Raw genomic sequence first — 60,948 nt, forward strand, 5'->3', positions numbered from 1 at the left:
TTTGTGGGGCAGGTGCATTGTCCTGATGAAAGGTGATTTTTTTCTTCTGCAAACCGGGTCTTTTCTCACGAATTTTTTCATCTAGTCTAGTTAAAAGATCGGAATATTCCCGGTTATTGTTTTACCCTTTTCAAGATAATTACTAAACAAAATGCCTTTAGCATCCCAAAACACCAATGGCATGACATTTTCTGCTGATGGAACAGTCGTCTATCCACTGTTTTGATGGCTGCTGGTGTGTAATGGTGAATCCAAGTCTCATCCATAGGAATAAATCGACGCACAAAACCAGTTTTATTCTTGTTAAAACGCTCCAAGCACTGTTCAGAGATTTTCATGCGAGTGCTTTTCTGATCTGCTGTGAGCAAGCGCGGCGCCCATCTTGCGCAAAGCTTTTCCATATGCAATTCTTCATACATAATATATCTTACACGTTCTTTCGAAATGCCTATAGTCTCAGCAATTTCACGCTCTTCGAATCGCCGGTCATCCAATACCATATCATGCACACGATCAATGATTTCGGGTGTTGTTTCACTTTTTGGACGTCCTTCACGTGGATCATCTTCAATGTTGGTACGACCACGTTTATACTCGGTATCTCATTTCTTAATTTTCGAAAACGAAGGAGGAGAAGAGTGCCCGTAAACTTTTACGAACTTCGAATGAATTTCTTTTGGCGTTAAACCTTCTTTTACGAAGAATTTTAGAACCGCACTATACTCAATTGTATTCATTTCAAGGGATACAGACAACACTTTTGATTCAGACAGCTGTATAAAACAAACTGCTTGATATAATGACTTGCAATTTCACATGGATGCTTAAGACAGATGTACCAACTTAGAAACAAAATCTTGCCATCTATGGTCGAGGCCGAGAACCTTTTAGATCACCCTCGTGTAATATACAGAAGGCACTGTATTTTAAAATATTCCTAGTGCCACTAATATAGAAACGGATTTTTTTTCTGTTTAGTTCATTATTAGACAAAACGACTTCACATCTTGCAGGGTCTGATGAACTTTCCTTCATCTATGACACTAGTAAGATGATAAGATGATAACCTGACGAACAGAATACCGATAGAAATACCGATTAGAATACCAGTTGACTAATTAGCCTGATGACCTAACTGTTAGCATACCCGCTTTTCAACCAACAAGCTGTAAACGGACACATCATTATTGGTGCCACTGGATGGCTTAAGGTTAGATACATTCTGGAATCCCTGTTCTGGAGATTAAACATGGAATCGTTTTCGAGATACTTCAGACCTACATTAAGAAAGGTGTTGATAGAATCCCTCCTAAGTACAATCACAAAAAATCAATATGCATAGTGAGTTTCTAATCCCTTATTCTATTAGTTGGAGAAAGGAAATGCAAACCAGTGAGCCAGCCAGCCAGGCCTTCTTCTAAAATGCTAACCGTGAAAAGATATCCACCATCACTAAATGATAACATATAACGATGAACTGATCTCATATGATAATCATTCGGTTTGATAAAAAGCATTCGCTCAATGCATCGCGGGTTTTCTCAATCGTATAAACTCCATCCGAAATCCTAAAAAACACCAACGAACCTTTTTTTTAATTACTACTGTTTGAATGCAATGGTATCAGAGACCGTCTCATTCATTACTATCCATCATTTGGCAGCAATGAATGAGACGTAAATGATGGACATAATCATAATTTAATAAATAAACTAGTTCGTAAATAGAAAATAATAAAATAATCGAGAGACCTCCAGGGAGTCAGAAACTCATCGAGGAAGGCCATACTATTCGCACTAGCTGTCATACTTGTTGAATTCATTCACACTTCTTCCACACACAACATCCAAAGGTAATTCATTTCAATCATGCACCACCTATGAGAGAAAAATCCAGATCTCACCACGTTCTTGACGGCATTAATTCTCAGCTTCCAAGTATACCTTCGCATCTTTCCCTGCATCCATAAAAACGAAAAATTCCATCCAATGAAATTCTGTATGACCCCTTTCAGAAGTTTGCTAGTCTCAATCATATCACCCGTCTTTCTCCTGTTTGCTAGTGTCTGCAGCCTACAAATTCTCAATCTGTCTTCATAAAGTGTATTCCAAAATCCAGATATCAATTTTGACATGTTCCTTTGCACATTCTCCTCTGTATCAGAATCATTACGGATACCAGGAGACCAGACCTGGGCACAATAATCCAAATGAGGTCTTATAACTGCTTTGTAAAGAGACAAAATAACAACCTATAACATCCTTATCTTTACATGTGAACGTTTCAGCATTGCAATTATCCTTTGAGTTGTATTTGCAATCTTTGCTACATGGCCCATGAACTTCAACTTCGTATCTACTAACACTTCAAGATCCCTAGCCAGATCAGTTTCTTCTAACATAATCCCAACAATATAATACGACATTGGATATCTAATCACACTAAAGTGCAAGCCCTTATATTTATTATCATTGAACTGAAAGCCATTTCACATGCCTACAATTATAGCCTATTCAAATCGCTCAGTAAGTACTGAATACTCAGCACATTCCTCATTACCTTATCTATTTTTGCATCATCAGCAAATAGCTGTATGTCGCATTTCAAGTCTTTCCCAATGTCATTAATGTACAGATTGAATAACAATGAACCAAGGACTGATCATTTAGGCACAGCACTGCTTACTATGAATCTTGCAGATTCATATCTCCCATATACGACATTTTGGTATCGATGAGTCAGCCATCCTATTTGCCACGCTAATATCTTATAATCCCATCCCCTGTTCTCCAATTTATGCAACATATTTCCGTGCAATATTCTGTCAAAAGCTTTACAAAATCCAAATGTATCATGGTGTAATCAATTCCCCTTGTCTAGTTCAATGGTTTTAACAAGTTGCTAAAACACGACCCGCTGTTCGTTGCATGGGTTTATAAGGGAATAGTAGAAGTAGAGATTAAGTAGAGATTGAGGTAGAGATTAAGTCAACACATATCTGAATGCGAGTCCTAACGAATTTTTACAAAATCTTCATCACCACTCCCGAGATACTGATTGGTTGATAATTGATAAATATTCTTAGGCATTGATACATATTCAATTCGAGACACATACTGGTTTGAAAAAAATCGCCATACACCATAGTGTGAGCAACAGCACGCCATCCACCTTGTCATGAGGCTGCTTGCTACCTTATAACAAGGATAGCTGAACTCCGAGATAGCTCTTGGGTTCAGTATTTGCAGCACCGCAAATAGAGGTCCGAGCTCAAACAAGGACAAAAAAAACGACCATACCATCACACCGCCAACTAAGAATTTCATAGTTTACGTTACTAACTCTGCTAAGAGACGTTCACCAGGCATCCTACCAGCCCACAAACGTCCGTGTGATCGGTAGAACGTAGCGTGATCCGTTGCTTGATAGCACAGCTTTCCAGTCTTCCATGTTCAAACCATCATGCATACTCATTGCATTACTGAAGCCGATTCCGCATTTTTATTAGGGTAATGTGAAGTTTGCATATTGCGGTTCTACCATGAAAGCATATATTATAATACTTGGTTCGTTATGGTTTCATGCAGTTTCATGTTCCAGTCGATGTCTGGAACTCCACATTCAATGTGTCGGAGAATGAATGGCACTTTTTATGTATTATCCTTCGATCATTCGGTGAGTGAGATGGGTCGCCCACTGCAGATAGCACTTGCAGCTGACCCCCTGCGCTTCCATCTCAGCAGGGGAAGGGTCACTGATTTGTCTGGGATGGCCCAATTTTTCAATAATTTGCCAAATAGGTCTACTACATAGCATCCTATCACATTGTCCGAAAATAAAATAAAGCGCGTGTACGCGAATTTTATAAGGCGTTAAAAATAGAAATTAATATCGATGATACTAAATCGCAGAGTGGAGGAATTTTTCGCTCTTTTGTTCACCCAATTTTTTCGAACTTTTTTTTTTCTTTCGGAAACTTGTGTTAACTTGGCAAATCACAACAACCGAACTTACACAATTTCTCACATTAATATCAATTAGGTATATGAATGAGAGGGCGCAACAGTCTACTGTATTCTCGTCAACCGTAAATCTACAAATCGTTTAAAGAAATTAACTTAATTACCAGGGATGAATGAGGATGAGAAGAGCTGCCTAATGATTTCCTAATTTTATGCTAAAAGATTATTCAACCTTTTCCGTTTGGGACATTTAAGATCATAAATCGGAGAAGTAAAATATATATTTTGATAAATGCTGCACTCGTTTTCAGAAATGATGGCCAAAGAAAGGATTACTTTGTTGAGACTAAATTTCAACATCTGAAAAACTCTAATTTTGCGAAATACCATCAATCAGGATAGCTTTGTGAACATACATCATATTCCATATAAGATCTAAACTAAAAATAAATTTCATAGAATGACCATTTCTTTTTTTCTCTCTAGGTGTTACACTTCTAATTCTATCTACGAAAAGTTATTCTTCAGTTACTGCACTCCAAGGAACAACATTGTCTTCTTGAAAACTCATAAAACTGCGAGTTCATCAGTTCAAAATATTTTCATGCGCTATGGTTATAAAAACAACTTAATCTTCGTTCTGCCAAGGAAGGGAAATCATTTGAGTAGTGAAGAATTATTCCTCCGAACAATGGTTACTGTTCCCTCTTCCGGAAACTGGACCTACCATATCCTTGCTCACCACTGCCAATTCAATTATCAGGAGATAAAGGAGATGATGCCTCCAGACACGTTATTTATAACTATCCTTAGAAATCCTGTCGACTTGTTCGAGTCCATGTTCACTTATTGCAATCTAGATAAATACTATAACAAAAGTCTTCATCAGCTAATAAGAGATCTACAAAAATTCCCTGAACAAGCCACAGGAAACCGTAAATCTGGATATCTGGATTATAACCAAATGCTTTTTGATCTTGGATATAACAGCAATGATTTTATGGATAATAAAACGGTGATGGACTACATCAAAAAATTAGACAGACAATTTCACCTGGTGATGATCGCCGAAAGGATGGAAGAATCTCTCGTTTTGTTGAAGCATCTTCTTTGTTGGGATTTTGACGATGTCATTGTATTCAAATCCAATGCCCGGATGTCAAAATTTAAGAATAATTTAACGGATAAGGAACGCAGAATTCTATTAAAAGTTAACGGAGCAGATAGCCAATTATACGACCACTTCGTTCGAAGACTCGATGAGCGTGTGAATCATTTTGGAATAGAAAAGATGAGAGAAGAACAGAAGATTCTAAATAATCTTACTCATGTGTGGTATGATAAGTGTGTAGATCGCATGACAAACCATTCTGATTCCAAGGTTTGGAAAAGTCCACAAACTTTTTTCTTTCAACTAAAAGAAGGTGCTAAATCGAATGAGGTATGCCAGTCATTGACGCATGAAGAACTGGATTTTACGGATTTGATAAGAACAAAACAAATGTATTTATTTGCAAATTAGACATCTGGAAGGCTATAGAAGCTAGACGGAAGTGTAATATACGTGTTTGTTTTCCTCCTTCTAAATAGACAAAGATTATTTCTACTCTCCGAGATAGATAGTCTTCTGCTATTTATCATCCAATGTAAAGATAATATTTTGGTAATATATAAATTATTTTTCTGTTTTCCCAAAATCAAGTCATAATACAAAACACAACTAGGCTCTTCCCATATTTACTACACATTTAAAATTATGTTATTTAACATAATGTTGTAAATTTTATATTTTATGCAATACATTTTATAAATGAAAGTTATAAAATTTAATATTATATAATAACATTTGTTATTATTTTTGTTGTTGTTGTTTTATATTTATAAATGTTATAGAATACGATAGGAATTTATATACAAATTTCTTCATTATTCTATACAATACAATACAAAACACCATACATCTACTGATGTAACTATCATTTTATAAAACGATCATAGCGCCATTGTACGGCAAAGAAAGAAAACTTTCTCTTCCCATAAGAGCAACAATGTAAACCTATCTAATCAAATAAAACGATTCATTAAGACACGTTATGATAATCATAATTTTGTTGATTTGTAACTTCCTCCGGTATTCTGTATGAAATAATCCAAAACTCACATTTAGTACAAGAAAGTTGAATAAATGCTATTTTCAATCGCACACTTTTAAACACATGTTAAAAAACAATTTTAAACACGTGTTAAAATTATATATGCTATTTCCTGGAAATAGAGATTCTGGAAAGTTTTGAATAACTAGTTCTTAAAAGAACTGTGAGATGGATGGAGTCCTTGACTCTTTATCCCGTCATCTGAATGAAGAAAATCTGAATGTATGGATGGAGTGTTATTGAGCTAAAAGCTCTAATTCATGGCTGGGTAAGGGTAATAGCCGAACCTCAGTTAAAACTTCATTGGCTACAGCAATGCCATTTTTTACCCTTGAAGTCCTAAAAAGGACTTTAAGTTGTGAAGAGTCAAGCCATTACCTTTAATTAAGAGCCCTTATCCTTATAAGGACTGGCTTAAAGGGGCGAAGCAAGAATGCTTTTCATCTTCCCCGTTATCTGTAGAGGACAGTGTAGGGATAAGGTGTTATTGAGCTATTAAAGCTCTGATCATGGCAGGAGGGTAACAGCAATAGCCAAGCCTCAATTATAACTTCATTAGCTACAGCATTGCCATCCATTACCCTCCAAGGGTATTGGATTGAATGACTCAATCACCGCATCTCACGGACGATTGATTCATCGAATTCCCAATCCCCTTTGATTAACAAGTATAGACCTAAAATACTTGGATTTAACTTATATGAGATATAATATGGAGGATAATATAAATATCTCGATATTTTTACATTAAAATGGATATAAATAAAAATGATTAAATATTTTATACTTTTATATCACGTGTTATATTTTTGTATACTTGTATTCAAATAATTATATTCAGATAGTGGAAACTACAATTTAAGGGGAAAGAGTCTGCAAAAGAAACTGCAAATATAAATGCTAAATAGATTTTAAAATATTCTTGATCTTTGGACAGATCAAAAAAACATCAACATCAAAAAAAATGACACCAAAACTTACAAAGTGCTTGAAATGATATAATAACAATGAAATAATTAAAACGCAACCTAAGTAAAATAAAAAATGGTAAATCAGCAGGAGAAGATGCGATAAACTCCAAAGTGTATAAGTTTATTGGAAAACATTCATCAGAGATTATTAAAAGTTTTAAGTTGAATATATACAAATGAACAAATATCAATAGAATGGAATACAGGTATAGGAATACCTATATTTAAAAGGGGGGGGGTAAACAAAAACAGCTAATTACAGAGCCATTAGTTTATTACATACATGCTATAAAATATAGAGCAGAATATTAAATGAAAAATTGAAATTATGCAGTTAAAAATATTACTAGAATGCCAAAATGGATTTAGAAAAGGACGCTCTACAATAGATGCAACTTTTTGTTTAAAACTACTTATAGAAAAAAAAAGAAGTCTATAAAAAATCCTATAAAAAGATATATACTGTATGATATATTACAAAGAATAAATATATCTAATATTTTACTGCATGTAATATTGAATATATATATAAACATAATGAAATAAAAATAAAAATAAATGAAAAGTTGTCTGAAAAATAATCTATAAACCAAGGAGTAAGACAGGGATGCCCTCTGTCTCCAACACTTTTCAGTATTTACATTAATGAAATATTAATACAGTGGAACACCTTAAACTATCCAGGTATAGAAATTTCCCGGAATAACAAAATAAATATGCTATTATTTGTAGATGATCAGGTAATAATATCAGATAAGGAAGACAATTTACAAAGAGTAATATATAATTTAAACGTTATAGTAAAACAGTTTGGAATGAAAATATCCATAGAGAAAACTAAAACAATGGCATTTTGTGGACAAACTCCAGTTAGAAGCAAAATAGTTATTAATAATAAAATAATAGAACAGATAAATACTTTCAGTTATCTTGGATGTGAAATATCATATGAAGGAGAAAAAGACAAAATTAAAAACTTCAGAATTTTTAGATTATAGGCGTGATAAATAGAACACTCAATCCAATACTGTACAAAGAAACACGCTTGAAAATATGCAATACTTTAGCTGTCTTCTTCTTCTTCTTCTCTCCCGTAGTCCTAAATGGATCGTTGGGTCACTCATGGCTGGTAGATGATGTTCGTAGTTAGCCTCCTCCAATCATCTCGGTCTCTTGTTCTTGATGCCAGTTGAGAAAGGAATTTGTCCATTTTTTGATGTTATCAGTCCATTTTAATCGAGGCCGTCCCCTAACCCTTGATCCCTTCCAGTTCTTGCTTTGGAATGCCATTAGCCCTCTCAATATGTCTGAACCATTTCATCTGTCTTCTTCTGATGACTGTCAGAATATTTTCTCGTCTATTGAATCAATCAGTTTCTGGACGTTTTCTTTGGTTTCGTGAGCAGTATAGGGAATTCTCAAAAAAGTCTTTTGTAAGTTTTCATTTCAAAGGAGTCTCCTCTCATCTTTCCTCAATGAAGTCTAGGCCTCACAACCATACAAAAGGATAGAATTCAACAAAAGTGTCAATTAGTCTTAGTCTGGTTGTGATTGCTATTCTGTTATCTCTCCACAATGGTCTTAACAGTATTTTAGTAGTACCCACATTATTACATGGCAACTAAATATGAGCAATAAACAAACAAGATAAACAAAGAATAAAAAGAAGTGAAATTAGATTCATGAGAAGAACTGCAAAATACATATTATTAGACAAAAAAAAAGGCACGAAGATATTTTAAAAGAGCTAAAAATAAAATCAATAGAAAAAAAAAATTAACATTTAAACAAAATTGGATAGAACATGTAAACGAAATGGCCAACACCAGATATCCTATACAATTCATAAATTGGAACAGCCAATATGGTCTCTATCCATAACTAGCCTTATGATGATGCTGATGAATAATTTCATATATGCTTATATTCAGTTGATATTATATTATATTCAAATTTTCTTATACATTTTTAATATCAAATTATATTTAAAACATCTAATGTTTTCGTAATATCTTTGAAAAATTTCAAAACCTGACAAGTTTTATTTGCATTTGGGTATAAAATATGGATGCATTTATAATCTCTTCCATACCAAGGTCCTGTTTATCTTTCTCATATAAACGAATTGCAATTTTGATGCTCAGAATCACTGTTTTCTGTGTACATTTTACTTTTTTTCACAATTTATTTATTATTTAGACATATTATTAGAAACAGTTATTTATTATCTCCAAAAAAATTTAATTATTATATTAATTTAAATAACACATTTTAAATTCAGTTTTAATTACTGCACTGTCTTCATAATATTTTCCTCAATTTCTACGATATTATTTGCCATCTAATCCTAGAAGTTAATCAAAATATCCCTAAGCTAATCCTAAATTTTATTATTTTATTTACTTAGTTGAGTAGTTTTAATAGTTTTAATCTTACCAGTAAAGTAGAAGATTAGACTAATTTATAATATTGGTATTTATTTTATTATTTGTATTTATTTTTTATTTGAAGGAAAGGTAGCCGTGCTTATATAGAAGTGGCATTGTTTTTACTCCTGCAAAACAGGCACAGTAGTCAGAAAAATGTAAGCAATTATTACACTTAATGCATTAGTCTCGTAGCCTTTAAACCAGCAGCAATCTCTCTGATAATTATTCCGCAGGTATAGGCAGTTCGTTCTAGTCACGAAGAACAATGCGAATAGAGCTAATGAGAGTGACATTACATATAGATGATGATGAGCTGTAGCGGCAATGCAAATCTTCGTATTCAGTGGAGCTTACAATAATATCCTATTAACATCGGAAACTAACTCACCTTTTATCTTGTAAGATCTTAAAAATGGCGTAACAACCTTTTCAATTCACTGATTCTTAGTTTTCAGTTTTCCTAGCCAATCAGAGAGCACATCGCGACTATAGTTACAAAGGTTATGGGGCAGTCTAATAAATTTTATGTCTGTGAATTGCATGCGTTTGTTTTGCAGTCGGTTTGATAAAAAAAAATAGTTTCTCTGAGGAAAACTGCCTTTATTATAAAACTGTCAAAAGCCCTTACAAAACCCGATTCGTCTGCGCTTGCGCAGTCAAACAGGCTTTACAACGAAAGCACGTCCTTGAACTGACTTTTTTATTTATTTATTCGTATGGAGTTTCCTCCCTTATTTCTCCCCGTTCCTAATGGGGCGAAATTGAGCCCCCTCATGGGGGGGCTAAGTATTTATGGCTGTAGATCCGTGTATGTTCACGGCGCCGGTTTGCCTGTTTGGCAATGTTTTTCATCCTGTTTACGGGATGAAAAACGCCAGATAAAGTGGGAGAAAAAACCCTACTGCCCGCTCCTAAGACCGGCTAACTTGGCTATGGCTGAGGAAGATCCTCAAATTCCTCACGTCTTCGACGGGAATCGAACCTGGGACACTCCTTCCCCAGTCATTTGGTTGCAAAGCGCACAGCCACTAGGCTATCCGCGCGGACCTTGAACTGACTGAGCTTCGGAGACTCATTGACGTGTGCGTGTGTGTGTGGGGGGGGGGGGGCGTGTATTATGCAACGTAACAGAACACTTCAGAGTGCAATGTTTTGTAATGTAATTTGACCTTCACAGATTCACAACGCTACTCGAATGTAGGAAAAGAAATACAAATACATGAATGTCAATGTCAATTGGTACAGTATCGGGGATTGCAAAAATTTCTCAGTAGTTCGTTGTTGTTTTGGCATAGATAAAAGTGATGTCATGTTTATAATGGCATAATATCGATCTGTTGTGTACTATATCGATGGAACCGTACTATAAGAAACTGATGAAGTCAGGGACTTGGATGTGATTGCGGACAAGGAATTGAAGTTTAGAAGGCATATTGCGAATGTAAACAAAACAGTACATCAGTTTATATTGTTCTTGAAGGGCAATTAACAAGCAGTGACAGATAGGGTATTGTTTCCCCTCTATAAGGATTTAATAAGGCCTCCTCTGGACTACTAATCACAGACCTGTGTTCCCGTAATCCTTATTAATGAGGAGAGGATCCAGTGGCCACTTACAAAGATTGTGTGGCAGGTCTGTGGAATGCTGCCTATAAGAGGAGATTGGCAGATTGTGGGAGTCAAAAATTAGCTGGCAGACGAAAAAGAAGTGATATAATAACCTTTAAGTTATTAAAGGGTTTTTATAAGACTAACACTGAAGATATTTTTTTCAGTACATGACAAGGAGAGAGAGACCAAAGGGTCACCAGTGGAAGTTGTTAGCAGACGTTTTGACTGGGTATATTGCTTGTAGGTTGACGAATGCGTGGTATGGATTGCCAGAGGTGGTTGTGAGTGCCTTAAGGAAAATGTTAAGCTAGTGAATGAGCTTAAGGAAAAGTACGATTGGTATTGAGTGAATGATGATAGTGTGTTAATAAATGAATCTTTCACGATGAGTCTTCTGACTCCATGGAGATAGCTGTATAATAATAATAATAATAATAATAATAATAATAATAATAATAATAATAATAATAATAAGGAAAGAAAACTAAAAACTAGAACGAGAAACATTTTATGATGATCTTCAAAATATAATATATAAAATAAATAAATGAATAAATATCTAGACAATAATAATAATTATAGTAATAATTATGTGAATACAATTTTGTAAATAAAATAATAATTTCTTTCTTTCTTTCTTTCAAATATTTACATATGTACAATGATCATCTATTCAGTATATTATTTTACAAAGTTTAACACTTTGTGCTACATACATTTGTTAGAGTTATTATACACATTACATACATTTGTTTACATGTGATATTTACATTACGTACATTGGTTTACATATAATACATACATTACATACATTGGTTTTCATGTGATACGTACATTACATGCATTTGGTTACATATGATACATCTTGGATGAGAACTAATTTCGTTGCTTTCGTCCTCGAAGCTTATATGTAAGCTTATCTGAGAATGACACCAGTTGGTTATTATGTATTGTTTTTTTTTTTTTGCTGTGTTGGGAATCTACGAAATCTATGATTGAGAAATTCGCGCGCGCGCACTCACACGCACACACACACGCGCACAAACACACACACACACACACGCACGCACACACACACACACACACACACACACACACACACACACACACACACACACACACACACACACACACACACACACACACACACACACACACACACACACACACACACAATAACTTGGAATGTATTGATGCGTCGCTGAACTGGACGCCTGAGCGAATATATTGTGTTTCATTAAGTTTGTATGGTATTTTGGGTGCGTTTTACTTGTTCGTAGTATGTCCTTAGAGCTCTTTTCAGGCTATTGTAGTTTGTAAGGTTTCTGTATTCAAAATGTAATTTGTTTATCATGTCTGGGATGTAGAAGTTTCGCGTGGCCTTTCCGTAGTGATTATTGTATTTATATGTGATATAATTAGTAGTCTGAGGTCTTGTTATACGGTATGTATTTCTAACTGTCCTGTAGTTGGCATCGAAATAATGTTTTAGCAAGACTGCATAGTGACATAAACGTTTTGCTGTCAGTATTTTGTGTTCTGACATTGCAATATTTATAAGGTCGTGATTTTCTCTTTGTTCCCAAAAGATCAGTTTTGTCATTTTGTACTGTAGCGACATTAATCTATTTAATTTGTAGGGTGCACAGAAAGCATACGTTGTTATAGCGTATCTTAGTGTATTTTGGCATAGTGCTTTGTATATTAGTGTTTTTAGGCATATGGGAACTATGTCTTTTAACCTGTAGAGTTTGCCAGTTATTGTTCGGAGTTTGTTGTGTAGATGGTTCATGTGGCTATTCCAGTTCATATCTGCATCGAAGTAAATTCCAAGGTATCGTATTGTTTCATCCTGAGTGATTGTAGTGGTTTTGCTGTTCTGTGTGTTTTTATGTTGGAGAGTGGATGTTGGATGGTTATATATTTGTTATCATCTGGTCGAGTCAGTGGATTTCTGAAAATCATTAATTTTGTCTTTTCTGGGTTTAAGTGTATGGAGTTTTTCGTGAGCCAATCTATGATCAGATTTATGTCATGTTGCATATTTGTTTGGGCTATGCTTGCGTTATTACGGATGGATATTATTGCTGTATCGTCTGCGTAATGGAATATCTTACCTTTGAGTGGTAACTGATTAATATCATGCGTGTAAATGTTGAATAAAGTTATGATAATAATAATAATAATAATAATAATAATTTTTTTTAGTTTATTATCTCTCAAATAATTACATGAATATACTAACATTTAGGCAACAATGCATCTTTTTCTTGCAGAATGGTTCAATAAGAATTATAATTACTCTTAATATCATTATCATTTGCAGAATTTCTCATTGACACAAGAGTAAAAAGTGTGTATTATTACATTAATAATAATCATAGTAATCGTGTTTATTGTTAATGACTCACAAGTTAAACAATATTACTTATGTTGCAGTTTATATAATAATAATTTTTTTTTTAATTTAAATTGTAAATTAAATATATAATTTTAAACTTAAATATGTAACTGAAGTATTACTATCACATTTTCTGTTTACTACTAGAATTCATTACAGAATGTTAAGTGAATAATGTTAGATAAATACTACTACTGGGATGTAACTGAACTGCACCCTCGAAGCTTTGTAATTAGCTTATCTGAGGGTGATACTGGTTATATATACGTATATTTGTTATTGATTTGGTTGCTGTGTTGGAAGTAGGCAGATCTTTGGGAGGTCAAATGAATGATCTGAAAGGTCGGATCAAAGTGAAATTGCCGATATATCCTGTGTTATTGCATCTGTCTTGATGGTTCACGTTCTTTTTTTATTGTGGGCTTCTTTTTGAACTATTTAGGAGGCTTTTTTCTTCACAGTTGCAGCCTTTCTATGTCTTCTGTGCTTTTAATTTGTATCGGCTTTGAAGTTTGTGACTTCCTTATGAATATCTTGCATCTCTGGTCCACAAAAATTGGTAATTTTTTTCCATTTTTGCTTTTCTTGCTTGGTACAACAGATTCTGGTTGAATGGTTAAATATTCGGATAGGAAGATTGGTGTATTGTCTTGCTGTGCGTTCAAGTCCTTGGCAACTGGTTTTTCTGCCTGCTGGCTTTTATGAGATTGTCTCTTGTGGACTTGCTTTTAAGACGAATTATGACTGGTGCAGGTCGTGGGAAGCCTTGGTTTTTGCTCTTCCTAGGAATTCGATTTACGGTCTGAATGTCGTTAAGCTGTAGGGGTATATCAATTACATGGCCTAATTTTAAAACCACGTCTCTGAGGTTTTCTGTAGGTGCAGTTTCAGGAAGACCGTTTATGACAAGATCTTTTTTATGTTGTTGCTGATTTAAACGTTCGTATTGTAGTTTTATAGAATGAAGTTCTTGACGGAGTTCGGATGTCTCTTTCATCAAATTGTGTTGCCTGTCTTTTAGTGCGTTAATGCTCATTTTAATGTCTTTTACCGTTTGCAACACTTCTATAACTGCTAAATTATTATGTTTTACCAAATCTTCATATTCGCTAGTTTTTTTGTTATTTGTTCGTTCTGTTTCTTAAAGAGTTCTTGCACTAGATCTACTAAGCTGGCTTTTATAGTCACTAGATCGTTTTCTATTAGTATACTTAAAGAGTTTAAATTATAGGACTCACCTGAGTTTTTTTGTCTGTTCAATTCATCATCTGATTTTGCCTCCGGTATAATCAGCTGCATCGTAGGTGGCTGCCTTACGTGCGTTTCTTTGTTCCTCAAGCAGAGTACACACTTCCATTCCTCACGTGTTACATTGGGTTCATATTTATGTTGCCCGGTTGTTTCTGAAAAGCTGGCACATTTTAAGTGTAGAATCCTACTGCATTTCGTACAAGTTATATTATTTCCGTTGGACGATAACTCCTCCAGGCATTTGATACACTTCATGACTCACCTTTCTTCCCTTTGGCAGTGAGGCGTGATTATAAAGATGGCGACGTCCTTTGTTCTTCGCTGGTTGTTGACCACGGTCCTCTCTGTTCCCTTTTCAACACTTCAAAACTTGGTTTCTTCTTAGCCGATCTCGTTGAATTTTATATCACTATCGTCGGCGTCATAAGTAGGGTTACCTGGGAGCACTTTCAACTTAAAACAGGAGTTGGAACCACTTTAAAACTATAAAAAACTGGAGCAGCGATATCACCGTGCGACCGTTCGCATGCCTACACAGCGCCCTCTCTTATAATAATAATAATAATCTTTAAAAAATATTGAAATACAAGAAATAATTAATGAAAATGGAATAAATATGCTACAGTTTTGTACAAATAATGAATTATTCGTACAAAATAAAGCAAGAATAGATAATGCATTTTTTGATCATAAAATACAACATAAAATAACACCGGAGATTACGAGATGCCAAAAAATTGTAATTGATTACATTATAACTAATAGAGAAATTATGTCAGAAAAGAAAATTATTGATGTAAGAGTTCTAAGATCGGCAGATATAAGAAGGGACCGAAGGAAGGATTCTTGGAAGAATAAAATTATCAATAAATCAAAGAATAAACCAAAACACAACATTCAGAGAAGAACAAAATGCAGAATAGAATTACTCGACGAAGAAAGTCTAAGATGCCCACACCAGGAAAGATTGTTGGATAAAATGACAACATCAAAACACAAAAACAAGCGACAGAAAAGAAATGAATAACAATTAAAGGCATTATACATGAAGAAGCAAAGAACGAATTAAGAAGGGGAAAAAATCAAGAGCAACAACTAATCAAATGGACAGCATGCTTGAAATAGTAAAAAAAAAAAACATGAAAGAAAAGAAAATTGCTTTTCCCTATAAAAGAAATCAAATATCTCTATGCATAAAGAATATAAAACTATACGAAATAAATTGAATTGTTTCAATTAAATGACATAAAGTAACATTTATTCACAACTCTCCTTTCTTTTTAATAGTATCTGGAAATCTTTATTTGGATGTTTATCGTATTGTCCCGATAAGTAGTTCAAATTTCTTAGATCTCAAAATATTCGATTACGTACAAATTTATCTTATTTCTATTGCCTTGTGATTTTGAATTTGTAGTGTTCGTTTCATTTTACAGAAACATTTTTCACAAGTTCAGCATCACAAACAAGTAACCGAAACAGTTGTAAAATATTTTCCCGATACCGCATATTCGCAGATTTATTTTAAGAAAAAAATTCATTGTAACGAGTAGGTTACATAGGTGATGTCAACCTTACGAAATTTACTTCTAATAAGGTGTATATAAAAATAGATATAATTTTAAAATTGATGTATTTATATTTCTATATATGTTTATAAGTTAGTAATTTTCTAACTTTTAAATGTTCTTTTTTTTGAAAAATTATTTAGTTTAACATATAATTTTATATTAATTTAATGATTTGTTTTCATTATGTTAAATATATTAATTGATGAATTAATTAATATATTAATTATGAACTTATGTCATAATTCTAAGAGGGATTTCGTTTTCTAATAAAATTATCTTGGTTGGTTAACTATCTTAAAAACAAATGTAGTTATATATTTTAAAATAGTGATCATTAATCTTCATCTCTGTGAAGAAAAAAATGAACAATTTTTAATTATGTTTAGATAATTGATAACGTAATTACTTTTATATATATATAACTTCAATAATAGTTTTAACAATCAAATACCCCAGAGAAATTAAAAACAATGGTAATTGAAAAATAATCGATCAGATATAAATGGAAAAATACAGGATGAAATCAAAGAAGAATCCCTGAAGGCTAATAGAATATAAGGATGTCTAAATTGAACTATATGGTAAAAATAAAGATTTAACAAAAGAAACAAAAGTATACAAATGTACATTATACAAATCAGTAGTCTGACCAGTATTGATGGTATTCATGTGAAACAACAACACAAACAGCAGAAATACAACATTCGAAATGAGAACATCAAGAAAAATGATTAATGAAATCAAATCTGGTAGATTAAAAAATTAAACGATTTATGAAGAATGTCAATGACAACCAAATAACGCATGGATAAGAAAGGGTGAACCCAAAACAAGAATAGTTCAACTAGTCAGAGACTTTAATCCAATGCGAAAGGACCATTTGTTCGGCCAAGAAAGCGATGAATAGACTTGCACCGAAGTATTGGAGATGCAACAAAATGAAGCTTATTTCTTTAAGAAGACAATTCTTTCTTTCACTCTGAACACTTTGTACGGTATAGACGAAGCCCATTGGTTGGAAAGACCTGGGTTTGATTCCTGTCCACGATGTGAGAAACTTTTATCTGGTCTCTTTCGACTAAAGGTGAGTTAACCGGTCTCATACGAAGATAAGGGGGGATTCACCCAGAAATGCGGGTTTTTCGTTCCCCAGAACAGGCAAACCGGCCCTCTGAGCACACAAGGATTACAGTCAGGAATACGTAAGACCCCAGCCATAGGCCTGATTCGTCAGCTATGCCTGTCCCGAATCTGGATAAAATTAGGGGATTGGTGCCGTACTTCCACGTAAAAGGGGCCTCACGGCTGTTGTATTATCATTCGCTAAATAAATACAAATAACAAACTTTAATATGTTGCTAACTAATAGAATTAAATTAATTTAAAAACAGTTTATTAGTTTTAAGGAGAAATAGTAAGATAAGTCAAAATATCATTATCAATACCAGAAATCAGTTAAACTCAAGAGAAACCTCTAAACAGAAAGTCCCGGTTAGAACAGAAACATTAATGAAGTTGGGTTATCTCCTTTTTCGTCCAATGTGTTGCACTACCGGAGTCCTGGTCTTGTCCATTTGTCATCTCTGCAATGATTACATACTTTTCTGGCATATATGCCATACTCTTTTCTTCTTAATATATTAATTCACATTTGGACTCCTCAGATTAAAACCCCAGATTGAAATGCTCGTGCTGTAACTTGGCCATGAGATTTAATCTTCGAACATTTCTCTTAAGAAATGTTCGAAGATTAAATCTAGAAGAATTATCATTCTTAACTAGAAGAATGATATCTCGAACATATTTCACACATTTCTTGAACTTCTCCATAAACATATATTTTATAGTTATTATGATGTTTTTTAAATGTATCGTTATCAAATACCATACCTTTTTTAATGCTAGCTATCTAAATTTTCTTCAGTTCAGATACTAGGCGATTTAATTGATTTTTAATTTTAAGCAAAAAGAATTAAATCATCAAGATTCCGAGCAAGAATACGAATTATCATTCTTTTAAAAAGTACTCGTTGTAGTAACACAAAATGCAGGCTCGCGATAAAACAATGCACATACAATGGCTGACACGTTTTCCTCGTGTGCCACATTACAATGTAATAATAGGCTATCATCCTGTATTAATTATTGACAATTGCTTAGGTTGATGAAATAATATTTCAATGGTTAATTGAGCATTTTGTTAGATCAGATCGAATCAACTGATGATTTTTTTTGTTTAAAACTTATAACTAAACCTGGAATAAATGCAAGTTCTTATATATATATAAGAACTTTTTAACTTTCAAAACCTGACATTGTATTTTAAGTTAATATAAATGTAAGTACGTCTATTATTAAGAAATCAAACATAACACCGAGCTTCGACGCACTTTATATTAGTTGCATTAAAGTATAAATATCAATAGAGGTAATTCGTAGAGTTCATGCCATGCTTCCTGGTGGAAGGTCGATAATAATAATGTCTGATCTTTTCTGAGGCTCAAATGCATATTAATGCATTTGAACCTCAAAAGCTCTCAAAAGATACAAAAGTGTATCGGTCATACAAAAAAAAAATCTTTAAATATCCAAGAGGAATTCTCATAAATAATGTACGGCTAGCATTCTGCAGTCCTGCTGGTCAACATCCATATGCAGTTCAACACGAAACTTATTCATTATAAGGTTTAGTTGAATACAAACAGCACAAATAATTAAACGTACGTTTAATCAATTCTATATTTGGACACTATCACTGAGACATCCTCAGGAAAACAATATAAAAATTACAAAAACAGGTACAACATTGCACAAAACAATAAGTGGAGACCGAAAGCTTAAAAGTCCTATGAGCGGCTTCTTCTATGGGTACCGTTAGCTAGGTCGTTGCACTGTTATACGGGAGGCCTAAGAATTAGTTTCCCAAAGCTTGATTCTAAAAAAAAAAATCTTTCAAGTTTGTTTCTTGTGGTGAAGCATAGCAGTTTTCTTCCATTTGATTCTGTGCAAGGTAACCAAGGCATGGCCAGCTAGACCAGATTGACCATACTTATGCTTATGGAGGTAGATGTTTTTTTTTTTAATTCTAAGCGGATGTTAGCAGATCTCCCAGTTTGACCATAATACGATAAGCTGCAGGAACAAGGAACTTTGTAGACACCTGGAACACAGAGAGAGAGAGGAGAGAGATGATCCTTGGGAGAGATGATTAGGACAGCTAGCTTCAGATGAGGTTTGAATGCAATGCAGACATTGCCCTTTTTTAGAGTTTTGGCTATTTTTCTGAGGCGCTCCTAATATCAGAAATAAAGATTACTATAATTAATTAATTCAGTTAATTAACAATTAATTGAATTAATTCAATTAATTGATGTTTTTGGAATTGTAACCATTGGACAAGAAGGTCCGGCGAATAAAGAGAAATTCAGCTGTAGGTTCAGCATTGGTAGAACCGAGATTGGTGATGGCTCTATTGAACTGTATAGAACTGTAAATAAAGAAAGAAAAGGTGCCATTGGGAAGACGTGTGATTAAAGTATCTAGAAAAGGCAGGATATTATTGGATTATGAACTGGATTATGGGGTGTCTGCTGAAATGGTGGAGGAAGGGGTCGAACGTGTTTAAGCCATGTGGCCAAATATAGAACACATCATCAATGTAACTTAGTCAGATAGAAGTTTGAGAATAACAGTATCAAGAGCATGTTTATTCATAATGCTTCATGAAATGATTGGCTGGTGGGATGAGGGGAGAAGGGCGATCCCATCAGTTTGTGTACGAATGGTATCTTTCCAAGTGAAGTAGCAAGAATGGATGATGGTAAAATTAAAAGGTTCATTGGTATCAGGGAGGGGGACGTTTTTAAGTACATTTAACGTGCTAGAAAGAGAGATATTTGTAAAAAAGGGAGGTGATAACCAAGAATACCATAATATATTTATTACTCGAGACTAAATTTTGAATTAAAGATTTGAAATGAGTGGAATTTTTAATATAGCAAGAAGAATGAACCTATAATTAGGGTTAAGGATTTGGCTAACTTAAAAGATGGGGGAGGTCAGTTGCATTTACTGTCGGACTGAGAGGATTACTGGGTTTATGAATTATAGTAATCCGTGGGAGACTTCATAATGTGCTCCAACCAGCACGTAAGTCTAAATAGTTGACAAAACTCATTAAACTAACTTCTCATTCCCTGCTTTCATTTCCTACATCTCTTCAGCTTGGAACAGTCTTCCTCATAGGATTTTCCCCCATAATTACAACATTCCGTTCTTAAAAAAATACATAAATGAACAGCAATACAGTTACATAAAATTATTTGATAAATTCCCATAATATCACAGTAAATAAATGTTCACATTAATTAGCACAAAAAAATATTTTGTTAGGGATTGACATGAAGTGTTATTATTCTGTTTTTCCGTACACAATAAAGGTGACTGAAATTTTTGGCGAGATAAGAAAGGTTCAATTTATCAGCTGTTTCTGTACTATATAACCTTGGGCTATACTTCCTGTTTTTATTTCGTGTCGTTCAAGGCGTAACTATTTGTCAGGAAGTACTTCCAGAGGTTTATTAATCTCCTGCTAAGAAACAGATATCTGCAACATACTTAGGCAATAGTGTACAAAGGTAAATACTTATTATTATTATTATTATTATTATTATTATTATTATTATTATTATTATTATTATTATTATTATTATTATTACATAGTTTTTACGCTAAGGAGAATTGTGTTAATTGCGATGTCATAAACTATCAACAATGGGGATAGCATAGAAAATGTTAGAAATATCCCCCTCTTCACAGAAAGGGGGGGGGAGATTCGAATCTATATATTTCCATCTAAAGGATGTCATCTCAAGCAAATACGCTAGGGAATTTGCATTTATAAACGGATTATTGTTTATTATAGTCCGTTAGTTTTCCTTCTTTGACTTAAGTTTAGCACTAACTAAAATAATTATTAAAATAAGAAGTACCTAAGTTTCTTAGCTAAACTGATAAAAGAAAAGCAGTCTGATTTTTTTAACTACAAAAGAGATTATAAGACTTTCGATACCAAAATGTTAGTCAAAAGATATACTTTTTTATTTGTTTAATGGAGACCACAGTTTCAAACGTATATATATCATTTTTGTATTTTAATTTACTTTACAATTCTTAATGATAATAAAATATAATTAATTGCATAAATATTAAATATTTAAAAAATCAAATAAAACTTTAATTCCACATAAATATTTAGTTTTTCACAATTTCTGAGATGATAGTTTTAATTAATGATTTTTTTTTTCTGGAAATAAATTCTACCAGTAAAGTACTATCTTGTCTTTAATAAATGAAAGAAAATTCTCAAAAAATAAATAAATAAATAATAATTACCTTCATGGTGGTTTTAAAGACGAACTATAAGAATTCGAAAACCTGTTAGTTCTTCCACACGAGTCTTTATGAACATTCTTAAGAACAGAAAGAGCCACGGATAGTAACTTGCAACAAGTGACCGAAGAATATCGTCAATTTTATAAATCACTATGAATAGAATGAATCTATATGATATAAAGAAACGTGTGTAGTACCACCCAATGTTATTATCATTAGAAAAGTTTAAAAAACAATGACGCTTGCAATTTTAATACCTCTTTATAAACACACAGCATCGAAGTGACAATGATATGTGCTGTTTTTTATCTGTTGTCATTCTATAAATCATTAACAATGGAACAAGTGTATTTTTACGATTTGGAAGGCAGTTCCTGTTTCATCTGTAGTTTCTATTATTGAAGTTATCAGCACGTTTTCATTTTGGTTTCATTTTGAAAAACACTATTCGTTTATTTTCGCAAGATTGATTTTAATGCAAATTTTCAGGAATAACTGAAACTTTGGATGCATTTTATAGACTAGTTTTGATTATTCTCCAACAAACAGTGATTCATATGATACATATTCATCACTACTCCAATTTGAAATCTTTTTCCTGTTATTTAATAGCTATTACATCATTGTATTGAATGAAAATCTCGTAATATCTTAAAGAATTGAGCACGTTCTTGTGAGAACAAATGAATAGTATGACGTAGGTAATGTGAACGTCACAATTAAAAGTCTTTTGCTATTTCCAACGCAAATTTGCCATTGTAAAACCGAGATTCGAAGAGAATGGTGATGGTAACAACGTGTATGAAGTGCTTTTTTTTTCTTTTCATATTTCACATTTAAAAATGAGAAACCAGTTGCTTGAGCTCTTACCAGTTCAACTGAGTATAGGATTGCAAAAGTATATTTAAGTCTTCCGTAAACAGAAAGAGATGTCAAACGTCATCAACAAGATCTCCTGAAGTTAATCAACAAATTTCCCTAGATACGTGTTTTTTTTTTTTTTATCAAATTCCTGGATGTCGTAAGTATTACTCTGCAGGATACATAAGATGACAAAACGAATTGACTTGTTTACTGATAAAAGGATGGAATTTGATTGACATCAAAGAACGTACTGGAGGCTTTTATTTACAGATGTGCTCTTGAGCAATGTTTGTGATAAATTAATATTCCGAAAGCACGTGTATGTGATTTTTTATTATTGTTATCTTAGTTGAGATCATTTTTATGAACCGCATTAAGGTCACTATCTGAAGGAAGGTTATCGTATGCAATTATTGTCTTTTATCCCTGCTAACATAATTGAACTGATAATTACAGTGGATTATATAATAAGCATGCTTCATAAGCAATTATTAAATGAATTATTACGTGAATTCCACTCAATAAAAATATAAAACTATGTTACTATGGCTAAGGTAGTGTGCGACAATTCGAAAATCCACTCTAGAGACGAATAAAAAAAATTAATAATTTAAAAAAACAAAATCTTTATAGGATAACTAAGAATTGAGAATGAAGTTCGATTTTTTAAGATTTCTAAACAGGTGTCATCTTATCCTGAAGGATAAGAAGGATATTAATATGGTGTCATCTTATCCTGAAGGATATGATGACATCATATTATTCATCAATGATTTTGCAAAGGATGCAGCATGCCTGAGTTCCGTATAAATCCAATATGGATTGGATCTCATAAAGCATCTTATGCTGCCTCGACTTCGTACAATGAAATCAGAGCCTCGTTCACGGCTTCACGTTCAGGATTTCTCGTTCAAAGTAGAGAAGGATCATTTTCGAAAAGTATATTGCAGTGTTTAGTATGAATCATTTGGACGTAGGATGCAAAGGACAGGAGAGTGACCTTACAGGTAAATTTTAAATTGGCACATATAATATCCTAGAGATTCAGATGGGTTCGCTTTACACTGTTTGTATCGAGAGAGAGAGAGAGAGAGAGAGAGAGAGAGAGAGAGAGAGAGAGAGTGTGTGTGTGTGTGTGTGTGTGTGTGTGAAAGAGAGAGAGAGAGAGAGAGAGAAGAGAGACTTCCTGGGAATTTCAGAAACATGAAAGGAACAGTGGGACGTTTCAGAAGGCGAAATTTCCAGGAAAAAATGAAAGTATGAGTGATAGCTTAGTACTGTGGAAAGATGAGGAAGGATCATAATGTTGAATAAGTCCATAAATGACAGATGCTTAGGCTTATCTACTAAAACTCTCAATCATGATAGTTTATGCACTATACACGCATTATCTTAGGATAATAAATCTACAGGCTATTTTAGATTTCCTGCCAAAAAAGCGAGATATTTTCTTCATTCCAAGATACTTCCGCAAAAGAGGAAGGAATATGAGAGGAATTTCCCAGGATAACAGATGAGTTAATATGAATACATGTTCCAGCAGTTCTTATGAAAATGTACTGATTGTATCCTGGTGCTCAGTAGCAGAAAATAAATAACTTATGCTTACTTGTCCACGATAATATTATGGCATATGTTATAAACTAATAATAGCCGTATTGGTTGAAGCTCTAACTGATTTATCTTCCCCTCCCAAAGGAGTTCTAATTTATTGAACTGAACGTCAGAGTTTACACGGACGAATCATCCAGTCGGTTTGGACTCTTCTGGATGTTGAAGAGAATACATGTTCTTGTGAGGATGATAACCGAAAGTAATCTTGGATGTGCTCAAATGTTTCAAATTCATGATAATTATGTTATATAAGAACGCAGATGGATAGCAGTCTATAGCAACTCAATGATAAGAAAGTGCTAGAACAAATATCGGACAGGTTAATGATATAAAGATTAGCATAGGATTAAACTCAAATCGAATAAATTGGTTCATAAATTGGTTCAGTTTGAACTGCATTTATCCTATGAGTCCATGTTCAAGTTCATTACAGAAACCAATTTTCAGTTTTGGATAAACAAATCAAATACCTGCCCCCCATTTGATAACAATTTGTGGATAGTTTACACATAAGCATCTTATATCATATGTACTGATTGTCGAATATGGGCCAAGGGTTTATCGAGTTTGCGAAAGAAAATAGTTCCCAAAGAATTTATGTATTTGTGTGTATTTTCCGAAATAGGATTTAGACAACATGACACAGATCCGTTGCCGTGTCAAATGTAATAAACTTTCACTCAAATTATAGAACATGACAAAGCTCATCTTTTTAAATATTTCTCTCATTCTCCTCATAAAGTGGCAAAAATGTATATGCAAGTTTCGCTACCTACTAATATTACCAGTAGTTGTACTGCGTGTGCTTACTGTACCGTGAAGACACGTTTTAGCCTATTAGTATATAACGATTGTCTCTTCTTTCTAAATTCTTTTTGTTTATTCTAAGCATAGGAAACAGCACTTTCTCGGTAAGTAACTTTTGTTTGATTTTATATTCTTTATTTTTCTATCTCTTGCTCGTTTTTGTATTTTGAGTGAGAAAATCTTGAGTTCGTTGGACATTGATAAAAATTATTAAAATAGATACGTGTTATTTCAAATAAGTTGACTCGAAATTATTTTGAAGAGGATTATTTTGATGAAGAACTGTTTGCAGTTGTGAAATTCAGTTTCATACAATGAGTGATTAAACACGCACATGTTTTGCATTTGAAGCAGAATAATAACCTGTCTTTTATTTAAAATAATTCATTCCAGGAAGCGGATAAAAACAACAGGTTATTTAATAATGTTAAGAGCTGCATGGACATGTATTTGTCCATGAAATTTATTTAAATCGCCAATGTTATAACTTAAATATTTATTCACTTATTCGTTTATTCACTTAAATATTTATTCACTTATTCACTTAAATATTTATTCACTTATTCACTTAAATATTTATTCACTTATTCACTTAAATATTTATTCACTTATTCACTTAAATATTTATTCACTTAAATATTTATTCACTTAAATATTTATTCACTTAAACTTATTATTCACTTATTTTAGAATAGATTGTTATAATGAGGTTTCAAGCTGAAAATAAGACAGAGAGATACTTTAAGAGCAACTACGTTTCAGAAAACAGAAATGTATTAGATACAATCTTCGAGAAGTATATTGACGTTAGATTCACTTTGTGGATGTACTTTATGGACTACTCAAAGGCTTTTACTAAAATAAAGAGCCAAATGGATTCACTTCGGCGATGCAAAATTTATAAAAATCAAGTGGATATTAGATCCAGCATCAAAACTGAATGTAGAAACTATGAAAGTTTCGTAAAAGTAAGTTGACCAGAGAGCTTACTACGGGAATACGCCCGCCGGCATTTACGAGTCGTCCTAGCACGGACCACTTTAGAAAACATGAACACTGCCCACGCGTCCATATATTCGCTTTCTAATTTTTTTAATTCTTTCTAATTCGCTTTCCATTTTTTAGGTTTCACTGGACTGACAGCTGTTTCGAGCTGGTTGGTTCATCTTCCGAGACCAGGCAGAAACCTTAAGAGAGCAAAAAAACTCTCTTTCAATATTAAGGAACTTGAAACATCGGAAGGCGTATTTTTCGTGAGCGAACTCTCGGTCGGTGCATAAAAGTATTTACTAAAATAAAGAGCCAAAAGGCTTCACTTCCGCGATAAAAAATTTATAAAAATCAAGTGGATATTAGATTCAGCATTATTGCAGGTTTTTGTCTGTTTAAAGACTGTGTAATGGTGGGAGATATACAGGCAGATGAGCTTTCTTCATTACAATTGTAATGAAAAACATTCATCTGCTTTGAACGGCTTTGTATATGCTCAATACAAAGGTTTTCATATGGGAATTTGTATTGGGATGACTAATATATTTGGGTATCTCAGATTCGCCATTAACGTGAAGATTTATATTCAGAAAAAGACATGGAATCACCAAAAAAAAAAAAAAACAGATATTTAATTAAAATCTTGAGGCATAAATTCATCACCAAGAAAGAAATGCAAAGTATCTTTTAGTAGCAAATTATGATGCGAAAGATAGCACCTAAGTAAGTTTGTGGGACAACTTTAGATATTTGGTGCTATGGAAGACTTTGTAGAGTCTCGAAAATTGAAAGATAGACAACTAGATGATTAGTAAAACCCTTCAGATCTTTCAAGAGTATTCACGGAAGAAAAACTGAAGTGCTTAAGAAGTATAGAAAAATGGAATGGGAAATTACTGCGAACAATAGTACTAATGTCGAAATATCTGAAGGGAAAAAAAAAAACAGCAATGGAAGACCGTCGAGGTGAACGAGAAAAAACGTAATCGTGTATCTGTTGAACAAACCGAAGAACATATTTATTGCGTGAAGAAAACTTAAGAAGATTGTTCCAAAGAACAGAAGTAAATGAATAGAGAGAGAGAGAAGGAGTTGGAGCAGTTAGTACGGAAGGTTTCAAGCTAGATAACAAATCGATATTTATGCATACGCTGTGGACAACCGTGTATCATAGCAACAATACCACCATATAAAGCAGTGCTGTCGTAATTCCATATCGCCATTTCTGGTTTACACTAGGATGTCTTGTCCTACTGGCCATAGAAATATGAACAGCAAATTATATTGCAAGTGTGGACAATTCTGTTTTACTAGTGTTTTGGGAAAAATTCGTTTATGAAATAACACGACAATGTACTGTTTTAAGGGTGTGAAGAATGGAATTATAAAGACTAAAATGGAGTTTCCATTTGAAACCTACAAAAAAGCGCCTTGATGACGAGATTAGGCCCTATTCAGATGCACTTCAGAAACAGATTGCTTATTTTTTTAACTCCTTTATCAAAAAAAAAAGCAATCTATAATCGTTGTCAAATATTGGCGTACGATCTATCGAAGTTTTTGAAACCGCAGTGATTGAGGAAACTTAGGTATGCGACATCCATATGACGAATCCATAAACAGGCAAATATTAGCTTTGTCAAATTATAAAACATGACAAAGCCAAATATTTTTAAAATATTTCCGTCACTTTCTTGATAAAGAAGCAAAATATATTTGCAAGTCGTGCTTCCTATCATGACTACTGGGATTTTCCCCCTCAAGGTCAAACTTTCCTTTTCTTCAATAGTGAAGAAATACGTTTTAATTAAAGAATATATAATATAATATAATATAATATAATATAATATAATATAATATAATATAATATAATATAATATAATATAATATAACGATTCTCTCTTCGTTGCTGGATCCTTTCCGTTTATTATCAGCCTAGAAAATCAACCTAATCTACCTAGAAAACTCTACTCGTTGATAAGTAGAGTTGATAATTTTGGAATTTTTGGAAAAATAATTACATAAATATTTATGATTATTGATCTCTAATAAATAATGGTGTTTTATATTTATTTTGTAATTTCAAAAGTTACTAAAAATTACTAAAAAATTATTCTGAAATTTAAATTATTTTATAAGTTGCACAGTTATTTCTAATGAAAATAAAATATAAATGGTCTTTGTGTGTGTGGTAAATGATTAAGCGGTATAGACACTGGATTGTATGGTATGCGTACCATACAATTTTGGTTTAATCGTATTTCTCTCTCTCTCTCTCTTTCTCTCTCTCTTTCTAGGAACCACGTCTCTAGCACAGATGGAAATGAATCTTGCGTTAGGAATTGTTGATTACATTGTAATCGCTGCGATGTTAGCCATTTCCGCTTCTATAGGAATCTACTTCCGTTTTTCGGGTGGAAGACAGAAGACAAATGCTGAGTTCTTGTTAGCTGGTCAAAATATGAGTATTCTGCCGATAGCATTTTCACTTATGGCAGGTTTCCAATCGGGATCAACCATGATTGGAGTTCCAGGTGAAGTTTATAGGTTCGGCATGGATATCATAGTCTTAAATTTGAGCTACAACATTGGAATTTTCATATCAGCTGTGTATATTTTACCTGTTTTCTTCGGAATTACAAATTATACAGTGAACGAGGTATGATTTTTATCATAATTTCCTTAGAAAATGTTCGTGATTTTTATCTCTCTCTCTCTTTTTTTTTTTGATATTTTCTCTTTTATTTTAACTTAAAAATCATAAAATTATATTTAACAATTATAAATGACATTAAGTTAATTCTAAAGCACTCATATTTTATTTAATAAGTTACTTTGAATAAATAAAAATTTAGAAAAATATTAAAATATATATTCGTTTATGTGATTCTCTTCCTATAGATGTTACATTCTTTTGTTGATTACGTATTATTATATGTTATTTTCATTCAAACAGAGCTAACTATAAATTACACAGTACTATTTTGGGGATTTGATTTTAGATCCTTATTTCCCTCTCTCTCCGTTTAAAAAAAAAAAAAAATACACAGTATAACATGGGTCAGATATGTTAGTCATCCCAAGAACGAAACTCTGATGATGCTTGGCGTTGTTGCTAATGTAAATACCTTGGCTCTCCCACCAGCCTCATCTGTTTAAGTGAGAACGGAAGTTAGTTTCAGTTGTAGAAACGATTTCATCACGAAATAATTGCTACAATAATATTACATATAATTAAATTATTAAATAAATATAAACAATTAATTAATTAAATACGAAAAAAATACTGGTGAATAATACCAATCTGTTCAAGCTGTACCGTTTTTCATTTAATAATATTTATTTAACACTTAATTCGTTAAGTACAATTAATTAATTACTACTTTAACTAATTACTACTTTAACTAATTACGGAGGTAACGTTTAATCCTTAAAAGGACTGACTTAAAGGGACGAAGCAAGAATGCTTTTCATATTCCTCGGTATCTGTAGAGGACAGTGTAGGGATAAGGTATTATTGAGCTATTAAAGCTCTAATCATGGTAGGTGGGTAACAGCAATAGCCGAGCCTCAGTTAGAACTTCACTGGCTACAACACTGCCATCCATTACCCTCCAAGGGTACCCATTTAATCGCCTTGCACGACATGCATGAGCTACATTAGTGCTTTTTTTTTTAAGTAAAGCCGACTCTAAAAATTAGGACGATCTCTAGACCACTCCATAGTGGCCGAAAGACCATCCAACTGATCGTTGGCTCCACTCAGTAACTGGCTCCCCCACCACCGAGCAGAACCGCTCATATTCCAGGGAAAAGCATCCAACGACAAAGCCCCTCACCGGCCTTGCCGGAGGACATCCTCTCCGGAGACTAAAAATATGTATATGCACTCCCAGGCAACCCTCCCGAAATCTAAGCCCCCCCCTCACTGGGAGCGAAATTCCCGAAGAAACCTGATAGAGCAAAAGTCTCGAAAATCAGCGTCCATTTAGTTGCCTCTTACGACATGCTTGCATTTGCATTGGGGCAATTCTTATCCCGGCAACCACACGGGGATAACGTTTAATCTTTCAACTTTCAACTTTATTGGCTTAAAGGGTGAAGCAAATGCTTTACATATTCCCCGCTGTCTGATGAGGAAAACTATGAGGGGGAAAATATTAATGAGCCTGTTGCTCGCCCTGAGTGGACCTGAGGATTAATCATTGAGGTCGCAGTTTAGAATAGCTTTTGGTCTTTTGTACTTGGTGTAATCTGTTGCGTAGTAATTTGCAGCTAGTTGAATTAGATTATTAGGATGCACAGATGCTATAGTCTGCATGATGGTATAAATATAGGGGGCTTCTGTGTCCCAGTCAAGTTGCACAATGCGTATGAACCATGGAGCGTTCAGGATTATTCTGAGACATTTATTCTGCACACGTTGTAGTTTGAGGATATTAGTATTAGCAGTATGACTGCAAGCCGGAGAAGCATAGATGAGTATAGGACGAATCATCAATTTATATATACGTTTGATTCTGATGCTCAATTTGCTGGTTCTGTTTATTAGAGGATAGAGCTGTGCAATGATTTTTGATGTCTTTAAACATTGAGACTTGATATGGGAGCTGAAAGTCAAATTTCTATCTAACAATATGACAAGATATTTGATCTCAGACTGCCAAGGGATTTCTGTGTTAAATAGGAGAACGTGTCCAGTAGGAAGCATTGATCTTCTGGAGAACAGTACGGCTACGCTTTTCTGATGATTTATTTTGAGTCGCCATTTGGTGAAATATTGTTAAATTATCAGTAGATTTTCCTGCAGTCTTTTGATTGCTAGGTGTGGTTTTAAAGATCTGACTAGTATCGCTGTATCGTCCGCATACAAAGTCTTGATAGAAGATAGTGGGTTGTGCGGAATATCACACATATAAATGGAAAAAAGAGTTGGTGCCAGTAGCGATCCTTGTGGGACACCAGCTAAGATGCGTTTTTGTATGGAGAGAATACCATTTAACTTAACTTGCATGCGCCTGTCATAGAGATATGATCTGATCAGGTGAACCACTTCCAATGGTATTCCAGATGTTATCATTTTATAAAGCAAGCCGTAGTGCCAGACTTTGTCGAATGCACTGGCCATGTCAATGAAAACAGCCCCAGTGCATTGACGCCAGTTAAATCCCGTGGTAACATATTCTACCAATCTGTATACTTGTTGTGTAGTACTATGAAATTGTCGGAATCCAAATTGTTCCTCAGGAAGAATGTTTAATTTGTGCACTACTTCTTGGAGTCTGGTGAGAATGACTTTCTCGGCAATTTTGCCTAGGTTGGAGATGAGGCTAATTGGTCTGTAGTTTTGAGGTGATCGTGGGTCTTTTCCTGGTTTGGGATAACGTTTAATCCTTATGACTGGCTTAAAGGGGTGAAGCAAGAATGCTTTTCATCTTCCCCATTATCTGTAGAGGACAGTGTAGGGATAAGGTGTTATTGAGCTATTAAAGCTCTGATCATGGGAGGAGGGTAACAGCAATAGCCGAGCCTCAGTTAGAACTTCATTGGCTACAGCATTGCCATCCATTACCCATCAAGGGTATTAATCACCATATCTCACGGTCGATTACCACCAAATCTGACCATCCTTATAGTCTTTATAAGGACTGGCTTAAAGAGGCGAAGCAAGAATGCTTTTCATCTTCCCCGTTATCTGTAGAGGACAGTGTAGGGATAAGGTATTATTGAGCTATTAAAGCTCTGATCATGGCAGGAGGGTAACAGCAATAGCCGAGCCTCAGTTAAAACTTCATTGGCTATAGCATTGCCATCCATTACCCTCCAAGGGTATTGATTGAATGAATCAATCACCGCATCTCACGGTCGATTGATTCCTCCAATCGATCAAATCTGACCATCACAGTTGTATACATTATATATTACTTATATATATACTAACTTTTAAATGGTGCAAGTATTTGAACATTGTTTAATATTCTCTATTTTGGCTTTTAAATATAATTTATATTTCATTTTACCTTTACTTCTTTTATTTTTATTACATTTTTTTAATTTTTATCTGCTTTGTTATAAAAATATAATTTCTAATAGCCATTGTTTAAGTTATCAGTGTCAATAGGATTAGAAAATCAAAGTCGACTATTTTTTCAAATTTACTATGAGCTGCAGGTAAATAATTTTTTTATTGATTGCTAAAATATTTATACATACAATAAACATCTCGTGTGACATTGCATCTTATAATTTTACAGAGTTCAGCACTAAGTGCTGCAATTCCTACATTGGATTTCAATGAAAATTTTTAATAATACTTTTTTGCCTTTATATTATGTATTTACAACACATGTTCTTCTAATATTAACAATGAACATTATACAGAATTTTTTGTATAATTTTTTATTTTATTTTTATTTTAATTAATTTATTTTTTAAGTTTGAGAAAGAATGATTAAAGATACAAATTTCTGCATTTGCTTATAAGGATTATTTGTAGATGAGTGAGGCAAGTTAATCCCACCTACTTCGAAGCTTGGGTTAGCTTTTATGAAGAGAGTGGGATTTAGCCTTCACTATTTGTGTTGTTGCTACTGTTTATGTACGGGATGTAGGCATTGGATGCTAGTGATTTGTGATCTGTATATTAGTGTTAATGGTTTCTTAACTTTGTTTGTATTTTTTCCAGAGCTCGTTTTTTAATGTTCTGTAGTTATCTACGTGATTTAACTTTCTTGGTAGGTTGTTGAGTAGCGTGGGTATCTGATGTGATCTCACAAAAGAACCGTATGATTTGTTGAAGGGTGTGGGGATGTAGAGAGTTGTTGTAGGTCGTGTTATACGATATGTGTCTCTGTTGTTTGGAGATGATGTTGAAGTAATTCCTTGTTAATGTCATGTAGTGTTTCAGGTTTTTAATGCTCAGAATTCTGTGTATCGCCATGTGCTTGTCGGATATTGGTTGTTGCGTGTAAGGTGTCCAGATGACTGTTGACACGATTTTCCTGTGTAGTGTTTCTAATTTTGTTAGGTGGCTGTTTGATGTATTTGTAGAGACTGTTATTCCGTATCTGAGTAGGGATTCGCAGATACCATGATATAGGAGTTTTTTTATGTTGGGTGGAATAATGTCTTTAACTTGGAAGAGTTTTGCTGCGATGATCCGGAGTTTGGTGTGTAGGTATTCTATATGTTTTGTCCATTTAAGGTGGGAATCTATATAGAGACCGAGGTATTTTGCGTGTGTTACAGGTTTGATTTCGGAACATTGGCAGGTATTTTTGTTGTTAATGCAGCGGTATGTGTGACAATGTATCGATAGTGATGTAGGGCGTATGATTCTTGGGTTATGTATTATCAACACCTGTGTTTTGGTGCCGTTGATTAGAATTGCGTTTTGGTGGAAGTATGTTGTGATTTCGTTTAGGTCTTGTTGTGCTTTGCAGAGAGCTGTGTTAATGTCTGTGTGGAATGCCAGTAGTGCCGTGTCGTCTGCTTAGTGAAATATTTGACTTCTTATGGATATGTTATGAACATCGTTAATGTATATGTTGAATAGAGTGGGTGATAATATGGCACCTTGAGGTACACCGTGTTTTACTTGTATACTCCGACTGTAACATGTACCTATTTTTGTTACTTGTGTTCTGTTTGAGAGGTAGTTCTTGAACCATGTATGCAGTGTTCCTCTTATACCTATTGAGTATAGTTTGGTGAGTAGTATGTCATGTTCAAGTGTGTCAAATGCTTTGGTTAGGTCCAGCAGTATAAGGACGGCGTACTTGTTTTTGTCGAGAGCTTTGTTTATTGTGTCGGCAATGTCTTCAAATAAAGTAATGGTGCTTTTTGTTTTCTGAAAGCCATATTGGTTTTGTGAGATGATGCTGTACTTCTGTAAATAGTTCTGTAGTCTGGTGTGTGTTATTTTTTCTAGAATTTTTGAGATGACTGGTAGCGTAGCTATTGGTCTGTAGTTCTGAGTATCGTTTCTTTTGCCGTGTTTGTATATTGGCGTAATTAATGCAGTTTTTGGTTGTTGTGGAATAATGCCTGTGTCGAATATTATGTTCACGAGTTTCAAAAGTATTGGATTTATTTGTTCAAAGTGTGTTATAAGGTCTGTGAGTCTTATTTTGTCTACTCCTGGAGTGGTTTAAGTTGTTTAACTCTTTGGTTTAAGTTGTAAGAGTGCTTCTTTCAGTTCCTGTTTTGTTATGGGTGGAAAATACATCGTTTGTTGTTGACTTTGTGTCGGTAGTTTTTTGTTTATCGTTGGTAGTTTGTCTTTTTTGAGTTATGTGATGTTCTTTGTGAAAGCATGGTCGAATGAGTCTGCTAGTTCCTCTTGGTTTGTGTCTTGGTTAATAATAATAATAATAATAATAATAATATTTTTTCTGTAATATCATTTTATTTATCATCTTACAGAGCATTTATATATATACACATATTTGCATATAACATAATTCTTTTTTACAGTGAATTTCATACAAATTGTTCCGTTTTTTATATTCTAAAATGCGTCAATAATAATTACTATGGATGGTAATTTATAGTTTGCAATTGGATAAGGTTACATTTTTAACAGCATTTATCAGTCCTTAACACTTTCATTGCCAAGCTGAAAATTGGAATTTCGTGTGGTAGCCAATTTTGTTTTATTTTTTTTATTTAGTTAGCGGCATCCACGCGATAACGCGTGATCGGCCGTTTTGTGAGAGCTCGCATCATGCGATATCGCCTGATTGGCAATGAACATGTTAAAGGATGAAGCAATATCCTTCTCTTGTTAGGAAGGCATGGTTGCGTCAGTGTAAAGTGGCATGTTACACTGCCGATTTAAACCATTTGTTGAATCAATGTAAACAATGAAAATCATCTCGTCAGAAAAAATTAAAATAAAACACTACAATAGTTTTCACACTTTAATTGAATTTACTTTTCTAATAATCATTCGTTATAGATATTGTCGTAATGTAATAGCAAAATCTAAATTATTTTCAATTTAGGTTTAACATTAACCTTATCAATTCAATCTGCATCATGTTTTTTTTTTTTATTTATTTAATTTACAGTATTTAGAACGAAGATTTGGATCTGCAATTAGAACACTATGTTCGTTTCTCTTTCTAGTTCAAATGGTGAGTAATTTAGAACTCTGAATATTACTGGAAATATCGAAAAGAAAACTGAATTATAAAATCCTGCGATACTCGTCAATTAAATTTCAAATCATAAATGAATTATATTCAAATAATTCGAAAGAGAAGAAAATGATTGTATGCATTAGAATGTTTCGAACTAAAACATTATAATATTTTAGAAAAATTTATAAAAATAAATTTTAAAAAATGAGTATAAGACGAAGAAAAACTTTAAAAATAGTAATAACCTGAACATAAATATTGCGAATTTTCTGTTTTTTTTTTAACTGTACTTTAATATTACTTTAATGTAATCTTAATATAATATTGATGTACTCTTAAAGAAGTTAACAATCATACTATAGTACGGTTTTAATTTAATTTAATTTTATTTTGTAGGTGTTGTTCATGGCAGCAGTCTTATATGCCCCGTCCTTAGCCTTGAGTGCTGTAATGGGCGTTCCGAACTGGATATCAATCGTGATTGTAGGCCTGGTGTGCACATTCTACTGCACGATGGTAAGAACGTGTGTCCGATGACATCGAACAGTGGTGGGCGCGAACCTTTTTATGTGCTCGTGCCAAAAGTTTACAAATCGAGTTGCTGACGTGCCGGCGCGTGCCAAATATTTACAAATCAAGTTGCTGACGTGCCGTGAAGATTTTAATAGGGGAAAATTAATACAAAATTAATTGCAGAATTTTATTGAGACAAGTTTGAAAATTAACATAGAATTTCATAAAAATGAACTCATAATTTGGCATACACATTGTTGTATACAAATCAATATCAACCTATTATCAATTTATTAATTTATCAATTTCAATATATCAATTTATTAATGAGATTTTTGTTGTTGTACATTAGATGCCAAATGCTTTATATCAGGTTAATATTTTGTCACTGTTAGTAATACACACGCCGAATGAGATTCATCAGTCATTCTATGTCATTCTGATCTATGTCATCAGTCATTCTGATAAGAGTGATCAGAACTATAACCTCCTCTGCTACGAGTTGCCCTAGTGTTGAACTACGTGCTTTAGCGTACGCTACAATCCGCCGAAACTTTTATAGTTTGCTATATTCAGCGTGAAACTCTTTGATTCCTATCGTTGAGTTTCTTATTTGGCTTTAAAACAATGTGGGATTTAATATCCCTTTAATTTAAATAATGTTTGCAGCGCCGAATTGAAGCCTATTGGCTCTTTATATTTATGTAGAAAACTCTTTTGTGAATTTAACTTGATCTGATTTTTCATGGGATTCTAGATCTGCGAAGAATTTTTTTGTATATGGAAAATATCGGAAGGTATTGGAAATAACGTCACGATTAAAAATTGGTAATTTAGCTTCAAATGCTTTGATTAAATCAAACATGACAATAATCGTCTTGTTAACACCTTACAATTTAACATTTAATTCATTTAAATGTAAACACAAATCAGTAAAAAACATTAATTTCGAAAGCCATTCGACGTTCATTAACTGATTGTATTTTTCAATGATTTTCTCATTATGTAAAAAAAGTTTGACTTCATCAAAACACTCAGCAAATCTTTGAAGAACTTTCCCCCGACTTAATCATCGTTGTACATAAGTAAACAATTGTACCGAGTTTATCTCACTTAATAATTCTATAAATTTTCGTTTATTTAAAGCGTGTGCCGATATAAAATTGACCAATTTTGTTACAATGCTCATAATATCTTCCAGTGACTTGAAACTAGCCTTTGCGCATAAAACCTGCCAATGTACAATACAATGAAAACCCAGAACTGAATGTCCAATACGTTTGGTAAATACATTGACGAACCCATTTTCCTCTCCAGTCATACTACGAGCACCATCAGTAATTACTGATACAATTTTGGATCTATATCTCTTTCAGCAAGTGTATTTACAACTGCGTTGCAAATATCTATTCCTTTTGTTGTTGTTGCTAATTATGTTATCAATTCTTCTTTGATGTTATTCCCAACATAATAACGAATAAAAATTATTAAACGGGCTGATCCAGTTATGTCAGTACTCTCATCAAGAAAAAGAGAAATTAAATCAGAAGAATATATATATATTTTTTGCTGATGAGTTATATTTTTAGCCATTTCTATGATTCTATCTTTCACTGTGTTTCTAGCCAAAGGCATATCTTTTATTCTTTGAATAATTTTTTCCTTGTTTTCAAAATCTTCAAAGAGGACTGGTGCGCATTTTAACCATGCTTCTTTTATATATATCCCATCACGAAAAGGTTTACCGTGTTTAGCAATTACGTTTGAGGCAAAAAAAAAAAAAACTAGCAGCAGTTATATTTGAACGACTGCCGATAAATTTCATTAGAGTTGTTGACTGGATATTCCTATTTTTAATTGCTCGAGCAATAAATTCTTTCTGTTCGTCCTTGCTTTTCTCAAGCAGCGATTTATGGTTTGTCCCATAATACCGTTTTACTGACGACGTTCTGCACACAACTCTCCCTGAACATAAAACACATATTGCTTTATTGTCTTTGTTAATCATGCCATACTCTTCAGTCCACCAGCTTTGGAACTCTCTGCTGCTTGACTGTGATAATTTTAGTTTTCTATTTTCGCCAGCCATGTTCAGTAGAACTGTAACAAAATAACTCAAAACTTAAATGAAATGCATTTTTTATAGTTTCAAAAAAATCAAAATAAAAAAAAATTATTATATACCTAAATTAAATTATCTTTATAATTCCCATTTACAGTAGCAAAAACGCAACAATAATGCACTTGCCGCTGCTTATTTCTGCCTAATGGCGGATGCTCGGTGCGAAATGCATAATAAACGCACGTGCGATTAGAAAAGGGAAAAAGTCAGTGAATCCTAAGGGCCAGTCGTTCTCAATTATTTTTCTATAAGACTGTATTTTTACTGTATTTATATTTATTAGAGGGCCCAGTCCCAACAAACGTACTCGTAAATACCGTTCCCATTTTTTTTTTTAAAGTTCATACATTAAACTGACGTTTAATGTTGGATTTAATATCCACTTAATTTATATAATTTTTTATCGCCGATGTGAAGCCTTTTGGCTATTTATTTTAGTAAATAAGTATTAATAATTAATTATGATATAATCATAAAGAGTATTAATACACTTAATGTATACGGTGTAACATGTTGAGAAATATAAAAGTGCGCATTTCAATTAGTTATCAATCACAGGACTAGTGCTACAATGTTGTAGTTTCCTCAGGCCAACATCATTAAATTAACTTCTGGTAAGTTTCATTGGCATATTCCATTCTGATCACCAAAAATTTATAATATTATTCAGTATAAAATTGATTATTGTATTATTAAATTGATTTTATTGATGTTGGTTTGAAAAAATAAACGGTAGTGAGAAAAATATTTATGCATTGTAACTCACCATAGAAGTCAGCAGGGGAAGCAGCAGAAGGATGTCGAATTGTCGACGAACGCTTACCATCGAATATAACTTGCCCTCGTGTATAACTCGCACCCCTGATTTCACTTTACGAAAAAAGACATTAAAACGTTTTGCATATACCTTCCACACAACAACAACACGCCTTCCCCAACAGCCATTATATAGTGTAGATGCAATTAAAAAATTAGTTTTATTGTATCCCTGAATAAGGTACAGATGCTTTTTGCAGTGTGTGTAATATATTTCTCAACAAATAGTGCAATTAGAGACAGTTGGAATAAAAACGGCGCTAACTAATGAATCACATGTACCCCCCCCCCCTCACAGAAACTACACTGTATAGATACAAGCAAAACCATATATTGCATCGGAAACACAGTATCTAACTAAAACTCTTGTCTAATTTTTCAAGTACGTGAAACTGTTTCACGTACTTGAAAAAGAGATGTTTGTTTGATTGCATTTGAAATTCCCGATGTCACTATGACAGATCACAAAGCCTAACTTCAAATAAAATTCTACCACGATTTGAAACATGCCATGTAATGCTTGTGTGAGTCCCCCTTCCAGTTCAAATGCAAACAAGGCAATAAAAACCAACCAAGGGTTGAAACGTTGTGTGAGTAGAGCCCGCCGGTAATGAGACGTTCTGTCGGAACGATAAACGACATCCCATCGTGAATGTCTTAAAATTAAGCAATATATAGTGAATACTGTTATGACAGATGCTATGGAATTCGGTTGAAGAGAATTTAGCATTTCAACTCTTTCAACTCAAAAATCGTCGGTTCCATTTGTGTTTAAAGGGTCGCGTGATCTTTTGTTAATATCACACCGATAGAATTCATGTCTTCATAGCTGCTCTCTCCTGTAAAATAAAATTTAACCTGTACGTATTGTAACAATTAAAAAAAAAGCTTGAATAATTTATAAGCGTATAAAAGGATACCATATGTAAATCGGTGAAGTGCCAGCAAAACTCTCGGGCGTGCCACCACTGACATAGAACATGAAATCCACTCTAATTCAAAAATAAACCTTGCTTGATAGGTTTTATTATGAAAACAGATCACGCTAACTTTGAAATATAGCGTGATCTATGTTCACTCCTTTTATTTTTATTGTGACATGCATCGCTCGAGACGCATGTTAGTATTAGAATTCATGCAGTAACTCAACAAATAAAAAAAAAAAACGAAACGATATCTAAAATATATATCAATCTAGTCTCTCCAAGTCACATTTAATTCACTGGTTGATAAATATTTTAACAATTAATTTCTTTTTTGTTTAAATCCTTTCCAGTTTTTAAACCATAAAATTCATTTAATGCTAATAACTGAAATTTTATTAACTTTTCTATTAAAACTTTTTAATAAAATAGTTTTTTTAACAATCTGACTGTTTTCTGAAGGGCGGTATGAAAGCGGTTTTGTGGACTGACTTATTTCAAGCGATCTTGATGTTTGCTGCAGTATTTCTTGTCATAGGAAAAGGATTATCCGATGTAGGAGGGTTCTCGAAGGTAATAGCTACCGGACTCGAAGGCGGACGAATACGAAAGATCGGGTTAGTATAAATTAAACACTTAAATTCCTTTTTTTATAATTACAAAAGCCCTGGACAAGTCTGGGATCTTAAAGAACGGTAAGTAATGTGGATTATTATTAATCCTAGTGTGTCTCATGATCCAGAAAATATAATAGTTAATCCCAAATTATTTAAACTAATAGTTTAAAGACATTACATTACAGTATAAAATTGTAGTTCTTTTTTTGCGTGTAGATTATCCCTGGATTTGTTTACCCGCTACTCTTTTTGGAATATGATTCTTTCTGGTATAATAATGGGAATATCAATGTACGGAACCAACCAAATGCAAGTACAACGACTCTTAACTGTTCAATCCTTGACTAAAGCAAAATGGTAAGTAAATCAGGATCTGAATACTTATAAGTACACTATGTTATCAAACGTGTCGCAACACTCCCAATAACACTACGTTGCCTTGCCCGTATGATGCAGATACACGTTGACAATGCTATATAAGCATAGGTACGTGGACATTAAAAGTGTAGACATTCTTTTGCCGTCGTGGACGAAAAGAGTCGAGTCCGCTCGAACGTGGTATGATAGTCGGAGCCCACGTGTTCGGACAGAGAGATTTCTGCCACATTTCACGTGCTCCGGTCTACTGTCAGCGAGGTTCCAAATCGGAACCGGCCAACTCTCAAGCGTGTAGTCACGGTAAATCGTCAGTTAGCCTTAGAAACCATCACAAAGATCTTCCTCATGAGCTCTGGAACGGATGTTGGAGACAGAACCATTCGAAGGGGGGGGGGGAGTTGTTTGCCCTTGCATTCATGGGGTCAATAAACCATTGATTACATCTGTCATTTACCCATGTTGTCTGGAATGATGCAAACAACACTGTCCTTGGACTGTGGTCAGTTGAAGAGGATCCTGTGGAGCGATGAAAGTAGTAGGAGTGACGATTTGAACAAGATCAAGATAAGATAATATAAGGAATCGTGTCGTTAGTGGGTGTTGTTATGAGATGTAGATAAGTGATGTCATTTGTTAGTTGTAAATAAATGACGTCATTTGTTAGTTGTAAATAAGTGACGTTATTGTTTTGAATGCAAAGGATGATATTAGGAGACAAGGAGTCGTGTCATGATTGATAGTGCACTTCTGACAAGATCAAAATCAAGATAAGATAAGGAATCGTGACATGAATGTTTGAATTTAATTATATGTTGATGTCACTCAAACATACAGTTTTTTTTTCTTCTATAGAGGGCTGTACTAATTTTCCAATACATTTTGAGGTATTTCTTTCCTGTTAAAGGGTAGGAATTCTTAGAGAAATTCGTGATGGCGGCAGTGTTTAGAGCTTTTCTGAATAATTTAATTATATACTGGTGTCCCTTAAACACACACTTTTTTTTCCAAAGCTCATCCGTCTTTTCTTCTATATTCATATTCTAATTCAAGTTCATATTTTATTCATAATTCATCTGAATATATTGATTTGTCTAAATTAAGATCTTAAAGTTCAATAAATCAATAAATAAACAAATCTTGTGTGAATTCAGGGTGATTTCAAAAATTATCTTACTTAAACATACATACAATTTTTTTTTTTGCTCCGATGTTATCACTATCAGTTGAAGGTGACATCACTAAAAGATTATTGGCAAATGACAACCTCTTTTCGAATTAACGTTATCTTGTTTACTAATATTTGGGTAATGGTGTTTTTTAGTTTACATGAAGAGAAAACACCAAACGGTATTTTAAAAAATAAATAAAAAATAAACGGAGACTTAAACGCTTACAATAACTTTTTTGTATGTAGTCTAAAAATTCTAATGATAATTTAAATTTACTTACAGTTTTCCAGAATGATTCTTCTTAATGCAAATAGATATCCCAAAATAGTTGGATTTTTATCCACAGCAGAACATACACACACACAAAAAAAAAAAAACACAAGGCTGAAAGAATGAAATTTCTGTAATAACCTGAAAAACTATTTTACCGTTAATTCCTATGCATTGGGTCATTCTGTCTTTTGTTGACTAATATATTTGACAGCGAATGGTAACTGTAGTGTCTACTTGTGAACTTTTCTGACTGGGAGGGATTGGAATTCTCCTGGTCTTACTTGAGGGTCTGATAATACATTCCAACCATCATCTTTTTCCTTTGATGTTTTCGTGGTATTATCAGTTTGGAGAAGTATTGTTTTTCTGTTTTTCTATAGTTGACTATCCGATTGGGTCTCTGTTTAATTCCTCCCCACAGTTGTTCATGCTATATTTTCCTAAGCTTGGTGGAAAAGTTTGTGTGCATTTTTGTTTAGGGTGAGTGCCATTTCCTGTTTCGAATTCAGAGTGCTGTTAGGGTATGGAATTCTGACAAGTGAAATGATTTTTTTTTTTTTTTCAAATTGAATGGTTATTTTCTGTATTTTACTTATAAAATTCAGTTTAACTACATATCCTAACAGAATAACTGAGCAAATTAATGAATAAATAAAATGTGTAAACAATACTATAAGAAAATACCATAGAGTCGAGTGACTTTGGACTTTGGTAATCGTTCATCCACTGCAGCTGCTGTTTTGTGTTGTGGTGTTTTGTGTTTGGTAATGTAAAAATAATGGATGAGCCACAAAATTTTTGAAAGTTTCTTTGTGAAAAGTTCTAATTGTTTAGAATTTTGTAACAAAAAGTTAACATAAAATATACAATCAGAGCTAATAATCAGTGAAATAATAATAATAAATAACTATTTATTTGTGGTGTAATATAAAGTAATCTAAGAAGAATGAAGATAACGATTATTAAAAATCGACAGTGTGTGAATTTTTCACTTATCATTGGGATGATTGATCCAATTTCTTTTGAATAAGACTTCAAATTTATTTCCTAAAGAAATTTGTATTTCTGATGGAATTATTGTAAGATATGCATTGACAAAATCACCTTGTAGATGGAAAGAATTACTTGAAAGAGTTAAAAAACAGAATTCTTGGTTAATAAAATATAACCATCAGCTAAAGTGGGAAATTGGTTCACTATCTCTGGACAAACTAAGAAATTGGATGATAGAATCAACATGCAAATATCATATATTACTCGCCAAAGGAAGAGAAAAAGCATAAACATTAACGAAGTTAATAGGGAGGCCTGTTCTTCATTTAAATGAAATTGGATGCCCTAAACGTGAAAGCATAGCGTGTACTTTTAAATGCTTTTGGAAACATAACAAAAGATTTTGTGCTTTTAATAATTCTCAAAGGTATATGTATTGGTTTCAAAAAAATAAATATGCAACCCTTAATTTTACTACAGTAATAAATTCCCAACAATCACCAAACGAAAAATTAACTTTCAGATGAGAGTCACATTGTTAAAATCACATGATGGCAATGCCAGAAGCATGGAAAGAACCTTTGATGTATTTTTCAATTTATTTATTTTCTGTATTGTTAGATTCAGTAAATACAATTTGTAAATAATATTTCATTCAAATAACATGTGTAAATTTAAAGGAACAAATTGAGTGTCGTTGATGTGTAATACAAATTTAAGTAAGACATAACATTTTTTTTTGCTTGTGAAATTTCATGTCACAAAGTAACCAGAGACTTTTTTTTTGATTCATTGAATTAAAAGTCTTATTTGCTCATGCAAGTCCTCAAATATTTCAAGAAACTCCTGTCAAATCTTGGAAGCAAAAGAAATAATCGGGTATTAAATTGATAGTTAGAATTTTAGTGGAGAAAATTTAACCTGAAAATCACAATACTGTTAGAATTTGGTTATTTTACAGAGCCATTAGATATTTTAAAGCAACGACACATTACTAAAACTCTTAAAAAGATTGCTGTAGAAAAATGCTGTGGAGAGTTCTAATGCTAAAGAAAAAATAAATAAAATAAATAAATTTCAGTTACAGAAATAGCTTAAGAGCAGAAGGAATCGAAGATAAAATTAATAGTCATATTGTTTTTTTTAAAAAAAATAAATAAATGTAAGCATTAATTTACTAGAGAAATATTTTCCCATGGGTAGTACCAAGAGTTCCAACATAAACACACGGTTTCTCACGTACGTATAACGATTTGGCGACCGGATAAGAGAGATATCTTTAAGATAAGACTTAATGAGAAATCTTCAGTGTTGGAAAATAAATTCACATACATTTTATTTATTCATCAATTTGCTCAGTTATTCTGCTAGGATATGTTAGTTAAACTGAATTTTATAAGTAAAATACGGAAAATAACCATTCAATTTAAAAAAAAAATCATTTCACTTGTCAGAATTCCATACCCTAACAGCACTCTGAATTCGAAACAGGAAATTACACTTACCCTAAACAAAAAGGCGCATAGACTTTCCCACCAAGCTTAGCAAAACATAGCATGAGCAACTGTGGGAAGGAATTAAACAGAGAGCCAATCGGATAGTAATCTAAATTAAATAGTCAACTATAGAAAAACAGAAAAACAATACTTCCCCAAACTGATAATACCACGAAAACATCAAAGGAAAAAGATGATGGTTGGAATGTATTATCAGACCCTCAAGTAAGACCAGGAGAATTCCAATCCCTTCCAGTCAGAAAAGTTCACGAGTAGACACAATATTTACCATTCACTGCCAAATATATTAGTCAGCAAAAGACAGAATGACCCAATGCATAGGAATTAATGGTCAAATAGTTTTTCAGGTTACTAAAGAAATTTCGTTCTTTCAACCTGGTGTTTGTGTGTGTGTGTGTGTGTGTGTGTGTGTGTGTGTGTGTGTGTGTGTGTGTGTGTGTGTGTGTGTGTGTGTGTGTGTGTGTGTGTGTGTGTGTGTGTGTGTGTGTGTGTGTGTGTTCTGCTGTGGATAAAAATCCAACTATTTTGGAATATCTATTTGCATTAAGAAGAATCATCCTGGAAAACTGTAAGTAAATTTAAATTATCATTAGAATTTCTAGACTACATACAAAAAGTTATTTTAAGCGTTTAAGTCTCCGTTTATTTTTTTATTTATTTTTTAAAATACCGTTTGGTGTTTTCTCTTCATGTAAACTAAAAAACACCATTACCCAAACATTAGTAAACAAGATAACGTTAATTCGCAAAGAGGTTGTCATTTGCCAATAATCTTTTAGTGATGTCACCTTCAACTGATAGTGATAACATCGGAGCAAAAAAAAAAAATTGTATGTATGTTTAAGTAAGATAATTTTTGAAATCACCCTGAATTCACACAAGATTTGTTTATTTATTGATTTATTGAACTTTAAGATCTTAATTTAGACAAATCAAAATATTTGGATGAATTATGAATAAAATATGAACTTGAATTAGAATATGAATATAGGAGAAAATACGGATGAACTATGGAAAAAGAAAAGTGTGTGTTTATGGGACACCAGTATATCATTAAATTATTCAGAAAAGCTCGAAACACTACCGCCATCACGAATTTCTCTAAGAATTCCTACCCTTTTACAGGAAAGAAATACCTCAAAATGTATTGGAAAATCAGTACAGCCAAGAAAAAAAAAACTGTATGCTTGAGTGACATCAACATATCATTAAATTCAAACATTCATGTCACGATTCCTTATCTTATCTTGATTTTGATCTTTTCAGAAGTGCACTACCAATCACGACACGACTCCTTATCCACTAATATCATCCTTTGCATTCAAAACAATAACGTCACTTATTTACAACTAACAAATGACGTCATTTTTTTACAACTAACAAATGACATCACTTATCTACATCTCATAACAACACACACTCACGTCACGATTCCTTATCTTGTCTTGATCTCGATCATGTCAGAATTGCACCACCAATCACAACACGAATCCTTATCTCTACCATCATCCATAATTCCATACGCCAAAAAAACAAACAACGTGACGTCTCACACGCACACACATATGCCCCAGGGAAAGTCCAAACATTCCAATCTCATGATGTCACGCCCACAATGACGCCATCTTCTTATCAACCAATGACGTCACGATTCCTTATCTTATCTTGATCAAACCATCACCCCTACTACTGATGAATCGGAGTACACGATCTGGTAATCCGATGGACGTTTCTGGCCTAGTGCACGATACTTACAGGAATGTCTTATATCGACTGGGATAGCATAATGGTCTGAAGCTCTTTTTCGTGGTTTGGACTCGACCAACTGGTATCTGTGTCCAGATCTTTAAACTGATGTCTACCATGACATTTTGGACAATTCTCTCCTTCCCACACTGTGGCAACAATTTGGATCCTGTATCCGCACGATAACATACCTGCTCACAAAGCAAGGGTCCCAGCTGAGTAGTTTTAAGACATGCAGGTGGAAGAACAAAACTGACCAGTCCAAAGCCGAACTCAATCTTATTGAACATCTTTGGGATGAGTTGGAACGATAGTCGCATACCAGATCTATTCGTCAGCCGTTTCGCCATACTGGAGGTATGAATACGAATTCTAGCAGCCGTTTACCAGAACCTAGGAGAGAGCCTTGACGGCAACTGTTGCGACGGGAAATATGAACAGTTGCTGTCCGGACACTTTTGACAACATAGTGTATAAAGTTGATAATTTCATATGTTTCATATATATATATATATATATATATATTAGTATATTATTTTCTTCATTTGCTAACTTATTTTAAATTATTTGAATAATAGAATATAGCATTTAAAGATGGTAAATGATTCGATTGTTTCTAAACTGAAAAATAACTTAGAAGCTAAGTTTTGCGTTTCTGGTGAAATATAAATTTATTTCTTTGCATATCTGAAGTTCATGACTTGTTGATTGGCTTTAGGGCTGTATTCCTGGGGGCTTTACTCTCGACTATTTTTCGTATTGCGTGCTGCTTCGTCGGTCTGTTGCTATACACCTACTTTTATAAATGTGATCCTGTTCAACTGCGAAGTAATAAAGTGAATTCTGCAGACAAAGTAAGTACTTATTATTTAGAATTTAAAATGCACTTGATTATAATTAGAGGAGTATAATATATTAACCTTTCATTAGTTATTTTACTGATGAATAACATGATGAAAATTATGGTCCTTGAGCATGTAGGCATAAGTAATTAATTTTTCGATTCTAAAATATGTGTATCACAGACAGTGGCGCAATCAGGATTTAATCTTGGAGGGGGCCGAGCGCTCAGGATTTAACCTTTTTTTTTGGGGGGGGGAGCGAGTTAAGTAGACGTTTTGCGAATACACACTACACATCGCATACGACCTATAACTGAGCATCTGCAGTGATCGCTAATTCATAAGTAGCACACAACATAAATAAAGAAAATGAATTTTAATTAGGAAAAGATTTTTGGAAATTTTTCTAGTGTTTTTTCCTTTTCTTTGGGGGATGGCCGGGCTCCTTTCCCCTCCCCGCTCTGGGTGCGCCACTGATCACAGAACAATGAAAAATTAACCTTCTTTATAATGTACCACCGCGTACAAAGAGAAATTGTAGTACATACAATATTGTTAGGAAATTTGGAGACCTGTCTAAAGTTTTTTTTTTTTAATATATTATTTTATTCTAATAAACGAGATGGTGGTCATACATAGCACAGTGACCTCGTCTACTACTAAAGACAGTCACAAACCTCGGCAATTACGGTGGGATTCACAAAAATTCGCATATACTATTTTAATAGTTTATTTACTTGATTGTTTTGATCTCAACTTTTACTTCATTTTACACTATAATCATATATTATAGCAGGCCTTTTTACAGCACCTGCTATAATATAGCAGGTCTTTGTTAACAATTAATTGCTGTTATCACGGCAATTAATTGTTAACAAAGTGTTATAAATATAAAAATACATTAATAGTACTATTATTAATGCTACTGAAATTAAAACGACACTACAAATGACAACTTCGTATTTTTCCAGCTCTTTCCATACTTTGTAATGCTGTCATTTTCGTCTTTTCCTGGCATACCTGGAATGTGTATTTCTGGCATTTTTAGTGCAGCTCTGAGCAGTGTTTCATCTGCAGTTAATTCTTTAACTGCTGTGACAATGGAAGATGTCATCAGACCCCGATTCTCTTCTCCATTTATTACAAAACATTCAGGTCTTATAACGAAATTTCTTGGTAAGAAAATATGAAAATTTCTTGCTAATTAAGGCTTTAAAATACTCGATTCAAATAAATACGTAACGATTTATAATTTTTTAGTTTAAAATATAATCTCTTTTTTATTTTAAAACAGCTCTCTTCTATGGATTGCTATGCATTGCTCTGACCTTTGTGATCTCTGCATTTGATGGAGTCGTTCAAGCCTCTTTAACAGTATTTGGAATGTTGAATGGGCCTGTATTAGGAATGTTTCTTCTTGGAATGTTTACTATCAAGGCAAATGAAAAGGTACAGAACATGAGGTCAATTAATTACGTATAATTGCATTGTCAGAAGAGAAAACAATGATTTTTACATTATTTGTGAGCTTTTTTTTTATCGTTTATATCCAGTGATATTAGATGTTTGCATTTTAGGGTGCTATTTTTGGACTCATTGCTGGAACTGCAATTGCAGCGTGGATTGGATTTGGGATAATTTCAGTAAAACAGAAGCCACAGTCACTACCGTTATCTATAGAAGAATGTACACACATTGTTAACAATATCAGCAGTACGTTTGTAAACGATCTAAGATACATCTGGACTAATGATTCCAGCGTGAACATAAATATGAAGGAAACAGGTGATAAGTAAGTAGATAGCCGTTATCACGGCAATTAATTGTTAACAAAGTGTATAAATATAAAAATATATTATTATCACCATTAATGCAACTGAACTTAAAACGACACTACCAATGACAATTGCGTATATTTTAAAATAATATTACTATTAATGTTACTGAAAATGACACTACAAATGACAATTGCGTATTTTAAATTCATAAAAGACACTACAAATGACAATCGCGTATTTTAAACAAAGGGTTCTTAAAAATATAACATTAGTAGTTATTTATTTTCTTATATGGTTTATATACATAATTATGTTTTATATATTTAAAAATTTTATTTTATTTTATTTATTAATTTAATTTGCTAAAACTATTATTTACATTTATATTTTATATTATAATTTAAATTTTATTATTATATGAGAAGTTTGTCTTTTAAAAATATTTTTTATTATTGAAAGTAATAAACTGGCCCTAATTACATGCCTTGGCTGTAATTATAGTTCCAATACAAAAAAAAGGGAGAAATCATAAATTTTGGACAATAAACTTTAGACTAGAAAAGTAAAATACAAATACAAAAAAAAAAACTTGAAAGGATAAAAAAAAATTAATAATGATCTTCCATAATTAATATTATTATTAAAAATTAAGAAATATATAAGAAATTCTATAAAATTTTCTTTTGATTAAATATCACTGAAGTTTAGAGGCAATATTCCAATAAGAGTGTAAGTTTAATCAAAGTTATTAATAATTTTAGGAATGGTGATTTATTTATTTATTATTAATTCTTTAATTATTATTTAAAAGGTCACAAATTGAATCTCATTAATGACGCGAGCAGTCGTGAATTAATAAAAAAATTGTTTTAATAAGAATAAGAAATAAGAATATATTTTTAAAAAATATTCTTTTTTCAATATTTTAAATATATTTGAAAAATAAATCGTTATGATATATATTTGATAAAAAATTATAATGTATAATATATATTCAAACATGAATAATTTGAAATTATTATAATTGTCAACAATAATCATAACTACCAACTTTGCACTTATAATATTGGAATATTCCAATAGTCTTATGACAATGACATTTATGACTTTAAGGGTGAAGCAAGATGATTTTCATATTCCCCGCTATCTGTTGTGGTTACAGTGAGGGTAAAATTTATGGGCAGTTTGCTCGCCCTGAATGGGCATGGAGATTATGCATCGCTATAGGAGGTTAAAATAGCTTTTGGTCTTCTATATTTGAATATGTCCGTTACCTCGTATGCTGAACCAAATCGTTGGGGTGTATGGACGTCTTTAGGAATTCAATAGTCTTAAAAGATTATCGCGATTATCTAAATATGTAATACTGAAGTTAATTAAAGGAATGTAATATATTTTTAGAAATTTAATAATATTAATCTTTATTATTCGGATAGTTATTGATATTACTTATATAATAATAGTTCCGAAACTATTTTATATATTATGTCATTTGAAATTAAATTATAAATTAGAAAACTTGTGTTAATAGACTGATTTCTAAAATAATAGCTGCCACAGAAACTGCATAGAATAAACTCAAAAACTAGATCTTGAACATCATGGCATCGGGCTGTTACACACGTGGCTCATTGTTGCGTTGTATTGTGTAACGGTCAATCGAAGCCTAATACACGGCTTTGTAATAATGCAGGCTCACGAAATCTGGTTTAAAATATGACTGATTTTTGTTACACTGTGGATAACATTTCAGGAATGCTTTTGAATCTATAAACATTGTTGTCTACCTTTGTGGTTTAAGCTGTTGGGAATGTTAATGAAAATATAAAGGGATCCTTTGTATTTTTATTTATTTTTATGTTTCATTTTTATATTTTTCATTTTTCATTTTTCATTTTTTGTTAGATATATCTTTCCCATGTTCAAGATATCATTCTTGTGGATATCTTTCTTCGGATGGGTGACGACTATTATTTTCGGATACATTACCAGTATCCTAACAGGTAAAGGATATACATTTATTTAAAATAAATAAGCATCATTTTAAATTTCACATTCTATAAGTAACCTAAATAAATCTTTGTAGAAAGCATGCAAACAAACGTTTGCATGCTTTCTACAAAGATTATCTGATTTAGTTCAAAAAATGCTCTGTAGGAGGTGCTGAGAATTCTACAAATGGCTATGGAAACATGATTTCAATTATCTGGCTAGGAAGAAGTGTTAATGAGAAGTTGTACTCAGCTAAAAATGAATTGATGGTGCACTTTAAAAAAAGAGAAACTTTTGATAAAATGTAATCATTTATAAAAGGTGGGATTTTTTATTTTATTTTCGGCAATGTGGGTGCTATTATTGTTATACATTAACATTACCATTAACATTTCTGGCTAGATGGGTGAAGCAAAATTGCTTTTCATATTCCCCTTTGTCTTGTAATGTAAGAACTTTGAATGTGTAAGCTATATGCTCGCCCATTGAGGGCAATGAAGTTAGTTGTGTTCAGCTGAACTTAAAATAGATTTTGGTCTTTTAAATTTGTAGATTTCTTCTTCATTATATTCCGAGGCTTCCTTGATTAACGGGTTTGGATGGTTACTTGTCTTGGTAAAGAACTTCTCAGCTAGATTTATGAGAAAGGAAGAGATATAAGGGATATTAACTTCCCTATGGACCTGGGTGTTTCTTACGAACCAGGGGCATCCATAATCATCCTCAGGCACTTATGCTGTAATCTCTGAAGTTTTTAAATGTTACAATTTGCGGTGTGGCTCCATGCTGGGGATGCGTAAGTGATAACCGGTCTAATTACCATCTTGTAAATTGTTAATTTTTGTTTGCGTGTCCAGTTTACTTTGTCTGTTGATCATAGGGTAGAGCTGTGCTAAGACGTTGGATGTCTTTGAGGAAATGTAACTAATATGTTTGCTGAATAGGAGTTTACTATCAAGAATCACTCCAAGATATTTAACTTCAGTCTGCCATGGAATCTTTACTCCCAATAAATAAATATCCTTCATGGTATGGATTTTCTTTCTAGTAAACAGTATGGCTGAGCTTTTCTGGGGGTTAACTTGGATCCTCCAGTCTGCCATCCACTTTTCTAAAGTGTGTATGTATGCTATTTTGTAGTCTTTTAGTTGCCAGTTTTGGGCTCAGTGAACTTGACATCAGTGCAGTATCATCAGCATATAATGCAGTGAATGCTGTTCTTGGGTTCAGAGGGATGTCTGCTACATAGATTGAAAACAGTAGAGGTGCCAGAAGAGATCCTTCAGGTACGCCTGCCGAGATCCTGCGTCTGGTCGAAACCGTTTCGCCTACCCTGACCTGCATGTATCTGTCTTTCAGATAAGAATGTATTACCTTTATTAGTCTGACTGGGAAATTAAATTTTATCAGTTTGTAGAGAAGACCTTGATGCAATACTTTATCAAACGCCTTCTCTGCGTCGATGAAGATGGCAGCTGTATTGAGTTTCCAGTTGAAACCTTTAGTAATGATTTCTACCAGCCGGTGCACTTGTTGGGCTGTACTATGGGCCCTACGGAAGCCGAACTGTTCATTAGGCAAAATTCCTAACTTATCTGTTTCTTCTTGGAATCTTGAGAGGATCATTTTCTCTGTTACCTTTCCGAGGCTGGATAATAGGCTTATGGCTCTATAGCTTTCAGGAAGGTGAGCATTTTTTCCTGGCTTCTTCAGTAGTATGATTGTGGCTGTTTTCCATGTAGAAGGGAAATGCTGGAATCTAAAGATAGCATTTGTAATGTTGACGAGATGGACTATGGCCTTTCTTGGAAGTAGTTTTACAATTCTGTTAGTTATGCCATCCGGTCCTGGGGCTTTTCTATTGTTTAGATGGGAGATGATATTTATCATTTCTGTTGGATTTATAGGAGTGATATGTTCTGAGTTGACAATGTTCTGTCTTAAGGTTGACCTAACATGACGATGAATCTTGTACATAAGGTTGATATTTAAATTAGTATACGATGGGTTGCACTGAGATTCTAGGTTATCTACTAGTGCTTCGGCTTTCTCTTCATCTTTGTGAACTGTCCCTTTCTTGGTTTGGATAGGTGGTATGAGTTGCTTTTTGGTGCAGATTGCTCTTAAGAATTTCCATAAAGAATGATCTTCAGTATCGATGTTAGCCAATTTGGTTTCCCATTGATGGTTTCTGTGTTTTTGAAGAGCTTCTCGGACCTGCCTGTTTAGATTGTTCAATACTTTTTTTATCTTGTGGGGCTCTGGTATTGTGGTATCTCTTCCTGGCTCTATTTTTTGCTCTGATTAGGTCCATGATTTCTTCAGGGATACGGTTTGTTGGGTTGAAGACAGTTGATTGTCTGACTGATTCAATTGCTTTCTGAATTTGTATGGTTAAGTTATTTATTGCTGTGTCAATCTCTTCCTTTTTACTGATATTGGGTACCGGACCAATATGATCGGGAAGAACCTTGGCTAACTTGTCCCATGGTATGAATGTGTGCAGAGGAGAGAATTGATCTGATGAACCTAGATTGAGCACTATGGGACTGTGGTCAGAAGATAATTCGTTGACTGATTCCAATTTGAATTGGTATCTTAAATTTTTAAAAATGACAATGTCCAGCACATCCGAGCCACCCGAAGGGCTGAAATGGGAATGGGTGGACTCAGTAGGGCTGGCGACTACAACAGAGTTGAGCATTGCATAGTTGAAAAGTGTGTGGCCTTTGGTGTTAGTAGATGAGCTGTACCAAGAGGTGTGTTTTGAGTTGAAGTCTCCTGCTATTATTATGGAGTCATTTGGACCAAGTACGGAGTCTAGATCTGTTGTCAGCATAGGAATGCTTGGAGAGTTATATGCAGCATAGATCTTGAGACTCTCAGCATTGAAGGTATGTACCTCCACACCAGTCACCTCCAGGTTTACTGTTTTGGGCTTGTCTATTGTGTTATGATTCAAATAACTCTTTATATATATGGCTGTGCCTCCACCTCTTGTGCCAATTCTGTCGTTTCTGTACATAGCGTATCCACGGATTTTTGGGTTATTAGCTGGTCTTAGGTGTGTTTCACCAATCAAGATGATATCAGCACTGAGACGAGTTGAAAGTTCTTGTAGTTCCAAAATCTTGTTCATCAATCCATTTGCATTCCATGCTATTATCTTAAGAGCTTTCGGTTTGAATTTATTATTCATGACAGATGGGTGTTATAATTTTGAGTGCTTTGCAGGAATCTCTTTCTGGAAGATGTTGAGGGGCATGTCTTGCTGAATTCTTGCAGCATAGTGGCAAGTGAGGCTGTTAAAACGGATGTTATGTTGGAGCTTTCTAGCTCGAGAGATGTAGGAGGCTTAGTTCTTGCAGCCTCAGCATATGTTTTGGTCATGGTTGTTCCTTCTTGTGACGAAGAAGGCAAGGTTTTTCGGACTGGAAGACGATTTGTTTGGTTGCTTAAAACGTCTTTACGTGGCGGAACAAGATTGACTTTTGTTGGTCCTCGTTTTTTTGGATTGGAAAGGCATCCCTTGTAGTTGGCGGGATGAGGTCCTCTGCAGTTTGCACAGCATACTGGAGTTGTGCGAGGTTTGGTGCAAGATATGGGCTGGTGTCCCTCGCCGCACTTCAAGCACCTGTAGGCTGCCTTACATAATTTTTGGGCATGTCCAAATCTTTGGCATCTATGACACTGACCTGCAGATGCTTTTTTCCTTAGAGGCTCAGTTGTAATTTTGAGACCGCATACTACAGTCAGTTCATAGATCTGCATTTGTGTGTTGTTTATTTCCACCAGCACCAAAGGCATTGGCCTTTTATCTGCTCTGAGCATTCTGCTCACTTTAACTGGGGACAGGCCCTGTCTGGAGAGATTAGTGGACACATCTTCAGGAGTGATACCTTCAGCTATCCCACGTAGAACAACTTTCAGGTTCTTTTCACTAGGTAAAGTGAAGGTGTGGTATGGGACGCTAGCTTTGTCCATAAATCTGGTCATCTGTCTGTAATCCGAGACTGTAGAGGGTTGTATTTTAACTCCCTCATCTGTGTTTTTAGCCCATGAGAATGAGATGTTTTGCTCTCTTAGGGCTGATGAGATAGGGATCCATTTTTCTTTATCCCTTAATATGACTGGTGGTATCTTTTCTTTAGGACCATTGTGTGCTTCTATCCCTGATGGTTTGGGTTCTTCCACATTGGTAGAGATTTTCCTCTTCTTTTTCACCAATTAGAACTCTGTATCAGTTTCCAAGGTATGATGTCTGCTGTCTTGGGATGTAGCATCTTCCATACTCGGGGAGTGTGCTAAATCTGATTGCGTCTGAGTTATGGGCTCTTCACTCATGACAACCATATTATCCTCTGTGACTGCTGTGGGGGGAAATGTGTCAAAGAGCTTGACTTTTCCTGGCCAATTATCACTCAGCAGCTTTGCTTTCCCAGTCTGAAGAATTCAAAGTAAACTTCCTCGAATTTGGCCTCATTTAGAAGTTTTGCCATGATAATATTCGAAAATAAGTCACGGATGGAGAAAGAGTAGAGATTACTCAAGTATTCCGAGAAGGTAAAGGTAATCCTGTGGACTTTTGAGGGTCCACTAGCAAATCCCGTAGACACACTAAGGTGTCTACCAGCAATAAGATGTGGCGATATAAAATACAACAATGGTGATACTAGCGGCAGTAGGCCTAGCGTATCGCCCTTGTAAATTCAATAGACTTACCTGGATAAACCAGTATAGAAAATAAAGCGCCTGTTTATGGCAGCAAGTAATTAACTGATATTATTAATGAATAAGCATAAATCTCTAAAAACATATCGGTCAAATTCACAATTCACCATCAAAAATACATGACACGTAACACTAACACGCGAGCAGCCATCTTACTTCTGTACTCCTTGTTATGCATCATTGAAGTCAAAATTTATGTAATTAAGTTATGTGAAAATTTAAAAGCTGTATATTTAAAATACCAATATTTTAAATTTAATTTTGAAAATTTGAACTTAAAAAATTAATATTTTTAGATTATATTTTAAATAAATCTCTTTTATATTAAATTATATTAATAATTTAATAAATAAAATTAAAATTAAAAAAAATGAAAGTTATCATCTATACTTTTACACAAGAGATGAACATCGGGCAAAAATAAAAAACACATCTCAGACGTTGTCAAAATGAGAAAAAATATATAAATACAGAATGTTCGTTCTCTTTCGACATTTTATATGGTCAGATTCAGCTAGAATTAGAGATGACTGCTTAACATCATCCAGTTGATGGTAGATGGATGGAGACAGTCAGCTGTGAGTGCATGGATTCTTTGCTATCTTCTCTAAGAAAAGTTCTGCTTAGCTCATACACGACAGTGTTGATATTACAGTAGTATCTGCGGACTGCTAAGATTCTTCCTAATAGACTTGCTAAAGTATGTTTATCTTCCAAGGAGCAAATTTCCTTTTAAAAAATAAGACTTTTGACTCGACGTTATTTCCAACTCGAAAAAAAAAGGTGATCAGAACGTCAGTGCTACATCATTTAGTTACATAAATGTTGCATAATTTACTTTCACAAGTTTTACATAATTTGTTTATGACATCAAAATCTCTATAGATAATAAGAACAAAGGAATATAATTCCATTTGTTGTCATAATATTGCAACAATGTTTTGAATAGTAAGAGACATTTATTACGTAACAATGAGAAAGGAGTTTTTTGTATTATTATGCAGCATTTTTATGAATCTTACTAACACATCTATTCAAGGCTGTAAATTTAATGTACATTAGTACTAGTGCCAGAAGTGGGTTAGATAATCCATATCTAAGGCGGTTTCCTTCCATATTTTATCCTACTAGTACGTCAGCAGTCTCTGAGGAATTCCCTTGACCTTTATAATTATAATTATTTAGTAGAAGAAATGGAAAGTGAAACTTTTAATATAATGTTAGTGTTAACTTTTTCCTAATATATCTGGGAAAGTTAATTATTATCCAGAAATACAGGATGATGTTACAAGATTTGGTTTTATTTGTAGGTTCTAAAAAAGATATCGCTCCAGAACTTATTTCTCCATACTTGAGAAAATGGTTAAAGGTTGAAGAGAACGAAAAAAAATTCAGGTAAGAAATTTTCACCACACACATATTGGATATTGTTTAAATAATTTCGCATTTAAAATATGAAATCAATAAATGGTCATATTAAGAATTCTTAGCCATTTCATTTAAAACCGAAATACCCATTTTTACACTAAACATAAAAAGTTTTGTGGGAATTTAGTAAAATAATTTGTGGCCTCAGGAAAACATTTTTCAAAGTTAGAAAAGAGAAAGTAAAGCGATTCAGAATGACTAAAGCACAAAAACTATAATAAAGCAGAATATCTGAATGTTAGAGAAAAGTTTTAAATGTATAATGTTTATAGAAAATCATTATCTTGATTGAGTTAAAGATTGAGACAGTAAAAAAAAAATTCTTAGAAGTAGTAAACACGCTTCCTAAATTTAGAAGGTGACGGGGAAAAAAACAAGAATTGCAATCAACGAACATCCCCATGAGGAAGGTCCATCATGCCATAGAACAAGCGACGTGTTTGTAGCCAATATAAATTGGAGTAAGAATGCTCTGAAGTCAGTGAAACTTTGTCCGTATGTTCGGAAAATTTTTCAAAATTTGGCCATCAACACGAATCCACAAAAGCATTCAGAACCGAGTCTCACAACACGGGTTTCCATGGTAGGACTGCAATATGCAAGTCCCACATTACCCGAAACAATATGCATGTCTAGATACTAGTTATTTTTCCTTTCCATGGAGTATATTCTAATATAGATTCGGAAAGTTGTGCATTCGAAATTTTTAAAATACATTTCGGACATTTTGGAAAGAAAAAGAAATACGAAATATCTATATATAATCGATATGATATTGGGATGGCAAAGAAGTAGCCATCCTAAAGAGTAGACTGTTCAAGACCAAATAGGTAGTGTCCTATTTGTTTAAAGAACAAATTGAAATTGCTAAAATTGAAATTTTAACCAACGATTCTAAGTTCCTATTCTTATATGGAAAAGGACAATTTAAATGTTGATCATTCTGTAGTATTCGTAAGTTGTTTTGGATAGCAAATTGCAAATAATACTACTGAATAATTAACACAAAGTCCAACACACATCATCTTTGGCTCCGGAGGCTTTCTAGCTTAATCAAAATGGACCAGTGTTTGTTAAAATTGCTGAGACTGCAGACGCATACTTGAAAAAAAGATTTTTATTCGTACTCCTATGCAGATGTTCATAAAAGTTATCAGAAGGAATGATGACAGTGAATCGTTACCTAGAAAATGCTTTAATTAAGCAAATTTTTGATACACGATATTACAAATAATGAAGTAACACAAGGGTTTGAAATAAAGAAGTTTAATAAAAATTATTAATGTAATACAAGACATAAATATCTGCATACTCTTCAGAAAAACTATAGATTTTCTCGGAATCCTAGAGGAGCATCTCAGAAACACTAGTACACGTGCACGATCTTAATGGAACGATCTGGATTTGAATCCCGTCTCAGAATGTTATTCTTGGTCTGATTTTTGTTACGGTGCGACCGATTCAATTAAGACTATAAAGCAAACATATTGTCTGTTAGCTGCATGTGTTTTTCTGCCCTAAGAATCTACAAACGTAAACATCCTTATAAAGATTCTTCGGGTCCACCTTTATAACAGATTTTTCCTCTGAAGGGACGTTAGCCTGTCTCGTACGATGAAGAAAGGCTTTTACCTCATCAAACCCGGATTTCTCATACCGAAAAATAGTCAAAAAGGCCAAAGGAACACACGCCCAATTAACTTAGAATCATAGCTTTTGTTATTATGAGACTATAATTCCAAACTAATTAATGACATAATTAACTCAATTTTCTCAAAATTATTTATTAATGATTACGAAAATTATTACTCAGACGATTACGGTGTTACTATTGTCAAGCTCCAATATTCTATATATTTAGCTCTCATTATCTACATTCATGAGACCTGTGTGGCCCTGTTGAAATGATATTTGCTTCCATAGCGCTAGGCCTCCTGAAGAAAGAACTGTTCTAAGTTTGATTCTGGTCGCAGACTAAAAGAAATTTTTGTAAGTCGTTCTTCCAGTTACCAAGTTACGTAATCTCTAGCACGGGAATGTAGGATTTTTGTTCCTGAAAACTCAGATTTTTTCCTCTTGCTACTCAAGAATATCGACTGTAGAACTCACATTAGTTTGATACAGTTATATATAGTTAGAATTTAGGGACCACAAGATAGCCGAAGTCGTCTGCCATATTATCCTCCCGGGAGCCAAATGAAATCATTGATAGTCTTGGGCCAGTTACCTGTGATTAGCTATGAGTGAAGATGGGCTTCCTCACCAACTTCCTAAAGTTACTAAGAGCTTAAGGACTTTGCCTATTCCCTTTCGGGAACAAAAGTCGATAGCGGATTTTTTTTGTATCTATATTTAAATAAGTTATGAATTTTAATGAAATACTAAAATTTAAAAATATTTTTATTACTTTGAAAGGCCATGAAATTGCGCACTGGAATCTAAAACGATTCTTTTGCGGAGTGTTGGTTGATTTATTTAATAAGAAAATTCTGTAAAAATTAAATAAATATATAAAAAAATGAATATAAAAGTGATTCATTTTAATGTATATAATAGCTACGTTTCTGTAATCTATTCCAGCAAAAACTACATCGATATGCCTCTACTGAAGTCGCCTGAGGAGTTTCTCATAACCAAGTGCTAGTCTAAGACATCAGACGTGGAAAAAGATGAAAGCAAAACTACGATTTTACTCATTTATGTTTAGCCAAACAGATCAGCCATCGTTCGTGGATTTTTCCGAAATGTGTTTATTGCATAAATAAAAAAAAAAAAGTATTTATAATCTACTAAGTTTACGTGAGTCATGTTTTACTGAGAGCCTATCAAATGAGTTTTATTTTTAGCTGTGTGAGATTTAGTTTATTTTTCAAATATGTAAATTTCATGGACACATACAGACCAACATACGGTCTGTCTTCTAACGTCTCCAATTGGGTTGCCAGCATTCTATCTGGATCCACGTTACTTGTGAAGTTGGATGGAATTTTATCATTAATCTTTCAAACCAATGCTCATGTTTCACAAGTAAATATTCTTTAACCTACTTAGAGTTTTCCTTCATAAATCAGCGATCTCCATTTTAGCCCAAATGTAATACACAGTTTTACCGATGACAGTACAATGCCCAATCTGTGTATCTTGCGATACACAGAGTGCCATAATTCCAGAATCCTCAGTATCTAAGAAATTAAGCTTTGTCTTTCGCTTGAGACGATACATTAATCTCTTAAGCTATTACATCTATACAAATCAAATCTGACAAACAAATCAATACCGTTCTCATGCTTGGGATACTGTCCAATAGAGGAGTATGCGCGTTAAATAACAACCCCGATTCATCAACAATCCATTTCACTCTCTTTCTCATAACTCTTCCATTTGGTTTTGAAGAAAGAAACCAAAGGGGTCGTTGGGAGTTAGACCTCGCAAAGGTCGCAAACCAATCACTTCAGCAAAAGTAAAAGAAGTTTGCCGTTGAGGAGCAGGCCATGAATAACAGCGTGGGTTCCTGCAGTGCGCGTGACGTTTCCAAGCACGTGGTTGTGCTTTATACAACTGTCTGGAAATTCTACGGAACATTCTGCATTTCTACCCATTCAAGATAAACTGTGACACAGGAGTCTCGCCCTGCAGGACTTTTTAAAGTCGACTGACATTCGCTTTAACATTCCTTGCTCGAGTTGGATGCTTCGTCGCCATGGATGATTGGATGATGAGATTCACAACGGAGCTGTGAATATCCACAATTAACGGGTATGGGCTACACAAAACCCGTATACAATCCGATAAATTTCTTTGTATTCATCAAAAGTTACTCTCTGGTGAGGGTTTACAGCTTCGTTTATCATTGGACCATTCTTCTTCTTGGAAGACACTTGCCAGTCGGGTCCTGTGACCTGCTCAGTTACTGTGGAAAGGTATCGCGATGTGATAAACAATTTTGTTG

At 33.6% G+C, this 60,948-nt stretch overlaps 2 protein-coding genes across 2 annotated transcripts; both read left to right on the plus strand.

Moving 5' to 3' along the window:
• The first annotated feature begins 4,653 nt into the window (after positions 1–4,653).
• On the plus strand, positions 4,654–5,484 carry LOC150105615 (galactosylceramide sulfotransferase-like). Its single transcript, XM_090394003.1, has one exon. It carries the CDS (start codon positions 4,654–4,656, stop codon positions 5,482–5,484), a length of 831 nt encoding a protein of 276 aa, XP_090250129.1.
• Positions 5,485–28,419: 22,935 nt separating this feature from the next.
• Positions 28,420–59,788, plus strand: LOC150105616 (putative sodium-dependent multivitamin transporter). The gene is made up of 12 exons (XM_090394944.1): positions 28,420–28,677; positions 35,090–35,155; positions 35,558–35,677; positions 39,998–40,152; positions 40,369–40,509; positions 46,947–47,082; positions 48,042–48,246; positions 48,365–48,519; positions 48,648–48,862; positions 50,754–50,851; positions 56,882–56,966; positions 59,580–59,788. Exons 1-12 carry the CDS (start codon positions 28,480–28,482, stop codon positions 59,641–59,643), a joined length of 1,638 nt encoding a protein of 545 aa, XP_090251070.1. The 5' UTR covers positions 28,420–28,479; the 3' UTR covers positions 59,644–59,788.
• The last annotated feature ends 1,160 nt before the right edge of the window (positions 59,789–60,948 follow it).

This window comes from Typopeltis vanoorti, chromosome 6 (genome assembly GCF_054136105.1).
Source record: "Typopeltis vanoorti isolate ZY-2024b chromosome 6, IOZ_Tvanoo_1.0, whole genome shotgun sequence".
Taxonomy (NCBI): domain Eukaryota; kingdom Metazoa; phylum Arthropoda; class Arachnida; order Uropygi; family Thelyphonidae; genus Typopeltis; species Typopeltis vanoorti.

Coding starts and splice junctions, on each gene's coding strand:
- LOC150105615 (XM_090394003.1), top strand. CDS start 4,654: ATGGTTACTGTTCCCTCTTCCGGAAACTGGACCTACCATATCCTTGCT.
- LOC150105616 (XM_090394944.1), top strand. CDS start 28,480: ATGAGTATTCTGCCGATAGCATTTTCACTTATGGCAGGTTTCCAATCG. Junction 28,678..35,089: donor CAAATTATACAGTGAACGAG/GTATGATTTTTA, acceptor TTTAATTTACAG/TATTTAGAACGAAGATTTGG. Junction 47,083..48,041: donor AAGTGAATTCTGCAGACAAA/GTAAGTACTTAT, acceptor GTATTTTTCCAG/CTCTTTCCATACTTTGTAAT.